The sequence below is a fragment of the Conger conger genome, chromosome 16 (assembly GCF_963514075.1).
Source record: "Conger conger chromosome 16, fConCon1.1, whole genome shotgun sequence".
Taxonomy (NCBI): domain Eukaryota; kingdom Metazoa; phylum Chordata; class Actinopteri; order Anguilliformes; family Congridae; genus Conger; species Conger conger.
Window position 1 is genome coordinate 31,226,594 of NC_083775.1, and position 72,089 is coordinate 31,298,682.

The window sequence follows — 72,089 nt, forward strand, 5'->3', positions numbered from 1 at the left end:
GAGCCGCAGGGTGTGCTGACTTTCGTTGTTACTTGGCATTAATTTATCAATGAAAGCCGTTGATTACACAGTTAACTCACCTCACCTGGTTTCTTGGGTCGGAATCGGTTGCTTATTTTAAGGTGGAGACGAAAGCCAGCACACCCAGCACATACCTGGTGCAGTGGGTAGCACTGCCGCCTCACAGCAAGGGGCCAGTCGTGTGTAGGTGTAGAGCCCTACGATGGTCACCACGGCTTGAATCTGCCCTTTGGCAAACCGTGACATGAATAATGGAAACTATTTCCTTGTAGAATTGTCCCATAATCATGTTTGTCATTAGATCTCCAGCTCCATTTCACTATGGATAGGAAATCCTTTCTGCCATCATTCTACTTAATAGTTATCTCACATTACAATGAAGGTATTTGGCTTTGTCCCCCACTGTTCACTCTGAACAATATGGGATATGCAATTTGTTTTAAGTACATTGTTTTTAATGGCTGTTATTGTAACTCTGTAAATGTTTTTATTTTTTTATTTTATTGTTTCAAATTGTTTAAATTAGGGATATGTTATGGCCCCCTGCTCTGTGCTACTTATTCTGGCAGGTACGAGTATTTCTGTAACTGCTGATCTCCTGAGATTTTCATCCGCAACAGTCTCTTGAGTTTACTTAGAATGGTGTGAAAAACAAACAAACATTCAGTAATCGGCAGTTCTGCGGACGGAAATGGCTTGAGGATGAGTGAGGTAATGGAGAAGGGCCAGACTGGTCTAAGCTGACAGGAAGGTGACAGTAATGCAAATAACTGTACATAACATCAGTGAACAGATCTCTGACACACAATGCGTCAAACCTCTAAGTGGATAGACTACAGCAGCAGAAGACCTAATACGTCTAATAAATACCTAATAAAGTGCTCACTGAGTGTATATTGTCAAATAGAAGATGCAAAATATGTAACTGAGGTGAAGGGTATAGCTTATTAAAGTACAGAACCGTATAAACATATTTACACTTCCACAATGAGGCAACATAAATGTAGTACAGTAATATGTATGTGAAAATAGCAGTGTATAACAATATGTGGAAAGTTCTACATTAGATGTAGAACTGACATTACATCACTACTGACATTAGATCAATTATTGCAATTTATTACATACACAAAAAAAGATTACAATGTTATATACAGAGCCATCTGTAATGTTTAGGACAAAGACATATTTTTTTATTTGGCTCTGTACTCCAATTTTAGATTTGTAATCAAAAATGCATATTCTCAGCAAATATTGAAGGGCATGTTTACAGACTTTGGTTTCACCATATTGAAATTACAGTGTGTTTTCTACATAGTAACAATACACACCATATTTTTCTAGGCTTTTTCTTGCCTTTGGTTTGTATTATTGTCATTAAACACGAGGGCCAGAGTTGTTCCAATGAATGTCAAGGAAGCCATTATGAGACTGAAAAATTTAAATAAAAAGTCTGTAATGTCTGTTTTGTTATGCCAAACCTTAGGTGTAACAAAATCAACTGTTTGGAACACCATTAAGGAGAGAGAACATGTAATGGGGCATAGGGCATGGCAAGCCAAGTAAGACCTCTACAGCTGATGGCTGAAGAATTCTCATCATAATGAAGAAAAATCCCCAAACATGTGTCCAACCGATCAGAAACACCCTTCAGGAGGCAGGCGTGGATGTGTCAGAGACTACTGTCCACAGAAGACTACAGTCATGTCTCAGTGGGTCACAGACTTCAACCAGTCATGCATACAGAAAATATGCAGTAAACATGACTGTAATTTACATCACATAAATATGTCCCAAACATTATGCTGCCCTGAAATGGGGGATTATGTATAAAAAGTGCTGTGAAACCAGAATGCATAAAAATACCCTTTAATAAAATATGAGAACTTGCACTTTGAATTGTTTGTTTATGAATATAAAACTGTGGTGTACTGAGCTAAATTAATGTTTTTGTCCCAAGCATTACGGAGGGCATTGCATATTACAATTCTTATGAACATATAAACACAACAACTGCAACAAAAATATAAATGAATAACTATATATTGTTGTTTGTAACAATATTAGCACGGTGGATATGCACAGGTATTAAAGGAGACTGGGCTTGGGACTGGGGCAGTTGGAATAGCCAGGGCAGGAGGGAAGGTGATAACTGGCACGCACACAGCCTATCACCCGACAGTCAGATGCTGCCACAACTGCTGGGTCTCCTGAAGTACTGGTATTGTTTTCCGATTTTGCCAAGAACTTCACAGACCTCTTCGGAAGTATATCTGCAGCCTACCTGGGAGAAAATATACACGCCTCCACATGCTGATCACCTGGAGATCAAAGTAACATTAGTTATGAAATGTATGAAAGTAACCAAGACACCTGTACTAATTATATTGTGTGCCTAATTATACTGTAATGCCTGGCATTAACAGAACAATAAGTATATGTATTTACTGTACATTCATATAATTTAAGGTAACATGGGTGTAGATATTGTACAATATAATTATTGTGGAAACTGCTCTATTATTTAAGTACTTAACTACATAATATGGGCAAGTTAACAACAACAACAACAACAACAACAACAACAATAATAATATATAAATGGAAAATAAAGGAACATACAAGATGTCTGAATGACAGTAAGTTAGGCCTATGTCAATAAACAATTGGCATTGGCGCTACTTATTGCTTTTACAATAGCAGTGAAATAAGAGCAACAATAATTTTATGTCTAAACCTTCATGAATCAAACGTGTATACAAATTGTCAATACTATCAATGACGGTGATATTTTAAACCGTAATGTGATAGCATGTTAATGTAGCTGGCTACGACATTGAGAAACAGACATGCAGAGACATTATCCAGTTTACCTGTAATTTTCCCACATTAAAAAACGAATAATTGGAACAATAACAATAATACATCGCAGTAACTGATTAAACTACAGGCAATTTTATTGAAAATATTGTGGGAATACCTCAACAACATAAATATCATTCGAGGACCCGTTAATAGTAAAATAATTATCTAGATAGACTTACCGAAAAGTGCGTCGGAGCCCAAAAGTTAAGGAAAGTTAAGCTTAACTATCCGCGGCTTCCGCGCGCGCCGCGGCAGAAGGAGGTCCTGGGTCCGAATCCTGGGTCCGAATCCCCGTCGGCCAGTGGAGATTCTTAAAAACCTGAGCTTAATAAATTGTGTTTTGATGGAGGTTTCCGTATCAAAAATGGCAGTGTTATCTTAAGTCAGTGATATCACATATACACAGGGAATGATTCAAACACACTTGTCCATGTGAAATGGAATTGAATATAAACTAAATGGTGAGTTTTTCCTTTTGCAGCCATGAGCAGGTCCATTAGACACTGTAGTTTTCAGATGATTAGAATGAGAAGCCTTGTGTTTATTTCTGTTAATACTGGGATAGCTGTAGAAGGACACTTTCTACTTCATCTCTTTTATCACTGTGAGATTTTTCCAGTGCAGCTGTGAATCTTTTTCATCATATTTTCATCACTGATTTATTCTACCAAACTAAATTTGGACCAAACTCCCTCTGGTCAGTGCTGTGGCCAGTTTTGAGCTGCCTTGCGGGCTACTTCAAACAGGCAACACTGGCCAGGTCTGGTTTAATACCAGCCTGTAGTTTCCTCTCTTATTATACGGGAGCGCTTCTATATCAGCAGCAACAGCAGCACTGTTTCCTCCTTGTGGTTGGAGAGTGGAATGTGTAATCTGTACATACATGACATTCAAGACATTTCACGACCCAATCTCTGGTCCAGTAAATATTACTTAATTGCAATTTGCATATATCAATCGGTGCATAGGGCGGCACGGATGGTTCAGTGGGTAGCACTACCACCTCACAGCAAGGAGGTCCTGGGCTCGAATCCCCGTCGGCTGGGGCCTCTCTGTGCGGAGTTTGCATGTTCTCCCTGTGTCTGCGTGGGTTTCCTCCGGGTACTCCGGTTTCCTCCCACAGTCCAAAGACATGCAGGTTAGGCTGATTGGAGAGTCTAAATTGCCCGTAGGTATGAGTGTGTGAGTGAATGGTGTGTGAGCCCTGCGATGGACTGGCAACCTGTCCAGGGTGTATTCCTGCCTTTCGCCCAATGTATGCTGGGATAGGCTCCAGCCCCCCTGCAACCCTGTTCAGGATAAGCGGGTTCAGATAATGGATGGATGGAATCTGTGCATATATTCCTTGTGTTTCTAAAATGGTGATAGAGCCCCCTTCTTGAACGTACTTCTTTAGAGGTGATGAAAAGTGTGTTTTTCCAATGAGAATGAAATAAAATGGTTCTTAAGAGGAAGGTTTGGATGTGTCAACATTAACATTAAAGAAATTGTATAGGTTAGAGGACATGAGATCTTCTAGAGGCAGCTAAATTCAGAAATATAATGGACAAATGAGCACATATCCCTCCACCAGGTGCAATGGTCGGGATGGAGCCCCTTCCTTTATGTGATCTGAGACAAGCTGCTTCTGACCCATTCCAGTGTCTGAAGCCTCTCGGCTGGGACGTGTTCGGGGGCTCGGGACCCCCTGGTGGTGCCCTCCTGCTGGGGCGGACTGTGGCAGCCGACGCGCCCCGTCCTGGAGGGACCGAAGTGACCGGGCGTTGGTCCTCCAGGTCTTCAGGGAAGATGGCCGAGTGGAGGAGGGTGCTGTTACCGGATTGGTTGGCTCCTGATCTTGGACTGGAGTTTGGATTTGGATTGGACTAGTCGCTGAGGACTCTTATTTTTAAAAATATTTTTTTGTTGAGTAGATTTTGTCAAGTGATGTACAGCAAGTGCTATTGGTTTTGATGGATGCCCATGATGGCCTATTGTTGTTATGTTCATAAATAATCCTGTTTCTCAAGTAATTTTACATATCATGTATATAGTACAAAGTAGGAAGCTAGATTAGGTGCTCAGGATAATTATGATTTTAAATGCTGTATCTCAAGTGTGTTTTTTCACATGAAGAGATAAAGGTGGATCTTAAGACAAGATGTTTAGATGTGCTGACATTAACATTGAGAGAAAGCACATTAAATGTTGGAATATGAGAGTTATTATTGAACAGCATAGTTCACTGTTTTAGAGCAGAGCCCCTCAGTGTCTCGGGTCAGTGCTCCCCCCTCAGCACCTGCAGTAGGTCCCAGCTGCAGCAGTGCAGTCTCTGTGCAGTCTGACTGAGGGAGGTTTTTGTACGGCTCTGTATCACTGTGTGGTCACTATGACAGTAATAATCTCCTGCATCTTCAGCCTGGACTCCAGTGATTTTCAGTGTAAACTGAGTCCCAGATCCACTCCCACTGAAATGATCAGGAATCCCAGACTCTCGTGTTGTCGCAAACTTAATCTAAAGTTTAGGAGCCTGACCAGGTTTCTGCAGGTACCAGTGGAGAAAGTGGCCATAGCTTTGGTTGGAGAAAACACTCTGACTGACTGTACAGCTGATAGAGACAGTCTCTCCCTGCTGAACAGCCTGAGCTGATGGAGACTGAGTCACAACTATATCTGCCATTGATTCTGAAAAGAAAAACAAGGAAATGTAGGTCAATGGATAATAGTATTATAAATTAACACTGTTAAATTCTGACATATTTGAATATACAATCATGGCACTGTTGTGACAGAGTTGTATTGTAAAAAGCAAGCAAATAAAATTTTAAATGTCACCAAAATCCCAAGCTATATCGTATCTGTCTCACCCTGTACAAAGAGTCCCAGCATCACCAGCAGTAGAAAGACTGACATCATCATAATGCTGTCTGTATCAGTGTCTGTGAAAGGACTGGACAGTCACTGATCAGTACTGGGGGTCTTAAAGTGTGTGGAGCAGTGAGGCAGGACAGGTATGCAAAGCCCCTTCCTCTATACAAATCCTGTCACACACAGTTAGAGGAGCTCTGATGTGTGAACAGCAGTGGGTCTATAGAGGGCTGGGACATGTGCACTGTTCACTGCTATTTTGACCTATTGTGATGCAGGGACTGGATGCCCCACCCAGCTGTGCTCTCTTTTCTCTCTCTTGTGACCTGTGACCTCTCCCAGTTCCCCGTGTCTGCAGGACCATGGACAGCAGACGCAGGCCAGAGTGGAGCAGGCTGGAAAGCATCCTGTAATTATAGCAGTTATTCAGTGATTGGGAGCAGGATGAACAGCATCCTGTAATTACAGCAGTTATTCAGTGATTGGGAGCAGGATGAACAGCATCCTGTAATTACAGCAGTTATTCAGTGATTGGGAGCAGGTTGAACAGCATCCTGTAATTACACCAGGGAGCAGCCCAGACAGAGCTCTGTGATTACACCAGTTACTCAACACCTGGGAGCAGCCCAGACAGAGCTCTGTGATTACACCAGTTACTCAACACCTGGGAGCAGCTGTCCTCCAGGAGTGACTCCAGCAGCACTTAGAGGCTCCCCACCGCCAGATAAAAGGGCCACTGCCCACAGCCTGGGGACCTCAATGTGGGACTCATCATTATTTGACTCATTCATATTTAAATATTATTTTATCTTCTTTAATATCAAAGATTAGGACAAATGTTGAATGAACACAGGATTGAGTCCCCATTTGAAATGAATGAAATAGTGAGTATGTTTGTTTTAACCATTGGAAAACTGGCCTGAAAGTAGACAGAAACACTGTTTTGTTTGTCTTGTTGCCCCATCATTACATCAAGGAAAACAGTCGCTTTAAACAGACTTTAAAAATCCAATCTATTCTGTTTCCACTTTTGCTCCAGTTTGGTCACAGTAGCACCGTCAGGATTCAACACCAGATGGTAACTTTCACTTTCATATCAGTGTTATTACCTCAGGAGAAACAGTGCTACTGCTCAAAGCACAATTCAAAATGAGGTTCAAGTGGCCATTGGCTCAAGACTGCTTTTTTAAGTTGTCACAATGAGGTCTGTTGAAGATTAAGAAAAAGACAAAAAGATAAAAAGTCTGTAAGTCCATAAGTCTGTGGCTATCCATGCTGCTGAATGTCTCTGGGGTGGGGAAAAAGCAGGAATCCATGATCACGTCCAAAGAGGAGGTGAATCTGCTCGTCTCCCACCACTACCCCAGTCACAATCAGAATTATACACAAAATATGAGTTTAGGTATGTTTAATATGAATGATTCAGCTTTCAGAATACCATCGTAATGGTCGTTTCAAAATTCTCCAGTCGGGGACTTACGAACACTGCACAGTCTGTACAACAGGCAGGTTTTTGTACAACCAGCTAATCATACCCAATTACTGTGGTGGACTTTCGGTGGCGGGACCAAACTGGAAATCGGCATTAAGTTTCTACTCTCCTTTCAAGATTTTCCGCAAAAATAGTTGGAGATTCGATCAGTTGTTATACACAAATTTCGCTGACGGTTTTTGCGAATTGCTAGCATTCTATATTTCACATTATCTTATTACAAGCAAGTCAGTCGTGAAACTAGACAGAACAAAAAACTTGAATTTGAAAAGCTCAAGAGAGTAGGATACATGTTTGTAGGATATGGCTACATAAAAAGCTTCGGGTATACTGTTACATTATAAATGGTTGACTTAAAATCTGCGTGAAGTCAGAATGAAAAAGTCGTAGGACGGCAGTGTCTCTTGAGCAAGAGGTTTTTGTACGGCTGGTGAATGAGTATGTATCACTGTGGTGGACTTTCGGTGGCGGAACAAAACTGTCAGTTGGACGTAAGTAATTTCTCTTTCAGATATATCCATATCGATGTTTGTGCTTTCGTTTTAAACATATTGTCATTTTACGATGTTAGATTTCGTTAATCAACTTTTTAACAATTATCGCGATGCTGAAATAACAGGAATCCTTGTAAGATTAGCCATTGATTTAAAATTATTTTAAATCTTACCCACAGAAACGCTCAGTAGAGTTGAGTACATCTGGGTATGGTGCATAAAATCGAAGAAAATGTTACGCATTTTTACAAGCAAATGATTGACTCGTTTGAAAAGCGGCGTGAAGTTGCACTTGAACAGGCATAGGACGGCAGTGTCTTTTCAGCAAGAGGTTTTTGTACGGCTGGTGAATGAGTCTGTTCACTCGGGTTCACTTTCGGTAGCGGAACAAAACTGCCAATTGGAAGTAGCCTAAATCATCTTTCAGAAAGACTATCGATATTTTTACTGTATTTTTTAAAATATAGTCCTAATGCAAGTTTCCGACGTTTGATGTTGGTTTGATTATTTTAATTAGCTTGGAAATTTAAACTAGCCCACTAGATTCAAACAGTGTTTTTAGCTATCGCATTGATGTTTAGAATACAGTCCTGAATGAACTTTATTCCGTGCAGTACTAAATTAATGGCATTGGTTCATTCGGTGGAATAAAAGCGGCTCTGTAGCAGTTTGAAGTTCAGCCAGATGTTATTTGCGTCACATTAATGAAATACGATAAGTCATGATATAGCCTATCAATCATAACCGGAAAACTTTGAATTCTAATAAAATGCCGAAGACTGTAGTTCTGTAGTCCCAGGCTCATGTCATAACGTTCCGTAGCTACTCGACGCCATTGTGTTGAATAAAACAAATTGAAGAAGAGAAATGTCAATGTACTGAAGATTTTTGCTGAATTGGTTAATCATTTGAAAACATTTTTCATGATATTGTCGGATTTAGTGCGTATTTATTTAGTAAATGAGTCGGACCACAAATGAACCTTATTCTGTAGGTTTTCAGAGAGTAATACCATTATGTATAGATATATTATTTTGTAATCATAAAGTATAGATTGTAAGGATATTGCAATAAAATGTCTGACAGCTTGAGCTGCAAAAGCAAAATGCTACTGTAACTACTAAAAAATAGTTTTGTTGTGGTGATGAATTTTTCATTGTAAAGTGCAGTCACAGGTTCTGGTAATAATGGAATCCAAGTAGATAGAACCTTAAAACATGTCAATGTGATTTATGCTGTACAAGATGAAGCAAATCAGGATAAATGATCTTCAGCCACTGCCTATGAGTAACACCTGACATTCTCTGTGTCTGAGTCATGTCTCATTGTAAGGACAGAATGATTGACACATGGGGGTGTGTCCACTCTCTGACCTCACGTCTCTCTGTGTCTCCCAGGTGACACAGTTCCCACCCTCACAGTCCTGCCCCCCTCCAGTGTGGAGCTGAAGCAGGGAAAGGCCACACTGGTGTGTCTGGCCAACAAGGGCTTCCCCTCAGACTGGACTCTGCGCTGGAAAGTGGACGGTACCAGTAGGAGCTTGGGCGTGGCCGGGAGTGTGGGGGTCCTGGGGAAGGACGGCCTGTACAGCTGGAGCAGCTCCCTGACTCTCAGTGAGAACGACTGGGTGAAGGCAGGGTCACTGACCTGTGAGGCCACAAAGGGCTCCCTGTCTGCCCCCCCTCAGACACTGAGGAGAGCCCACTGTTCTTAGTAGGCCGGGTGGAGGCCCAGCTCACACACTCTGGTCACACTGTTTTTACCCTGTTCTGCCCTCAGCCTCTCTGCTCCTTACTGCTGTCACACTGAGCTGAGCCTGTGTGTGAATCCTTCCCCCAGCCTGAGCTTTCAGTGCTAATATCTGACATGTGCTCTGCTTGTGCTCTTCAACAAATATGCCTTCTTATTTGTGTTTGTGTGGTTTTGAGAATAGCTGTTAGATCAATATCATTGACATAATAAAGACTCTTTGAAGAACTACTGTGTCTCTGGATTTTGTTATAAAAATAGATGTTTGCGCTTCTGATGGTCCTGTGGTTTTTGGGCTGCACTTTGTCTGATTAAATCATAATTATTTTCTTGCAACTGAAAACACTTTTTCAAAATACCCCAAAATGTATATGAGATGATAATGATGAATATAGAACACAATCTATAGAAATGTCATTTGGCAAAGAATGTGGGTCCACAACATACTTATAACCGTATTCATTATATTATTTATGCATAACTTGATGCATTGTCTAATTGTTATTGGTTTATACTGATCATAGTGGACTTGGCCTGAGACTAGATGGAGGTGATAAGAGACTGTGTGTGAAAGAACTGATCTGGAATCAGTTTATAGTGCTCTAGTTGGAGGTGATAAGAGACTGTATGTGAAAGAACTGATCTGAAATCAGTTTATAGTGCTCTCACACAGAGACTAGATGGAGGTGATAAGAGACTGTGTGTGAAAGAACTGATCTGGAATCAGTTGAGGAGGGGCAGTCCCAGCTCTGGAGGCCTGCTGAGAGGAGCAGTGATGTGTGCAGCGTGCTCAGAGCAGTTCTGTACAGCAGGATGTGTGCTCAGCTCACACTAACCCCCTGGGGACGGCCCAGACACCTGGCCACAGTGCTGCTCTATTCTGAGATTGAGTCAGTCCCACTGAGGGACAGCAGAACCAGCCTGCCCCTCCTGCACATGCAAATCTGAGTTTCACCCCACAGCCCAAAATACCCACCACTGAGAGCTGTTTGAACATGAGAGGGTGGAGGGGTAATTGCTGGAGTGGAACTAGAATAATGTGTGGTAGTACCTTAGACCTGCTTGTCTGTGAATCTCCTTATAAAGATTTCCCAGCAGAGTGAATTTATCATTTTAATTCATGTCTTTTTTCCTACAGAAACACATTGAGGTACTACATCATGCTTTTAAGTGAAAAGTACATGTTTTCAAGAGCAATCAAGTCAAAATAATTATTAAAATTTAAACACAAAGATGAACTAAACATACAGAAAATAGTCAAGGTATGATAACAATAGTCATGATAAACGATTAAATTAATATCTAATGTATATGAAATTTTCCATCTGCATTTAACATCGTACAAAACCTGCATTCTGAGGTATTATATTCATTATTTTATGTCATTGTGCTGCAGAGAAAGAGTTTTGTTTTATTTGTCTTAGTGCACTTCTGTAATATGCATGCGCATAAAACTTTAGATACATAAAACTTCAGATACATGGATGTCAGAACAGAAGGCACTGAGATAAATATATCAATAAACAATACACATTTACATTTTCAATTTTGTAATTTGGCAGATGCTTTTAATCCAAGGTGATTTCCAAGTGCGTGAATTCAACAGGTTAAAGCATCAAATCCATAAATAGCAAAAAACTTTTTTCTAATTAAGGGTTAGTGTTAGACAAGAGGGATATCAGAAGGGGAGGGAGGAAATCAGGAGGGAGGACAAAGGTATAGTCTGAAAAGGTGTGTTTTTAGTCTGCATCAAAATATGATGAGGGATTTTGTCAATCCACCACTGGGGAACCAGAACGGAAAACAGGCATGAACGTGCAGCTTGACCACCAGGTGCTGGTAGTGAGGGAACCACAAGGCGACCAGAGCTGGCAGACCGGTGTGGTCTTGCTGGGGTGTAGGCAGCAATTAAAGATTGTATGTAAAGTGGGGCAGTTGCCTTAGCAGCCTAGAATGCCAACACTAGTGCCTTGATGCGTGCAGCAATAGGCAGCCAGTGGAGGCCAATGAGGAGTGGGGTGGCGTGAGCCGACCTGGGCTGACTGGTGATCAGGCGGGCTGCAGCATTCTGGACCAGCTGGAGGGGCTTGATGGCACAAGCTGGGAGACTGGCCAGGAGGAAGTTGCAGCAGTCCAGATGGGAGATAACCAGCTCCTAGGCTAGAAGAAGGGTGGCTTTCTCTGTCTAGAGATGACGGATACGGCAATTACTATGAAATTACTTTAAAATCAATTCAGATATTTTTAAATACAATACATAGACAAAAAAAAATGTCAACATTAATTAAAACAACTATAGTCAGATTCAATGAGATTCAATCTTAGGTTCTGAAAGTGTCTTAAAGGCACTAAGAAGTCCAATTTAAAAGTTTTTTGCAGCTCTTTCCTAATATGGTAATAGTAATGGACTTTATCCAAAGCACGTTGCAATTGACACCTCTCATTCACCCTTGCACACACACACACACAGTCACGATAACTGGCCTCCATGCAAGTCAACAAGGCACCAATGTTGTGGGAGCAATTGGGGATTCGGTGTCTTGCTCAGGAACACTTTGACACACCAAGAGAGGGAATCGAACCGGCAACCGACTGCCAAATGATCTACTGTCCTACTGTCACCCCATGTAGCTGAAGCTTTTTATCCAAAGGGACTTACAGTTGATTGGGGACAATCCCCCCTGGAGCAAGGTGAGGTTATGGGCTTGGTGGTTAAACATGGAGCAATGTGAGGTTATGGACTTGGTGGTTAAACCTGGAGCAATGTGAGGTTATGGGCTTGGTGGATAAACCTGAAGCAATGTGAGGTTATGGGCTTGGTGGTTAAACCCGGGGCTTGAAACTCCAGCCTTCCAGGTCCCAGTCATCTCCCTTAGTCACCAGGCTACAGGCTGCCCCTGTGTTATGAGCAGCACATAACCAGAAACAATCTGTCCTAGGATGCTGCATCCCATCCATGAAGATTCCTCACGTTTTAACCAAACTTAAATCTGTTCTGGTCATCTTTGAATCCGTGCCTTAAATATAGTGCAGGTGTGTAACTGCTTCATGACGAGAAATCCGTTTTTAACAGCATGTTACTTTGTCATAGAATTCTATTCAGGCTATACATCTTGTGTATCAAGGATGTGTAACTACTATTTACTGGCTCTTTTGTATGACACAACGACACTATGACTATTTTCAACTATTTTTACAAAAATCATGACCACAGTGAAGCAGGACAGGTATGCAAAGCCCCTTCTTCTATACAAATCCTCTCACACACAGTTAGAGGAGCTCTGATGTGTGAACAGCAGTGCTTCTATAGATACAAAGTTAATTTTCTGTACTCACTGAATCTTTTCTGAAATTGTATTGCACTGATAAAGATATGTCATTCAACCTGGTTGATTGCATTTGGGCTTAGATATGTGCCTAAACGTATGTCGAATAAATAATTGTGTTGTTTGTTCTAATGGAGGTTTCAGTTTCAGAAATGAGAAAGTCAGTAATATCACACATGCACAGGTAATCATTCAAACACAGGATATCCATGTGAAATAATGTGAAGTAGAGCAATGTAACAATGATTGTTTGTGTCACCATGAGCAGGTCTTTCCATCACATTAGACACTGTAGTTTTCAGATGATGAGAATGAGAAGCCTTGTGTTAACAGAGGGAATACTGGCATCACTGTAGAAGGACACTTTCTCCTCTCTACACTCTACTATTTTCTCCAGTCCAGCTTAGGAACTTTTTCCATCATATTTTCATCAGTGACTTATTATGTTCGATCAAATTTACCAATTAATGTAATTCCTGCAATGTCCTCCATCACTTGGTGAGAGCACTGAAAAGCTACTTCTCCCATACAGCACATTCTCCCAGCAACCCCTTCTTTACCCACACTGCAGTTCACTCACTCAAATGCAGTGCCATTGGAGGGCGGTACATCCTGTCCAGCTAATACAGGCAGCCTGCAGACAGACTGCAGATGAGAAAGGCTCTTGTGTGATAAGACAGGGCAAACTGAGCTGATTGACACCCTCCCACTGATCAGTTCTGTGGTCAATTCTGTGCTCCCTTGTGGGGCTCCCTTGTGGTGCTGCTTCAAACAGTCAGCACTGGTCAGGTCTGAGTTTAACACCAGACTGTTTCCTCACTCTGATTATCCTGTAGTGCTTTTACATCAGGAGCAACAGTACCAATCGGTCTCCCTCCGGTGGTTGGAGAGTGTAATGGCAGCTTGTGTGACGTCTGGAGAGAGAGCGCTCTGGAAGCAGAACCCAAAGAACACTGATTTAATGAGGATTTTGGAGGGATCATGTGGTCAATCCTGCATTGCTGTCTCAAATTTGTCAAAAAACGTCCTGATATTTGTATTCAATAACCATGAAAATTCCTTAAATTATGATGATGGCTTAAAAACTATACATTTCACTCACCCCAACCGAAGAAAAGGACAGACCCTTTGACATAAATACCCTTTGATGCATCAATGTATTTATACAGCCAAGGATGAAAATGAAGTTTTTAGAGAACATGGATGTGAATATGGTCTTTGGGAAAGACCAGGAGGAACAGTGTCAGAGTGTGGAGAACATTCCTCCCTCCCCGTGGTCTCTGTCAGAGTGTGGAGAACATTCCTCCCTCCCTGTGGTCTCTGTCAGAGTGTGGAGAACATTCCTCCCTCCCTGTGGTCTCTGTCAGAGTGTGGAGAACATTCCTCCCTCCCTGTGGTCTCTGTCAGAGTGTAGAGAACAATCCTCCCTCCCTGTGGTCTCTGTCAGAGAGTGGAGAACATTCCTCCCTCCCTGTGGTCTCTGTCAGAGTGTGGAGAACATTCCTCCCTCCCTGTGGTCTCTGTCAAAGAGTGGAGAACATTCCTCCCTCCCTGTGGTCTCTGTCAGAGAGTGGAGAACAATCCTCCCTCCCTGTGGTCTCTGTCAGGGGAAATTATATCTGAGGTGAGCTGCACTTGCATCACTGAACAAATGCAGGACTCATTGTTGAAATACAAGTTTTCTCTGCACACTGAACTCTGTTGACTTCTCTGAATCACCTCAATAATCTTTGAATGGTCTGTAGATGTCAGCTAATTCCTATTTAAGGTTCTGGGAATGTATACAAATAATAAAAATATATATTTTTCAAGAGAAGAAAAAGAAAATTGCACTTAGGATGACGGTTATCTTTTTGTTGAGAACAGCCCTTCCTGCGTCTTTTACTTGTTATGGATTTGATGCTTTTAACTTGTGGAAGAACCTATGCACTTGTAAATTGCTTTGGATTAAAAGTGTGTGCGAAATGACAAAAAAGGAAAAAAAAATCAAAAATAAATATATTATCCAGGAAACGTACAGGATCCCCTCATCAAATTTAAGGTAACAATGACCAACATGAAAAAACCTGTTTTGTATCAAATTATGATTTAACCCTGTTGAAACCTCTAATAGAGTATGCACAAAAATGATCATCAAAATATGTACTCTGTTTTAGAGAAAATGAACCAAATTTCTCATCATGTCTCAAATGTTTTTTGTTTTTTAAATGAGACGTTTTAAACATACTAAAAAAATTGACCTTTAGAAGAAGATTGTCATTTACATTGAGATAAAGTGCATTAAATTTGAGAATATGGGAGTTATTATTGCATAAAGTACTTCAGTGTTTTAGAGCAGAGCCCTTCAGTGTCTCGGGTCAGTGCTCCCCCCTCAGTACCTGCAGTAGGTCCCAGCTGCAGCAGTGCAGTCTCTGTGCAGTGTGACTGAGGGAGGTTTTTGTACGGCTCTGTATCACTGTGTGAACACCCAGCTACCACTGATGTAATGTGCACTCTGACAATAATAATCTCCTGTATCTTCAGCCTGGACTCCAGTGATTTTCAGTGTAAACTGAGTTCCAGATCCACTCCCACTGAAACGATCAGGAATCCCAGACGGGCGTGTTGTGACTAAGTAAACCAGAAGTTTGGGAGCCTGACCAGGTTTCTGCAGGTACCAGCTGAGCCTCTGGCCATAGGAGTCGCTACGAACACTCTGACTGACTCTACAGCTGATAGAGACAGTGTCTCCCTGCTGAACTGCCTGAGCTGATGGAGACTGAGTCAGAACTATATCTGCCATTGATTCTGGAAAACAAAACATGGAAATGTAGGTCAATGGATAATAGTATTATAAAATAACACTGTTACATCCTTGCATATTTTAATAGACAATCATGGCACTGTTGTGAAAAGAGTTGTATTGTATAAAGCAAGCACCCAAGTTAAAAAGTATCTGTCTCACCCTGTACAATGACTCCCAGCATCAGCAGCAGTAGAAAGACTGACATCATCATAATGCTGCCTGTGTCAGTGTCTGTGAAAGGACTGGACAGTCACTGATCAGTACTGGGGGTCTTAAAGTGTGTGGAGCAGTGAGGCAGGACAGGTATGCAAAGCCCCTTCCTCTATACAAATTCTGTCACACACAGTTAGAGGAGCTCTGATGTGTGAACAGCAGTGGGTCTATAGAGGGCTGGGACATGTGCACTGTTCACTGCTATTTTTAACCACATACAATGTTAATGTTAACTTTTCTGAAATTGTACTGCACTTATATAGAAAAATAATCATTCAACCTGGTTGATTGCATTTGGGCTAAAATTAAACGTGTGTTTTAACATATGTCTAATAAACTCTTATGTTATTTGTTCTGATGAAGGTTTGAGTTTCAACCCATTCTTTACCCACACTGCAGTTCACTCACTCAGCACTGGTCAGGTCTGAGTTTAACACCAGACTATAGTTTCCTCTCTCGGATTATTGTGTAGTGCTTTTACATCAGAAGCACTCTGTCTCCCTCCGCTGGTTGTAGAGTGTAATGGCAGCTCGTGTGGTGTATGGAGAAAGAGCTCTGGAAGCAGAACCCAAAGTGGGTCCTCTACAGCTGAACAACACTGAATTCTGGAGGATTTGGGATTTGAGAGGAAGCACATGCTATTTACATTACTTATTAAAATTTGCCCAAAATTAAACTGGAAATAATCTTCAATAACCATGCAAATTCCCCCTAAAACTTGACTGTAAAAAATAATATTTTTCCTTACCCCTATATCTAATAAAAAGGAAGGGAGAAATAGACGTTTGCATTTAACACAACCAAGGGTGAATGTGACGTTTCTGAATTCACTGGAAGGGGGAACATTACTCCATCCCTGTGGACAACATCATATCTGGACTCAGCTGCACTTAAGTTGATAAACAAGTCTTTTATTCACTGCTGAGTTGCAACATTTCTCTACATCCAGGAACCAGTGGGCCAGATAAAAGGGCCACTGCCCAGAGACTTCTGCCCTGTACCTTGCTTGTCTACTTGTATTTTTCGTTTGTCTTCTGTATACTCAATAACATCATAGGTCAAGACATTAAAATAAAAAGAAAACATTAAAATGATGAGCTCTTCTCGTGATGGCCGAGTGATTAATTAGATGGATTGGCTCCTCAAGATTTTTTTTTTTGCTCCCTCTTCTTGACAAGTCTCCAGAATTTAATCTCCAGATTTAATTGTGGTACCAGGGCTCTCTAATGAAGCGTAGAGCACGTGGCATTCAGGACTGTTTTGACTTTTCGGGGACATTTCGACGGCAGTCAACAGAACATAACACTCCACAGTCTCAACCAGCCTTTCATGACACTAGCCGTTAATATCCTCCACTTGTCATTCATCAGGACTAATGCAAATCTTTGTTATAAGAATCTTTATCACAATTTTAGGAGGCAATAAAGTTATGTTTGGTGGTATGGCTCTGTTCTGGAAGCCCTCCTGGCCCTCCATACAAGCAGGGATGGATCAGACCGCAAGGAGGTTTGCTTGATCCTTGGATGTGGGAGGAAACCGGAGTACCCAGAGGTTTCCGGGACCTTCTTGCTGTGAGGTGACAGTGCTATTCACTGGACCACCGTGCTGCCCATATGTGATAGTCTATTAAACACGAGGGAGGAGCAGGGGTGTAGGGGGTTTAGACTAGCGGTCTGTAGTGAGCATACATGGTTTACACTAGCAGTCTGTAGTGAGCATACCTAGTTTACACTAGAGGTCTGTAGTGAGCATACATGGTTTACACTAGCAGTCTGTAGTGAGCATACATGGTTTACACTAGCAGTCTGTAGTGAGCATACCTAGTTTACACTAGAGGTCTGTAGTGAGCATACATGGTTTACACTAGCAGTCTGTAGTGAGCATATATGGTTTACACTAGCAGTCTGTAGTGAGCATACATGGTTTACACAAGCAGTCTGTAGTGAGCATACATGGTTTACACTAGCAGTCTGTAGTGAGCATACATGGTTTACACTAGCAGTCTGTAGTGAGCATATATGGTTTACACTTGCAGTCTGTAGTGAGCATACATGGTTTACACTAGCAGTCTGTAGTGAGCATACATGGTTTACACTAGCAGTCTGTAGTGAGCATACAAGGCTTACACTAGCAGTCTGTAGTGAGCATACATGGTTTACACTAGCGGTCTGTAGTGAGCCTACATGGTTTACACTAGCAGTCTGTAGTGAGCATACATGGTTTATACTAGCAGTCTGTAGTGAGCAGAGTCACGGAGGGTCAGGAGTCATGCTAGCTTCCCCTGCTACCCCTCCCACCACCACAGGTACCAGAATCCATCCACCACGAACAACCAGGACACAGGGATGAATTAAGCAGAGTCATTACAATTTTTAATAAACAGTTGCATGACCGGGCAGCCACCCCACTCTGACACCCCAAAAGGGAGGGACGCAACTCGGCCCGTGCCACAGGTGCCAGACCGTCTCCACCTCCAAAAATAAAAAACAAAACCAAAAACGACTGCTCCTCATTCCTGCCGTCTGGAACCACCGAGGCCGAACGCTGTGGGTTTCCTGGATTGCAGTATCCTCCGGTCAGGGGAACAGGGCCACACTATGGAGAGGAGAAGGCACAGCACCAATTACCCCACTGTGGACTGGACAGAACGGGACACACTGGCGCTTGCGTTTGATGGCGGTGCACGTTCCTCACACCACTGGGGCTCCACTCCCGCTCACCTTCTGCCCAGCCCGGGGCTCGCCGGTTCACTCCAGCTGCCTTCTCTTCCATCTCACCATTCCACAGCCGTCACCATTTTTACATTTTTTACATTTTAGTCATTTGGCAGACGCTTTTAATCCAAAGCGATTTACAAGTGCAAACAAGTCATCACCGCCCCTCTTCACTCAGCCAGCGACACGGTCCCAGGTCTGCCGCCCCACTGCCGCACTCTCAATCACACCTCAAACAAATCCATTTACCCCCAAGCACAAACAAAAGAAAGATAAGTAAGAAATACAAAAGTTACGGCCAACAAAATCAAAAGGGGGGAAAAAACGTCCAAACCTTTTTAGAATAATGTGGATCTGAGCCTGTTCTCTCCCTAGCTGCCTGAACACCAACTGCCACAAACACCGCTCTTTTGTCCCTTTCCCTGTGTCAGAGGAAACCAGTGGCAGCTGTGTGAGTTAATCAACCGGGCGGAGCTGAGCAGACCAATTACCCCGGTCCACATCCCCTTGCGTGCTCTCAATGACCAATCAAGGGAAGTGCTCTCACCAAGCTGGTGGTGGTCCGCGGTCCTGGTTCTGGTTCCCGTTCTGCTTCCTCCTCTTCTGGGGGCTCCCTCCAGGCATCGCCCACCGGAAAGGCGCGCAGGTTGTTCCGTTGATCCGCTCCTCCTGATGTCCTTCAGGCTGGACCACATACACCGGCCACTCCGGCTGCAGCTGGAAGAAAACCAAAAACAGAAAGGGAGACCACCTTGGGGCCAGCTTAGTTAGCTCCCGGTGCATAAGTTAACATAACATAACACAATATAACAGAACATAAGGTAATGGTGAGAACAGGCCATTTCGCCCTGCAATGCTCGCCTTTTCCTACCCCTCCATTGTACCTACTGCCTAGTTTCGTTAAAAGCTGAACAGTATCTAACACTGTATCAAGCCTGGTCTTGAAAACCCCCAGTGTTTCTGCCTCCACTACATGTACTGGCAAGCTATTCCACACATTACCCACTCGCTGTGTGAAAAAATATTTCCTAATATCTCTACGGAATTTCTCCTTTGCCAAATTCCATTTGTGCCCTTTCGTTCTGATAACTGAACTCTCCTTGAAGAATCGCCTATCCCTGTGGGACTCCACTTCCCATAATACCCTGCTCGGATAAGGCCCCTCCTATTACTACTCTATCCTGTAGCCAATTCCAAATGCTTTTTGGAATACAAGTACCTGGTTCCCCCGGCAATAACGGCAAGGTCTTAAGCCAGCGATCGTACCTTGTCTGGTCCCGCTGTTGCTGGTGCCACACAGACTCCAGCACCTTGCAGTACACCCAAGACAAGGTACGATGGTGTGCCCACACCCACCCCTCCATGGCCTATCTCCTCGGGGTGGCCCACAAACTCCCCGTGGAGGTCAGAACAGCAGAGACTCTGACCACCTTCAAGCGCACACTGAAGACACACCTCTTCAAGCTGAAACTTTCCCCACCCCACTCTACCTCCCTGTAATTGTTTCTGTTCTCAATTGTGTGTCATTACTTGTCTTATAACTAGTTTGCTAGGATGATATTTGTGCTAGTTTGTTTGGCTATGTGAGCTGTTGATTGTTACGACATAAGTGTTTATTGTTCGATTGTGTTGTGCTTGATAAGAGTGTCTGCCAAATGCTAATGTAGTGTAATGCTATGTAATGTAATGTGTCTGGTTAAGTACTGTAATGTTATGTAATGTTATATAATGTGTCTGGTTAAGTAATGTTATGTTATGTAATGTTATATAATGTGTCTGGTTAAGTCATGTAATGTAATATCATGTCAGGTAATGTGCCTGGTTAAGGAATGTAATGTGCTGTTACCTGAAGGGGGCATAATCTATCACCATTTACAGATGATAGTTTCAGACCTGTATACGTTTTTTCATTCTCTCTGTACTTGGGCTCATCCCATTGCGCACTGGCGCACTGGCCAGATCTGTACAAAACGCTTCCAACTGCAGGTAGACTGTAGTACTCCAGTCCATGGGTGGGGGTGAATGGCTACACTGTCAACCAATCACCATGGAGAGCCTCAAATAATATCCTTCAAATGGCTAAGCTACCAGCTGATCAGCACAATGAACTCCAGATGACATCCTTCAAATACCTGCACTGCAATCATCAAGCAGGGCCTATAATAAGATCATCTGATTGGCTATTCCTCCAACCAATCACCACTCTGGACCCCAAGTGACATCCTCCGAATGACTAAACTTCCAGGAAATCACCAAGCAGGACCCCAAATGACATAATCTGAATGGCGCTTCTTATAGACAACCCTGCTAACACCACAGGGAATGCTACGATATGCAAGTTATCAAATAATTTCTGTAGCTGTTGGTTGACTTGTGGCTTATTGTAACGTTATGTCGTTTCTTAAAGGAGCACTGTCACACTTTTTTCAGCTGAGCTTATTTGGATTAAATGCTTAAATTATGTATGTAGGCATTTCCTATATAAAGGGGAAAACTTCAAAGGGCAAATGCCTTGAATCTCCAATGATTCACACACACGATATCCATATGAAATAATGTGAAGTAGAGCAATATAACGGTGAGTGTTTTCACATTATGAGCAGGTCCTTCCATCACATTAGACATTGAAATTTTCAGATGATTAGATTGAGAAGCCTAGTGTTAACAGAGGGTATACTGTGCTTACTGTAGAAGGACACTTTCTACTTCATCTCTCTAATTACTCTGATATTTTCTCCAGTGCAGCAGTCAAACCTTTTCATCATATTTTCATCATTGATTTATTGTAAGCCAGTCATAAGTAACATTTGGTCTCATGCGCTGGTCAGCTTGCTGACTTCCCCCTCCCGGAGCATGCATTGTTAGCCCCCACCTTTTGGCACACATGCCTGTGAGGGAGAGCTAGAGAAAAATTCTTAGAGGCGCCTTCTTGGGCCCTGGGGGCCCCCCTTTTCTCACATTCCTGACAGGTTAGAGTAGAATATAGAATATAGTAATGTTTGGTGTTATTCTGATTGGTTCAGTGCGACTGGTGTAATGGTCTAGTTTTTGTAACAGTCTACCGTTGATATCATAACCATTCAGGAGCCGAGGGGAAACTGGGCAAAAGCTGTCTCTGTAGAAGCCATTTGTTTTAGCTCCCTGACCAGTTTGGGAGTTAGTCTGTAAATTATAGATGGGTGACTCACTTTTAGGGTCAAGAACTAAGGCCTGGATTTCGGAGATAAGGAGAAGAAGAGGTCAGGAAGGGCTGCCATTTGTGAGGGGCCTGAGAGCTGGGGTTCCTGGTCAATGTTGTTTCGACTAAGGGAAAGATGTATGAGTGGTCCAAGGGCAGTTGGGTCATGGGAAAAGAATCCTCCAGAACATTGGTGACCTCCCTGTGACCCCATACCTGGTCACTTCCAAGGGGAAAGACTCCGGACAATGCCACAGTGCCCTCATTTGGGCACTGCTGCCATTACACCGGTGACTGTTCTCCTAGATTAAATATTCAAAACTGCTATTAAGATAGTAAATAGACCCGGTAACACCTTGAAAACATTGCCCATGTGATCCTTGTATTATTGCATTAAGTCTTATGTAATGGTAACAGGAATTGCATGTAAAATGGATAATCAGGAGGGAAGTTTCATGATAACTGCAACATAATAGCTGTAAGCGGGATATGGGGCAGGTCAATCCATATCCGACCCATGGCAAGGGACCCAGTATATTCTAAAACATAATTGTGCTCTGTTCTTGTACGGAGCATAATAATAACCCTACTAATGTTCTCCCAGCAACGCCAGAAGGACAAGCACGCAAAACCCCCTTCGGCCCTCGCTAAATTCCGTCATTGGGTTAGCGTGGGGTTTTACATTATTCTACCAAACTAAATAAAGACCAAACGAAATGTAGTCCTAATTTTGTTCAATCTGTGCATATATTCCTTGTGTTTATAAAATTGTGATAGAGCCTCCTTCTTGAATGTATTACTTTAGAGGTGATGAAACACATTTCTTTTGACCAATTCCTGTGTCTCAAGTATGTTTTTTTTCAATGAGAACTAAATTAAATGGTTCTTAAGAGGAAGGTTTGGATGTGTCAACATTAACATTCAAGAAAGTGTATAGGTTCGAGCATATGAGATCTTCTAGAGGCAGCTAAATTCAGAAATGTAACGGACAAATCAGCACATATCCATCCACCAGGTGCAATGCTGGGGATGGAGCCCCTTCCTTTATGTGATCAATGAGACAAGCTGCTTCTGACCCATTCCTGTGTCTGAAGCCTCTCGGCTGGGACGTGTTCGGGGCCTCGGGACCCCCTGGTGGTGCCCTCCTGCTGGGGCGGACTGTGGCAGCCGACGCGCCCCGTCCTGGAGGGACCGAAGTGACCGGGCGTTGGTCCTCCAGGTCTTCAGGGAAGATGGCCGAGTGGAGGAGGGTGCTGTTACCGGATTGGTTGGCTCCTGATCTTGGATTGGACTATGGACTGGAGTTTTTGACTTGGATTGGACAGGTCGCTGAGGACTCTTATTTTGATTTTTTTGTTGTTGTTGAGTACATTTTGTCAAGTGATGTACAGCAAGTGGTATTGGTTTTGATGGATGCCCATGATAGCCTATTGTTGTGTTGTTAATGAATTACTTTGAAATAATCCTGTGTCTCAAGTAATTTTACATATCATGTATATAATACAAAGTAGGAAGCTAGATTCGGTGCTCAGGATAATTATGTCTTTAAACGCTGTGTCTCAAGTGCATTCCTTCACATGAAGAGATAAAGGTGGATCTTAAGACAAGAGTTTTTATATTAAATGTTGGAATATGAGAGTTATTATTACACAACAAAGCTCAATGTTTTAGAGCAGAGCCCCTCAGTGTCTCGGGTCAGTGCCTCCCCCCTCAGCACCTGCAGTAGGTCCTAGCTGCAGCAGTGCAGTCTCTGTGCAGTCTGACTGAGGGAGGTTTTTGTACAGCTCTGTATCACTGTGTGAGCACCCCGCTACCACTGATGATATGTGCACTCTGACAGTAATAATCTCCTGCATCTTCAGCCTGGACTCCAGTGATTTTCAGTGTAAATTGAGTCCCAGATCCACTCCCACTGAAACGATCAGGAATCCCAGACTGGCGAGTTGTGGCATCATAAATCAGAAGTTTAGGAGCCTGACCAGGTTTCTGCAGGTACCAGCTCAGAGTAGAATCAAGCAAAACATTCTGACTGACTGTACAGCTGATAGAGACAGTGTGTCCCAGCTGAACAGCCTGAGCTGATGGAGACTGAGACACAACTATATCTGCCATTGATTCTGAAAAACAAAACATGGAAATGGGTGTAAAAATGGACATAGTGTCAACCAATATTATTGTGCAGAAAAAAATGACAGGACAATGTTTTGGGGAAAAAAGCCATAGATTTGCATTTGTAAAATATCATAAAAATCCAGAGTGATCAATTTCAATGACTCACCCTCAACAAAGAGTCCCAATATCACCAGCAGTAGAATGTTTGACATCATCATAATGCTGCCTGTGTCAGTGTCTGTGAAAGGACTGGACAGTCACTGATCAGTACTGGGGGTCTTAAAGTGTGTGGAGCAGTGAGGCAGGACAGGTATGCAAAGCCCCTTCCTCTATACAAATCCTGTCACACACATTTAGAGGAGCTCTGATGTGTGAACAGCAGTGGGTCTATAGAGGGCTGGGACATGTGCAATGTTCATTGCTATTTTGACCTATTGTGATGCAGGGACTGGATGCCCCGCCCAGCTGTGCTCTCTTTTCTCTCTCTTGTGACCTGTGACCTCTCCCAGTTCCCCGTGTCTGCAGGGCCATGGACAGCAAACGCAGGCCAGAGTGGAGCAGGCTGGAAAGCATCCTGTAATTACAGCAGTTATTCAGTGATTGGGAGCAGGGTCAACAGCATCCTGTAATTACAGCAGTTATTCAGTGATTGGGAGCAGGATGAACAGCATGTCATTACACCAGGGAGCAGCCCAGACAGAGCTCTGTGTTTACACCAGTTACTCAACACCTGGGAGCAGCCCAGACAGAGCTCTGTGATTACACCAGTTACTCAACACCTGGGAGCAGCTGTCCTCCAGGAGTGACTCCAGCAGCACTTAGAGGCTCCCCAATGCCAGATAAAAGGGCCACTGCCCACAGCCTGGGGACCTCAATGTGGGACTAATCATTATTTTACTCATTCATATTTTATTAAATATTATATTATCTTCACTAGCAGGATAGAGTCTCGATTCGAAGTGAATGAAAGAGTGAGTATCTTTGTTTGAACAATTGGAAAACTCTGCTGACTGTTGAAAGAAAGACTGTTTCGTTTGTCTTATTGCTGTGTTACTACATCAAGGAAAACAGTCGCTTTTTTTGCATTCTTGAAAAATTATTCAAATAAATTGTTTCACATTAATTGCCAAAATCTGATTCTGTGATTCAGTCCAGAGAAACTGTGATATCATGTGGACCACATGGGAATAGAAACATCTTTAATGACATGAATTTGGATGTATGTATTGTACTGTGATGTTGTGGTACAGGAGTGTGTGTGGTTCACTGTGTGATGTCTGTGATGTTGTGGTACAGGAGTGTGTGTAATACACTGTGTGATGTCTGTGATGTTGTGGTACAGGAGTGTGTGATACACTGTGTGATGTCTGTGATGTTGTGGTACAGGAGTGTGTGTGATACACTGTGTGATGTCTGTGAGGTTGTGGTACAGGAGTGTGTGTGGTTGCCATTGAGGTCTGACTGGTTCACTCAATTTAACATTGTTTTGACCCTTGCCCGTCCGATCACTAAGTGCTGTTCCTGTTTGTTGGCTGTGTACCTGTCCGACCTGATGAATAAAGATCCCTCTTTCTCTCAGTTTCTCAGTCTGCATGTGATTCCAGTATTCTGGTAACTGTTATCCCCAGTGTAACAGATTTACTGCCGACTAAAAACTAGCGAATAGGTTAGGTTAACATGCATTCAGGTATCTGGTTTGCTGATGCACATATCAATCATTTCAGGAGGACTATAAATAGGCTGCAGCAACTAGGTCCATGGAAATGCCTTAGCTGTTGGAGTTCTTGTTCTTCCCTGCTTGTGTGCAGGTTCCTGTCCGGCTTCAAGTTCACCATAGACAAAGTGGTGGAGCTTGAGACTCTGCACGTGCATAGCCTATTGAGGACATTGCTAGCTGCTGTTTTGCTGATATTAGTAATTCGCGTTCATCTCTCAGTCTCCTTAAAGAGCTAAGGAGCGTGTATACCGGGGCTCCAGTTCTATTAATACGCCAGTAACTGGCTAAGTGGAGCTCCGGCCGTTTGTGTTTTAAACCGTGTTGTACCCGCCTCTTCCCTGGGGTTCCATATTTATTCATATTTTAGTAGCTATTCCTACTATTGACAAACCAACTGTTGATGGAGTTGGGGCTTTGGGGCGGCTTACTGTTTACATTACAGTGCGTGGTTTGGGGATCTGGGTTGGCGTGGAGGTCGTTGCGGTGCCGTTCTTTTCACTGCATGCTTTTGTGTGTGTGTAGAAGTTGAATATTTTGTGATATATTCAGTGTCTGTATCTCACCACTTTACAGTGTGTGTGTGTGTGTGTACCTGTGGCACCTTGACGACCGAGTGACCTTTCGGTTCCACTTCCGGTAAGTCCTCCACCCTCCACAGACTAGTACCCGCACGCACCCAGTAGCGCCCCTTGTGGTGGGGAAGACCTACCGGATAATTTTGTATTTTTGGGGATCCCGTGGGTTTTTGTGTGGGTTTTTCTATTGTGTTTTTAGGATTGTAACAAATAAACTGGATGTTTTTATTATTGAATCCACATCTCTGTTTGTTCATTTAGTTGAACGTACCGATGTGGGGATTGGTCATAAATCCTTGATTTGTACAAACTATTTATTTGGGTGTAATTCCAAAGGTGGCGTAATCAGATGATGTTACGCCAGATCACCCTAGGAAACTGTAAGCCAGTCATAAGGAACATTTGGTCTCATGCGCTGGTCAGCTTGCTGACTTCCCCCTCCTGGAGAATACATTGTTAGCCCCCACCATTGGCACACATGCCTGTGGGGGAGAGCTAGAGAAGGATTCTTAGAGGCACCTTCTTTTCTCACATTCCAGAACAGGAATATTGGAGATGGTATAAAGATGTTTCATGATAATCCCAGGTCAGAATATGTTGATGTTTGGTGTTATTCTGCTTGGTTCAGTGTGACTGGTGTAATGGTCTAGTTTTTGTAACAGTCTACCTTTGATATCACAACCATTCAGGAGCCAAGGGGAAACTGGGCAAAAGCTGTCTCTGTAGAAGCCATGTGTTTTAGCCCCCTGCCTGGTGGGCCTAGCTGTAAATTATAGATGGGTGACTCACTTTTAGGGTCAAGAACTAAGACCTGGATTTCGGAGATAAGGAGAAGAAACCAAACAGTCTGGAATGTCTCCTTTCCTTTCATTCACCCAAATCAGGTTTATCCAAAAGGTATATTACCATGAGAGGCACAAAAACATATTTACAGCATAATGCAGTTATCATGAAAACTCCCAACTACAGCATTCATAGATATGATGGGGCGGCCTGTAGCATGGTGGTTAAGGTCAGGAAGGGCTGCCATGTGTGAGGGGCCTGAGAGCTGGGGTTTCAATGTTGTTTAGACTACCTGTTGGGGAGTTAAGATGTATGAGTGGTCCAAGGCCAGTTGGGTCATGGGAAAATAATCCTCCTGAACATTGGTGACCTCCCTGTGACCCCATACCTGGTCACTTCCAAGGGGGAAGACTCCGGACAATGCCACAGTGCCCTCATTTTGGCACTGCTGTCATTACACCGGTGACTGCTCTCTTAGATTAAATATTCAAAACTGCTATTAAGATAGTAAATAGACCCGGTAACACCTTGAAAACATTGCCCATGTGATCTTTGTATTATTGCATTAAGTCTTATGTAATGGTAACAGGAATGCATGCATGTAAAATGGATAATCAGGAGGGAAGTTTCATGATAACTGCAACATAATAAAACATAAGGGTAATCTGTTTGGTATGGATGTGATCTGATAAAATCAAGGAATCTGATGAGATACATTTCATACCAAATGGAATTTAATAAACTATAGTTTCAGTATCCCAAGGGAAAACCTACACGTCCTCTCCTGGTAATAATCTCATTTTCCCTACTCAACAACCCCCAACGGTGGGGGTCTAAATTCCAGATTTGACCACCCCTCCAGGTTGATTTATGGCACTGCCGCCTGGTTTCAAACATATGATTTGGCATAAAAGCAAGGGAGACAGACCAATCTGGGAAGATCGTATTCGACTTCCCACACAACATAACTTGTGTATGTATGTATGTATGTATGTATGTATGTATGTATGTGTAGCAGGGGAAGATCGTATTCGACTTCCCACACAGCATATTGTACGTGTATGTAAGTATCAGGAAGATCGTATTCGACTTTCCATACGGCATATTCTATATTCTGTATATGTGTGTAGCGAAAGCAGGCTGGGTAAGATTATTTACTCTATACTTTTTACTTTCAATTTGTCTAATTGTAATTGACTGATATTCTACGTTAACTGCCTACCTGTCTGCAAATAAACTATTTTGCTTGTAACTTGCGTGATCTCCATGACTCTAATTCATCTTGTACCTTTTCAGCCTAAATTACAACTGAAATACTCAGGGGGAAATGGTGGCCAAAGACCGACCGATCGGCGGGGCGGCACACCTGTGATAGTTCTAAGTTGTGAGGCTAGCAATTTCTGTCCCTTAAAGGGTCGGGCGACGCAAGGCTCTTGTAATCTGGTGCGAAGGGAACCCATGGGCGTTACAGCGGTGGTTCCTGCCAAATTAACTCTAAGGAGCCCAGACAATGCTACGCCGACCTGGGCTCGCAAATATCATGGTAGGTTTGCATGTATTGTGTTGACTGGACCCTCAGCCTCTGAGTTCTCCACCGAACTGAGATTTCAGCAATAATGCTAATCCCGGGAGCATCTATTGAGTAATGGTGGCGCAGGTACAAATTGAATGTAATCACTCCCGAGGTCCGCGTAAATTGCAAACCCAAATTTCTAAATAATATTTTAAATGGAGTCAGATAAACGAGTAAAACTATAGTAACCACCAAGCGTACCAAGCGGCCCCGTTTGAGAACGGAGAATATTAAGAATTGTACTGATCCGTTTCTGGCCAGCTATAAGCGGGATATGGGGCAGGTCAATCCATATCCGACCCATGGCAACGGACCCAGTATATTCTTAAACATAATTGTGCTCTGTTCTTGTACGGAGGATAATAATTAACCCAACTAATGTTCTCCCAGCAACGCCAGAAGGACAAGCACGCAAAACCGCCTTCGGCCCCCGCTAAATTCCGTCATTGGGTTAGCTGTGGGGTTTTACAAAACCTGTCAGAAAATCATTGCTACTGATCAAGGCAAAATTAGGTCTGCTTATCATAAAGCAAATTAAAAATGAATAATTAATCGCACAACTACCCCTGTGACAATAACGTCATTTTTTCATTTCTTCTGGATCTATGGAAATTTTATACAGAATGTTTAAATATGTTTAAAATGAATTCTTCAATTGAGGGAAAATAAAATAACATTCATGAGAAGAAACCCGTATCCCCTTGCCGATCAGCTTTCAGAATACCATCGTAATGGTCGTTTCAGAATTCCACTCAATTGCCACTCAATAAGACTTCTCAAGATTTTCCGCAAAAATAATTGGAAATTCGATCAGTTGTTATACAATAATTTTGCTGTAAGTTTTTGCGAATTGCTAGTATTGTATATTTCACATTATATCTTATTACAACCGAGTCAGTCATTAAACTAAAAATAAACATGAATCTGAAAAGCTCAAGAGAGTAGGATACATTTGTGTCGGATATGCCGACATAAAAAGCTTCGGGTATGCTTTTACACATTATAAATGGTTGACTTAAAATCTGCGTGAAGTCAGAATGAAAAAGGCTTTGGACGGCAGTGTCTCTTGAGCGAGAGGTTTTTGTACGGCTGGTGAATGAGTCTGTATCACTGTGGTGGACTTTCGGTGGCGGAACAAAACTGTCAGTTGGACGTAAGTAATTTCTCTTTCACATATATCCATATCGATGTTTGTGCTTTATTTTTAAATATATTGTCATTTTACGATGTTAGATTTCGTTCGTAAAATTTTTAATAATTCTCGCGATGTTTAAATAACAGGAATCATTGTAAGATTAGCCATTGATTTAAAATTATTTTAAATCTTGCCCAAAGAAACGCTCAGTATAGCAGAGTACATTTGGGTATGATATATACAATCGAAGAAAATGTTACACATTTTTACAAGCAAATGATTGACTCGTTTGAAAAGCGCCGTGAAGTTGCACTTGAACAGGCATCGGACGGCAGTGTCTTTTGAGCAAGAGGTTTTTGTACGGCTGGTGAATGAGTCTGTTCACTCGGGTTCACTTTCGGTGGCGGAACAAAACTGCCAATTGGAAGTAGCCTAAATAATCTCTATTTCTGATAGGCTTCGTTCACATCGATATTTTTACTGTATTTTGTTTTATATATGCAAGTTTCCGACGTTAGATGTTGGTTTAATTACTTTAATAAGCTTGGCAATTTGAACTAGCCCACTAGATTCAAACAGTGTTTTTAGCTATCGCATTGATGTTTAGAATAGTCCTGAATGAACTTTATTCCGTGCAGTGTTAAATAAATAGCATTGGTTCATTCGGTGGAAGCAAATCGGCTCTGTAGCAGTTTGAAGTGCAGCCAGATGCTATTTGTGTCACATTAAATTAAATGATAGAAAGTGATGATTTTGACTATCAATCATAACCGGACTAATTCTAAAACTTAAAATTCCGAAGTCAAAGAGTTCTTTATTTCACATAGTTGAATAAAATAGAACCGTTCTTGGCAGCCTACACGTTATGGTTGTATTGCTGATTAAATTCGATCTTTTTATGATATTCGACTTCATTTTTGATAATGTTATAATTATAATATATGACCGTATTATTGGATGAATAACACGTCTATTAGATGACACATTTCTGTTCTGTAGTCCCAGGCTCGTGTCATAACGTTCCGTAGCTACTCGAAACCATTGGTTTGAATAATAAAAAAACGAGAACATTGTTGCTGAATTAGTTAATCATTTGAAACCGTTTTTTGATATTATTGACGTGTTTAGCACGTATTTATTTACTAAATGAGACGGACCACAAATTAACGTTATTCTGTAGGTTTTCAGAGCATAATACCATTATCTATTATTATTTTGTAATAATAAAGTATGAATTATAAGGAGATAGCAATAAGATATCCAACAGATTGAGATGCAAAAGTGGAGCAAAATGCAACTGAAACTCCTAAAAAACAGTTTTGTTGTGGTGATGAATTTTTCATTGTAAAGTGCAGTCACAGGTTCTGGTAATAATGGAATCCAAGTAGAAAGAACCTTAAAACATGTCAATGTGCTTTATGCTGTACAAGATGAAGCAAATCAGGATAAATGATCTTCAGCCACTGCCTATGAGTAACACCTGATATTCTCTGTGTCTCAGTCATGTGTCATTGTAAGGACAGAATGATTGACACATGGGGGTGTGTCCACTCTCTGACCTCACGTCTCTCTGTGTCTCCCAGGTGACACAGTTCCCACCCTCACAGTCCTGCCCCCCTCCAGTGTGGAGCTGAAGCAGGGAAAGGCCACACTGGTGTGTCTGGCCAACAAGGGCTTCCCCTCAGACTGGACTCTGCGCTGGAAAGTGGACGGTACCAGTAGGAGCTCGGGCGTGGCCGGGAGTGTGGGGGTCCTGGGGAAGGACGGCCTGTACAGCTGGAGCAGCTCCCTGACTCTCAGTGAGAACGACTGGGTGAAGGCAGGGTCACTGACCTGTGAGGCCACAAAGGGCTCCTTGTCTGCCCCCCCTCAGACACTGAGGAGAGCCCACTGTTCTTAGTAGGCCGGGTGGAGGCCCAGCTCACACACTCTGGTCACACTGTTTTTACCCTGTTCTGCCCTCAGCCTCTCTGCTCCTTACTGCTGTCACACTGAGCTGAGCCTGTGTGTGAATCCTTCCCCCAGCCTGAGCTTTCAGTGCTAATATCTGACATGTGCTCTGCTTGTGCTCTTCAACAAATATGCCTTCTTATTTGTGATTGAGTGGTTTTGAGAATAGCTGTTAGATCAATATCATTGACATAATAAAGACTCTTTGAAGAACTACTGTGTCTCTGGCTGTTATTTTTTTTTAAACATTCGTGCTTCTGATGGTCCTGTGGTTTTTGGGCTGCCGTTTCTTTGATTAAATCATAATTATATTCTTGCCACAAGAAATACTTTTGCAAAACACACACACATTTACAAGTGATGATAATGATAGATAGCTTTAAGTAAATTGTCAAAGAATAGATAGAAGAATAGATTTATTCATATAATTCATAATTGCCTGATCTGTAGAGTGTTGCTGACATAAGTGTCCGGACAAACCACACACAAATGCAACCTGAGTATGATAATTACTTTTATTGATTTGTCCAAATAAAATTACTCTTGAACCTAATCTATAGAAATGCAATTTGGCAAAGAATATGGGGCAGCTATGTACTTATAACCTTGATTTTTATATTATTTATGCATAACTTGATGCATTGTTTAAATGTTATTGGGTTTTTACTGGTCGTAGTGGACTCCACGAGATGGAGGTGATAAGAGACTGTGTGTGAAGGAACTGATCTGGAATCAGTTCATAGTGCTCTCACACAGAAACTAGATGGAGGAGATAAGAGACTGTTTGTGAAAGAACTGATCTGGAATCAGTTGAGGAGGGGCAGTCCCAGCTCTGGAGGCCTGCTGAGAGGAGCAGTGATGTGTGCAGCATGCTCAGAGCAGTTCTGTACAGCAGGATGTGTGCTCAGCTCACACTAACCCCCTGGGGACGGCCCAGACACCTGGCCACAGTGCTGCTCTATTCTGAGATTGAGTCAGTCCCATTGAGGGACAGCAGAACCAGCCTGCCCCACCCTGCACATGCAAATCTGAGTTTCACCCCCACAGCCCAAAATACCCACCACAGAGAGCTGTTAGAACATGAGAGGGTGGAGGGGTCATTTCTGTAGTGAGGTGAGAAAGGGAGGGGGCTGTACCTCACACCTGCTGTAGCATCAGTCTCAGATTAGAGATTTCATGTCTGGAGGTTTGGTTTTGTTCATTCTCTTACTTCTGATACATCAATGTCAGCAAAGGCATTCATTATGCAAGCAGAGAGGTATAATAGAGAGGAGAGGTGATCACCAAGAGGCACATCTAAAGTAAAGATGTCAATGAATAACACTGTACATGAATAGTCTTTATGTTCACATGGAAGCACATAGAGATGCAGTAGAGATAAGCATTATGGAAGTGCAAGTTCTAAAGAGTCTTGAGACTGAAATGGGCTGCTGGGTAGATCACTCAGTAAAATGTCCACTTGCAGTAAGTGAGTGAGCAGCATGGTCTCAGGCTGACTGTGACTGGCAGTCCTGCAGGGTCGGTCCATGTTGGCTTTGTGTCACCTAAGGGGCTTATGGGAGGGATTCAGTCAGCAGGGATAGCAGTGTTCATTGCTGGAGCGCCCCCTGTTGGCCGTCTGGGTGCCTGTGGCGTGCTCTCTGCCCCTGTTGTGTGCATGTGCAGCTTGTGCCTGCAGTGTGAACAGAAGTGTCTGGCTGGCGTTGGGTGTTACTTTTGGAAGAGAAGCTCCAGTCTTCTGCTGGTAGGATATGACCATGCTTGGACGTAGTTCACAAACGGGGCGTTCCAACTTTGGTGGGATTGGAGATGAAAACAATGAATGACAAGTGAACAGATTTGCACCAATGCATTCAACACTTCAACATGGTGACATATCCCTGTGTGGGTGCATTACTTATTCATTCTAAACCTGTGTGAATAAGAGATGTCTGTTTGTTTACATATCCCCTTTTAGAAATTGAAAGTACACAATACAACATTTGTTCACTGAACTCACACATTCTGTTCTGGTGATATCAATTACTGAATCATGCCTGAAATACAATGCATGTGCACGTCCCTTGAGTTATAAAAAATCCCCTAAATTAATAGCATTTGATATTTTCATGCTGAACATTCTTTTGTTCATGCTGGTTTGTGCAAAGTAATCTGATGAAGGGGGTACATAATAATATTATTTGAGACTTTTATGCTTGTTAAGCACTTAAGAAAAATGCTTTGTATTCCCTGGTGTGTGTGATACAGTCATGCCCTGACCATTTTTACAAAAATGATGATCAGGTCTATGTAAGGATTCACATCACAGTAAAATCTGATTCTGTGATTCAGTCCAGCAAAGCTGAGAGTCGCTTGCATAGCATCTGAACAGAAACAGCTTTAATGACATGAATGCTGATGTGTGTATTGAACTCAAACCCGCTGATATTTCAAGTGATACTGTGTGATGTCTGTGATGTTGTGGTACAGGAGTGTGTGTGATACATTGTGTGATGTCTGTGATGTTGTGGTACAGGAGTGTGTGATACACTGTGTGATGTCTGTGATGTTGTGGTACAGGAGTGAGCGTGGTTCAGCAGCAGCTCTGCTATGGGTTCTGTATGTGACACAGAGCAGCTCCTCTTCAGCACAGAGAGGTGTGTGTTCAGGGCTGCAGCTCATTGTCGCCCCCTACAGCCCTGCTGGCAGTATTGGTGTCAGAGATCAGTGCCTCCCCCCTCAGCACCTGCAGTAGGTCCCAGCTGCAGCAGTGCAGTCTCTGTGCAGTCTGACTGAGGGAGGTTTTTGTACGGCTCTGTATCACTGTGTGAACACCCAGCTACCAGGGATGCTGTGTAAACTCAGACAGTAATACTCTCCTGCATCTTCAGCCTGGACTCCAGTGATTTTCAGTGTAAACTGAGTCCCAGATCCACTCCCACTGAAACGATCAGGAATCCCAGACTGGCGTGTTGTGGCTAATTTAATAAGAAGTTTAGGAGCCAGACCAGGTTTCTGCAGGTACCAGCTGAGCCACTGGCCATTGGAGTCGCTGTAAACACTCTGACTGACTGTACAGCTGATGGAGACAGTGTCTCCCTGCTGAACAGCCTGAGCTGATGGAGACTGAGTCACAACTATATCTGCCATTGATTCTGAAAAGGAAAACAAGGAAATGTAGGTCAATGGATAATAGTATTATAAAACAACACTGTTAAATTCTGACATATTTCAATATACAATCATGGCACTGTTGTGACAGGGTTGTATTGTAAAAAGCAAACAAATAAAATGTAAAATGTCACCAAAATCCTAAGATAAAAGGTATCTGTCTCACCCTGTACAAAGAGTCCCAATATCAGCAGCAGTGGAAAGACTGACATCATCATAATGCTGCCTGTGTCAGTGTCTGTGAAAGGACTGGGCAGTCACTGATCAGTACTGGGGGTCTTAAAGTGTGTGGAGCAGTGAGACAGGACAGATATGCAAAGTCCCTTCCTCTATACAAATCCTGTCACAAACAGTTAGAGGAGCTCTGATGTGTGAACAGCAGTGAGTCTACAGACTATTCACTACTATTTTTAATCTGTCTAACATTCTTTTATCAATATACAGTCCCCGCCAAAAGTATCAGAACAGTCATGCCAATTTCTTTGTTTTTGCAATACACTGAATACATTTGGCGTTCAGGTATGTAAATGTAAATAATTTACATACAAAAACATTGGAACTTGCTAGAATATCCCTTGCTTGCAATCTGGTTTTATGATGCTTTCCCAGGCTTTTACTACAGCCTCTTTCAGTTGTAGTTTGTTGTCTGTTTTTTTCCTCTCAATTTTCTTCTTCAGGAGGTGAAATGCTTGCCATCAAACTTTGTTCCAGAACTGTTGTGGCTCATATCTGCACTTCTTTGCCAATTTTAATCTTGCCTTCCAATTCTTACTAATGATGAGTGGTTTGCATCTTGTGGTATAGCCTCTATATTGCTGCTCTCTTTGAATGGTTGATTGAGATATCGTCCTGCCCTTTGGAGATTGTTTGTGATGTCACTGACTGATATTTTGGGTTTTATTCTCCCCAGCTCTCACAATGTTTCTGCTCTTGTTTGCCTTGGTTGACCTGTTTGATGTCTTTTGCTCAGTACGCCCCTTCTTTCTAATATTCAAAATGGATTGTTTTTCTCTCAAAGACAGCTCTCTGGTCTTCTTGTTGGTGTATCTTTTCTAACACAAATGCAGTCTTCATAGACAAAACCCCAGGCTAAAACAAGACTATTTATTGTTTAACCAATCAATCTAACAGGACACATCTCAGCAACAAGAAAAACCTGTCAGTCACATGTTCCAATACTTTTGCTCAACTAAAGGGCACAACTAAAGGGCACTAACAGGACACATCTCAGCAACAAGAAAAACCTGTCAGTCACATGTTCCAATACTTTTGCTCAACTAAAAATTGGATGGTCTGATACAAAAGGTATGTTCAAAGTTGTTTCACAAATCTAGATAAAAATACCAGGAAATAAAAGCTGAAATCTGTCATCTCATGTACATATTTTGACGTCAAACTCAATTGGCATCAGTGTATTGCAAAAACAAATGAATTGTCCTTGCTGTTCCAATACATTTGGAGGGGACAGTATCTGCTTCTGACATTGAACTGTATGGGAATATCTGTATATGGTCAATAAGAGCTGAAGTTACATAAAATAACATGAGGGCATAACATAACCATTCTGGCCCTTCTCTCATTAACAATCTGTTTTTGCCTGCAGAACTGCTGCCCACTGGATATTTTATGTTTTTCATAGCTTTCTCTGCAAACTGTAGAGACTGTTGTGCATGAAAATTCTAGGAGATCAGCAGTTTCTGAGATACTCAGAACACCCTGCCTGGCACCAAAAATCATTCCACAATCACTTCCATCTAATTTCTTCCCCATTCTGATATTTGGTCTGAAGAACAGCTGAACCTCTTGATCATGTCTGCATGCTTTTCTGCATTTAGTTGCTGCCACATGATTGGCTGATTAAATATTAGCATTAACAAGCTGGTGTACAGGTCGACCTACAAAAGTGGTCACTGAGAGTATGTATTGAATACATTTACATTTTGTGTATGCTCATGACAGTCTTTTATGGGAGCTGAGAAAGTCAAGGGCATCAGTCAGGAACAAGGAATTATTCAGTTAGTTTATCCATGATGTACTAAAAAGTAATACAAAGTGAATTGCTGTTTTATTGTGTTTATTTCCTGATTCAGTGAAGTCCTTCTTTCTTTTTACTTACTATTGTTTTGATATCTACACAACTGATAATCATGCTGGGATAGGCTCCAGCCCCCCTGCGACCCTGTTCAGGATAAGCGGGTTCAGATAATGGATGGATGGATGGAATTTTACAATTTGTAAACTGGGCTCACTGTAAAAAGAAATACATTAACCATTTTATTGCTGGGCAGCACGGATGGTGCAGTGGGTAGTGCTGCCGCCTCACAGCAAGAAGGTCCTGGGTTCGAATCCCTGTCGGCCGGGGCCTCTCCGTGCGGAGTTTGCATGTTCTCCCTGTGTCTGTGTGTGTTTCCTCCGGGTACTCCGGTTTCCTCCCACAGTCCAAAGACATGCGGGTTAGGCTGATTAGAGAGTCTAAATTGCCCGTAGGTATGCGCTGAATGAAGCCCTGACGGGACTTTATTACACCCCTGTTTCTGAGTTGTGCATTTTGGGTCCAACCCCCCCTACGCACCCGTCTCATAGATTGCAGACAGACTGCAGATGATGTGCTGACATTAACATTGAGAGAAAGTGCATTAAATTAGATTCAATAAAAATGAGAGTCCTTATTGCACAACAAAACTCAATGTTTTAGAGCAGAGCCACTTAGTGTTACAGATCAGTGCTCCTCCCTCAGCACCTGCAGTAGGTCCCAGCTGCAGCAGTGCAGTCTCTGTGCAGTCTGACTGAGGGAGGTTTTTGTACGGCTCTGTATCACTGTGTGAACACATATTTACTGTTGATCTCATGTACACTCTGACAGTAATAATCTCCTGCATCTTCAGCCTGGACTCCAGTGATTTTCAGTGTAAACTGAGTCCCAGATCCACTCCCACTGAAACGATCAGGAATCCCCGACTGGCGTGTTGTGGCATACCTAATCAGAAGTTTAGGAGGCTGACCAGGTTTCTGCAGGTACCAGAAGAGATAGTGGCCATAGCTTGAGTAGTAGTAAACACTCTGACTGACTGTACAGCTGATAGAGACAGTGTCTCCCTGCTGAACAGCCTGAGCTGATGGAGACTGAGTCACAGCTATTTCTGCCATTGATTCTGAAAAGGAAAATTAAGAAATGTAGGTCAATGCATTATAGTATTATAAAACAACACCGTTATATTCTGGCATATTGGAATATACAATCATGGCACAGTTGTGGAAAGAGTTGTATTGTCAAAAGCAAGGAAATAATATTTAAAATTTCACCAAAATCCCGAGCTAAATCGTATCTGCCTCACCCTGTACAAAGAGTCCCAATATCACCAGCAGTGGAAAGACTGACATCATCATAATGCTGCCTGTGTCAGTGTCTGTGAAAGGACTGGACAGTCACTGATCAGTACTGGGGGTCTTAAAGTGTGTGGAGCAGTGAGGCAGGTCACGTATGCAAAGTCCCTTCCTCTATACAAATCCTGTCACACACAGTTAGAGGAGCTCTGATGTGTAAACAGCAGTGGGTCTATAGAGGGCTGGGACATATGCACTGTTCACTGCTATTTTTGCTCTGTCAAACATTCAAATGTCAAAATAACAGTTTCTGACATTGAACTGTATACATGTAGTCATGGGAACATGTGTACATTGTCAAGAAGGTGTCAGCTTCTGTGTTTTCTGTCTCCTGATTTTCTGACTAAGTCCGATCATGTTTTCCTCTGTACTTTCCTGCTCCATCCCCTCATTCATTTGTTCTACCTGTGTTTCATTTCATGTCTCCGCTTCCCGACTCCTTATATGTACTTCCTTCCTGTCTCTTGTTATTCAGCTCACCTGTGTCTCATTTGTCAATCAGTTAGTCTATTTAAACCTGTCCTTTTCAGTTTCTTTTTGCTAGTTTGTCATTCTGTATTCTATCCCCCACCCCAGTTCTAGCTGCCTGTGCCCTGTGCCCTGTGCCCTGTGCTGTCCCGCTCCTCTCTGCTCTGTTTTTGGATCTTTTGGTTTTGAACTCTGCCTGGCTTTTTTGACTCTTGTGATTTTTGGATTTGGACTTCTGTTCTGGGCAAAGGAACCAAAAGCAGATAATGGGGTGTTGAACAAATGGCAGGTTTTATTTAGCCGGAGGATAAGGTTCAAAAACCTGGAGGAGCTCTGATGTGTGAACAGCATCTCGACATTTGCACGATGCACTGCTATTTTGAACAAGAAAAAGTTCATTTTGTGTCATCATTGAATCTTTTTATACTTTAAAGATTTGCCATTCAACCTGGTTGATTGCATATGGGCTAAGATATGCCTAAAACTCTTCTGATGTGTTTTATGATGCAGGTTTCTGTATCATAAATGATTATATCAGTGATATCACACATGCACAGGCAATGATTCAAACATTGGATATCCAAGTGAAATAATGGGAAGTAGAGCAATATAACAATTAATGTTTTTGTCATTATGAGGTCTTTCCATCACATTAGACGCTAGTTTTCAGATGATTAGAGTGAGAAGCCTTGTGTTAAAAGAGGGAATACTGGGCTAACTGTAGAAGGCCGTTTTCTACTTCATCTCTCTGATGACTGCGATTTTCTCCAGTCTAGCTTTGGAAATTTTTCCGTGGTATGTTCATCAGTTATTATTTTCTGTTGTCCTAATTTAGTACGTTTGGTCATATTTACCAACAAATATCATTTCTGCAATGTCCTCCATCACTTGGTGAGAGCACTGAATAGCTGCTTCTCCCATACAGCACATTCTCCCAGCAACCCCTTCTTTACCCACACTGCAGTTCACTCACTCAGCACTTAGGTCTGAGTTTAACACCAGACTGTAGTTTCCTCTCTCTGATGATACTGTAGTACATCAGGAGCAGAACCCAAAGTGGTTCCTCTACAGCCAAACAACACTGAATTCTGGAGGATTTGGGATTTGAGAGGAAGCACAAGCTATATACATTACTCATTAAAATTTGCCCAAACTTAAACTGGAAGTAGTCTTCAATAACCATGCAAATGCCCCCTAAAACTTGACTGTAACAAATAATATTTTTCCTTACCCCTATATCTATTAAAAAGGAAGGGAGAAATTGACATTTGCGTTTAACACAACCAAGGGTGAATGTGACGTTTCTGAATTTACTGGAAGGGGGAACATTACTCCCTCCCTTTGGACTAGTGGAAATCATATCTGGTCTCAGCAGCACTTAAGTTGACAAACAAGTCTATTATTCACTGCTGAGTTGCAACATTTCTCTCCATCCAGGAACCAGTGGGCCAGATAAAAGGGCCACTGCCCAGAGACTTCTGCCCAGTACCTTGCTTGTCTACTTGAATTTGTCATTCTAAAAAGTGTTCAGGACTGTTTCTGAAAAGCTTGCAGCCAAAAGGTGGAGGAGGAGCACAGTAGGAGACATGTATTATTATTATTATTATTAGTAGTATTATTATTGTTCTCATGATATACTTATTTATACTCAATAACATCATAGGTCAAGACATTAAAATGATCAGTCACGGGATGTAGGCTAAGCCAGGTATGCTTCACGCTTGTTTAAATCACGCACGCTTAGTTCGCACAGCTCAATAGCTTGAGAATGATGGAATACGCACCCCCTCCGAATGATCCCCTATCATTAGGATCTGTGTTACCTCAATGTTATTTTTGTAATTGTTATTCTTACTGTCATTATCTCTGTTGCTGTCATTATTTTTGTTGCTGTAACGTACTCATAGGAAAAGTCAGTAATACTCTGCTTAGAAAGCACTCGATGCACACACTCACACATGTAGGCACGCGCGCGCGCACTCACGCACACACAGGCGCACACCGCTTACAGATTTAATTAAAGAATTATGTCTAGTATGAACTCACTGCGCTTTGTCACTTGGAATGTGCAAGGAACCGGCTCACTTTAAAAAAAAACGTCAAATTTCACAATATTTAACAACATTACAAGCAGACATCGTCTTATTACAGGAAACTCACATCCCCAAAACAGAACAGCATACACTTAAATCATCACAATTCCCCCATGTTTACTTAGCTAACTTTAACTCCAAACAAAGAGGAGTAGCAATATTAATTAATAAAAAAATTAGTTTCACTTGTAAGGACACTCTCATAGACCCAGAGGGTAGATTCATAATAATCAAAATATCAATACATAGAACTAATATAGAAATATGTATTGCAAATATATATGGTCCAAACATTGATGACCCATCCTTCTTCCACCACCTATTCACATTACTAGTTAGACACTCGGATACACCACTTATAATGGGTGGGGACTTCAACCTGACTCTTTATCCTGACCTTGACCGACAAAGTAGAGCGGCTAATAACCGTAACTGGCAATCCACGGAAACAATAAAGCAATACATGCAAGATTTCGGTCTGTGCGATGTATGGCGTTCTTGTCACCCAACGCTCAAAGAATACACCTTCTTCTCGCCGGTCCACCATTCTTACTCCCGCCTAGACTTCTTTCTAACCAGTAATTAATTCACCAAGGCTATATCTGAAACACATATTCACCCCATTACGGTTAGTGATCACGCGCCAGTTACTATGACAATCACGGAAAAAACGAAAACACAGTTAGACAATGGAGATTTAATACATCATTACTCACAGACCAACAGTTCATAAAATTTTTCGAAAAAGAATGGACAACATTTCTACATACCAATGACATTCCCGGCACCTCACCCTGCGTTCTCTGGGAGACAGCAAAGGCTGTCATGCGAGGTAGAATAATCTCATACTCGGCATACAAGAAAAAAAGGGACCAAGCACTTGAATTAGAACTAGAACAGAAAATTAAAGCCCTGGAGATGGCACACGCCACCTCTCAAGAAGAACACCTACTAGACGAGTTAAGGAAACTTAAAATAAAATATCAAGAACTAATAGATATGAAAATACAATTTCACCTACAAAGTAATAATAATAATAATTTTGAACATAGTAATAAATCAAGTAAATTCTTAGGCAATCAGTTGAAACAAAACAAAGAAAAAGTATTGATCACCTCAGTTACAGACTCAACTGGAAGACCAACCCATGACCCAGAATAAATCAATAATATATTTAGGGAATTCTATAAGAAATTGTACTCATCCAATATCAATCCTTCCAATACAGACATCGAAGAATTTTTGAATACTATCAATTTGCCAAAACTTAACGATGAGCAAAATATAATGCTGGAATTACCGTTATCAATAACAGAACTCCAGGAGGCCCTCGAACACATGCCCAATGGAAAAGCCCCAGGCCCAGACGGCTTCCCAGCAGAATTCTACAAAACATTCTGACCTATGCTCGCACCAACCTTCCATAGAATGGTTACCAAAGTTAAAGAAACCTCCAGACTTTCCCCTAACATGAACTGTGCAAATATAAACCTCATCCTTAAGCCAGACAAAGACCCTACACTCCCATCTAGCTACCGCCCAATATCACTCATAAACGCCGACCTGAAAATTATTTGCAAGGCACTGGCAAGTAGAATTGAACACCTCATTTAATACACCAAGACCAAACTGGATTTATCAAGAGCCGTCAATCTACTAACAACACACGGAGACTAATTGATCTGATAGACCACTGCAACATTAAAAATACAGAAGCCGTAATTGTCTCATTGGATGCAGAAAAGGCGTTTGATAGAGTAAACTGGAACTTCCTCTTCAATACCTCACAAAAATTCGGATTCGGTTACAACTTCATAAATTGGATTAAAATACTATACAATTCACCTAGGGCATGTATCAAAACAAATGACCAAACCTCTCCAAACTTCAACCTTGGGAGGGGCACCAGGCAAGGATGCCCACTCTCTCCCTCATTATTTACCTTATTTATTGAGCCACTGGCAGCCGCAATTCGACAGGACGTGAACATTAAAGGGATTCAAACAGCAAACATGAGCCATAAAATTAGCTTATACGCAGATGACGTATTAATTTTTCTCCAAAACGCATACACTTCTCTACCTGCAACATTATCACTCATAGGCAAATTCTCATCTATCTCAGACTACTCTAGAAATTGGAACAAATCAATAGCCCTTCCTATTGCTCACGACTTCCAGTTCAGCGCAGCCATCCCACTAAAATCCGGGAACATCAAATACCTGGGCATCAACATCTCAGACAAACTATCTGATTTAATACGCTTAAATCACGCTCCCCTACTCAAAACAATAGAAGATCACCTCACTCGCTGGAGCTCTCTGCCCATATCACTCATGGGAAGGGTAGCTACAATCAAAATGACAATTCTACCAAAAATCAACTATATTTTCTCAATGATCCCGAATAAACCTCCCAGGGCATGGTTCAAATCATTAGACTCCGCAATGACTAAATTCTTATGGAAATCTAAACCACCGCGGATAAGCATAAAAACATTACAGAAGGCCAAAAATAGGGGTGGACTTGAGCTTCCCAATTTCTATAATTATTTTTTGGCCAATAGACTAAAATATATCGTACAATGGATGTGTCACTTTGTGTTGCTAGCCACTAGGTGTCACTAAATTGTTTTTGTCTCACTGCTTAATTGTCTTGTTTACGCACCTGTTGTTAGTCTTGTGATTAGTGTTGCCCATTGTCTCCTGTATATAGCCCAGTCCTTTTCACTTGGTCTTTGTTGAGTCTTCACCTTAACCCTCCGTGAGTAACCCTGTCTGATTCTGTCTACCTATACCTTGATTGGATATTCTGTGTTTGATCCTGGATTGTTTATTCACTACGAGACTGGATTGCCCTTTGTGTTTTGGCTACCTTTTGGAGTTTTTAGTTCACCCTTTTTGGAAGTTCTTTGTTGTCTTTTGACCTTATGGAATTTTGGAAAATCCTCTGTTTTTGTTTTTGTTTCGTAAATCTTCTGTGCTTTTGGAACTTTGTTTTTCGTCCAAACCGTGCGGCCGGGGTGTGCGCGGGGGGCCCGATGCGGATCCATCCACTGGATGGCGGGGCCGGCCGCGCCCTGTCACACCCCTCAAGTCCACCAACGTTCCACAGGAAGTGACAAACCTGCTCACGCCCGCTTGCATGCGCGTACATACATACCACTTTACTGAATAGTTGATTCATCTTGATGCTAACTGTAGGAGGGAGGCGAAGTGTGACTGCCATCTGTGAGGAGCCTGTGAGCTGGGGGTTGACTCTGCCATTTGTGAGGTGGGGGTTCTGGTGTGTGTCAAAAGGGACAAAGGACAATACTGTTTGTAGTACCTTTTGAGGAGTTCCAGACCAGTGACGCCAAGAAGATAAAGGATAGATATAAGGTGGGTGGATGAGCGGTTCCCAGGCAATTGGGCCATGAGGGCCATTACAACTCCCGGGAAAAGAATGTGCCTAATATCTTATGACCCCACACCTGATCACTTCCAGGGGGAAAGACTCCGGGCAGTACCACAGTGCCATCCTTTGGGCACTGCTGTCATTACCCCAGGGACTACTCTCTTGGAGGAAAACCAAAAAACTGTTGTTGAGATGGTCAATAGACCCGGTAAAATATTGTAAACATTGCCCATGTGATCCTGGTTGTATTGCATTATGCCCAGTGTTGTAATAACAGGAATTACATGTAAAATGGATACACAGGAGGGAGGTTTCATGATAACTGCACCATAACAAAACATTAGGATAATCTGTTTGGTATGGATGTGATCCAGTAAAATCAAGGAATCAGATGAGATACATTTCATACCAAATGGATTTTAATAAACCATAGTTTCAATAACTCAAGGGAAAACCTACACGTCCTCTCTTGGTAATCATCTAATTTTCCCTACGCAACAACCCCCAACGGTGGGGGTCTAAATTCCAGATTTGACAACCCCACCAGGCTAATTTATGGCACTGCCGCCTGGATCAAACACATGATTTGGCATAAAAGCCAGGGCGACAAGCCTATCAGGGAAGATCGTATTCGACTTCCCACACAGCATATTGTACGTGTATGTAAGTATCAGGAAGATCGCACTCGATTTCCCACACTGTGCATACTTTGTATATGTGTGTAGCGAAAGCAGGCTGGGTAAGACTATGTCACTCTGTTCTTTTTATCTTCAATTTGTCTATTGACTGTAATTGACTGTTTTATTCTACGCTAACTGCCTACCCGTCTGGAAATAAATTATTTTGTTTGTAACTTGCGTGATCTCCATGACTCTAATTCATCTTGTACCTTTTCAGCCTAAATTACAACTGAATATTGAGGGGGACAATGGGGACCAAGGCTGACCGATCGGCAGTCCCATGGTACAGGTGATAGTTCTAAGCTGTGAGGCCAGCAAGTTTCTGCCAACTTAAAGGGTCGGTTAGGCACGGCTCTTGTGATTTGACGCGAAGGGAACCCCTGGGCGTTACGGCGCTGGTTCCTGTGAAATTATCTCTAAGGAGCCCAGTTAATGCTACGCCGACCTGGGCTCGCAACTATCATGACTGTGTTGCATGTATTGTGTTGACTGACCCCTCAGTCTCTGAGTTCTACACCGAACTGAGATATTCAGCAATAATGTTAATCGCGAGAACATATATTGAGTAATGGTGGCGCAGGTACGAGTCGAGTGTAATCACTCCCGAGGTTCGCGTAAATTTCAAACCCAAATTTCTAAATTATATATCTTAAATGGAGTCAGATAAACGAGTGGAACGAGAGTAACCACTAAGCTTTCAAATACGGCCCCGTTTACGAACGGAGAATATTAGGAATTTTACTGATCTGTTTCAGGCCAGTTGTAAGCGGGATATGGGGCAGGTCAATCCATATCCGACCCGGTGTATTCCTAAACATAATTGTGCTCTGTTCGTGTGCGGAGTTTGATAATTAAAATTTTTTCATTCACTTCTAAACAGCCAGGAAAGAACACGTCGTCCCTTCACCTTCAGCTATTCCCTCATTGGTCTAGCTGTGCAGGTTCTACATAACCTCTTCTCTTGTTACAGCCAAGTCTTTAGTGTTGTAGTTGTTTTTGTACTGTCTTGAACGTATGTCTTGTTATGTTTTGTGTCTCTCCCCATCACTTGTGTCCCCCTCCCTTCCCCTCTCCCTACATTATTACATTACATTATTGGCATTTGGCAGATGCTCTTATCCAGAGCGACGTACAGTTAATTAGACTAAGCAGGAGACAATCCTCCCCTGGAGCAATGCAGGGTTAAGGGCCTTTCTCAAGGGCCCAACGGCTGTGCGGATCTGATTGTGGCTACACCGGGATTAGAACCACCTTGCGTGTCCCAGTCATTTACCTTAACCCCTATGCTACAGGCCGCCCGGTAGGTTATAAGAATGTTTATTAGGAGTTTTTTAGGAGGCAATAAAGTCATGTTTGGTGGTATGGCTCTGTTCTGGAAGCCCTCCTGGCCCTCCATAAAAGCAGGGATGGATCAGACCGGGAGGAGGCAGCAGACAGCCCCCAGAGGGGGACACACAGAACAGATCCGGCAGCACAGGACACAATGATGTGTATGGGTTCGGTTGATCTTTGGATGTGCGAGGAAACCGGAGTACCCGGAGGAAACCCATGCAGAAGAGGGGAGAACATGCAAACTCCACACTGAAAGGCTCAGTTAAGACTCGAACCCGGGACCTTCTTGCTGTGAGGTGAGAGTGCTATTCGCTGGACCACCGTGCTGCCCATATGTGATAGTGTATTAAACATGAGGGAGGAGCAGGGGTGTAGGGGGTTTAGACTAGCAGTCTGTAGTCAGACCATCTCCACCTCCAAAAATAAAAAACGAAACCAAGAGGGACTGCTCCTCATTCCTGCCGTCTGGAACCACCACGGCCGAAAGCTGTGGGTTTCCTGGATTGCAGTATCCTCCGGTCAGGGGAACAGGGCCGCACTATGGAGAGGAGAAGGCACAGCACCAATTACCCCACTGTGGACTGGACAGAACGGGACACACTGGCGCTTGCGTTTGATGGCGGTGCACATTCCTCACACCACTGGGGCTCCACTCCCGCTCACCTCCTGCCCAGCCCGGGGCTCGCCGGTTCACTCCAGCTGCCTTCTCTTCCATCTCACCATTCCACAGCCGTCACCACCGCCCCTCTTCACTCAGCCAGCGACACGGTCCCAGGTCTGCCGCCCCACTGCCAGACTCTCCATCACACCTCAAACAAATCCATTTCCTCCCAAGCACAAACAAAAGAAAGATAAGTCAGAAATACAAAAGTTACGGTCAACAAAATCAAAAGGGGGGAAAAAAACGTCCAAACCTTTTTAGAATAATGTGGATCTGAGCCTGTTTACTTCCTGGCTGCCTGAACACCAACTGCCACAAACACCGCTTTTTTGTCCCTTTCCCAGTGTCAAAGGAAACCAGTGGCAGCTGTGTGAGTTAATCAACTGGGCGGAGCTGAGCAGACCAATTACCCCGGTCCACATCCCCGTGCGTGCTCTCAATGACCAATCAAGGGAAGTGCTCTCACCAAGCCGGTGGTGGTCCGTGGTCCTGGTTCCGGTTCCCGTTCGGCTTCCTCCTCTTCTGGGGGCTCCCTCCAGGCGTCGCCCACAGGAAAGGCACGCAGGTTGTTCCGTTGATCCACTCCTCCTGATGTCCTTCGGGCTGGACCACATACACCGGCCGCTCCGGCTGCAGCTGGAAGAAAACCAAAAACAGAAAGGGAGACCACCTTGGGGCCAGCTTAGTTAGCTCCCGGTGCATGAAGTTAACAGAACATAACACAGTATAACAGAACATACGGTAATGGCGAGAACAGGCCATTTAGCCCAGCAATGCTCACCTTTTCCTATCCCTCAGTGTACCTACTGCCTAGTTTGCCTAAGAGCTTAATAGCATCTAACACTATATCAAGCCTGGTCTTGAATTCCCCCAGTGTTTCTGCCTCCACTACATGGCCTGGCAAGCTATTCCACACATTACCCACTCGCTGTGTGAAAAAATACTTCCCAGTATCTCTATGGAATTTCTCCTTCGCCAAATTACATTTGTGCCCTCTCGTTCTGATAACTGAACTCACCTTGAAGAATCTCCTATCCCTGTGGGACTCCACTTCCCATAATACCCTGCTTGGATAAGGCCCCTCCTTCTACTACTCTATCCTGTAGCCAATTCCATACCTTTTCAAATGCTTTTTGGAACATAAGCCCCCGGTTCCCCCGGCAATAACGGCAAGGTCTTGAGCCAGTGATCGTACCTTGTCTTGTCCCGCTGTTGCTGGTGCCGCACAGACTCCAGCACCTTGCAGTACACCCCAGACAAGGTACGATGGTGTGCCCACACCCACCCCTCCATGTCCCATCTCCTCGGGGTGGCCCACAAACTCCCCGTGGAGGTCAGAACAGCAGAGACTCTGACCACCTTCAAGCGCACACTGAAGACACACCTCTTCAAGCTGAAACTCTCCACCCCACTCTACCTCCCTGTAATTGTTTCAGTTCTCAATTGTGTGTCATTACTTGTCCTCCATATCCTCCAAATGGCTAAGCTACCAGCTGATCAGCACTATGAACTCCAGGTGACATCCTTCAAATACCTGCACTGCAATCATCAAGCAGGGCCTATAATAAGGTCATCTGATTGGCTATTCCTCCAACCAATCACCACTCTGGACCCTAAGTGACATCCTCCGAATGACTAAGCTTCCAGGAAATCACCTAGCAGGACCCCAAATTACATCATCTGAACGGCGCTCCTTATAGACAACCCTGCTAACACCACAGGGAATGCTACGATATAAAAGTTATCAAATAATTTCTGTAGCTGTTGGTTGACTTGTGGCTTATTGTAACGTTATGTCGTTTTTTAAAGGAGCACTGTCACACTTTTTTCAGATGAGCTTATTTGGATTAAATGCTTAAATTATGTATGTAGGCATTTCCTATGTAAAGGGGAAAACTTCTAAGGGCAAATGCCTTAAATCTCCAATGATTCACACACATGATATCCATATGAAATAATGTGAAGTAGAGCAATATAACGGTGAGTGTTTTCACATTATGAGCAGGTCCTTCCATCACATTAGACATTGTAATTTTCAGATGATTAGATTGAGAAACCTTGTGTTAACAGAGGGTATACTGTGCTTACTGTAGAAGGACACTTTCTACTTTATCTCTCTGATTACTCTGATATTTTCTCCAGTGCAGCAGTGATTTATCATCATTGATTTATTCTACCAAACTAAATAAAGACCAAACTAAATTTAGTCCTAATTTTGGATTCTACTGTGAAGAGTGGGGGAAACTGAGCCCACTGACACCCTCCCTCTGGTCGGTGCTGTGGCCAGTTTTGAGCTCCCTTGTGGGGCTGCTTCAAACAGACAGCACTGGCCAGGTCTGATTTAATACCAGGCTGTGGTTTCCTCTCTTATTATACTGTAGTGCTCTTTGTGGTTGGAGAGTGGAATGTGTAATCTGTACAAACATGACATTCAAGACATTTCACGACCCAATCTCTGGTCCAGTAAATATTGCTTAATTGCAATTTGCCATTTTAGTGTTTTGTTCAATCTGTGTATATATTCCTTGTGTTTATAAAATTGTGATAGAGCCCCCTTCTTGAATATACTTCATTAGAGGTGATGAAAGACATTTATTTTGACCAATTCCTGTGTCTCAAGTATGTTTTTTTCAATGAGAACTAAATAAAATGGTTCTTAAGAGGAAGGTTTGGATGTGTCAATATTAACATTCAAGAAAGTGTATAGGTTCGAGCATATGAGATCTTCTAGAGGCAGCTGAATTCAGGAATATAATGGACAAATCAGCACATATCCCTCCACCAGGTGCAATGATGAGGATGGAGCCCCTTCCTTTATGTGATCTGAGACAAGCTGCTTCTGACCCATTCCTGTGTCTGAAGCCTCTCGGCTGGGACGTGTTCGGGGGCTCGGGACCCCCTGGTGGTGCCCTCCTGCTGGGGCGGACTGTGGCACCCGACGCGCCCCGCCCTGGAGGGACCGAAGTGACCGGGCGTTGGTCCTCCAGGTCTTCAGGCAAGATGGCCGAGTGGAGGAGGGTGCTGTTACCGGATTGGTTAGCTCCTGATCTTGGACTGGAGTTTGGATTTGGATTGGACTGGTCGCTGAGGACTCCTTCCTCCCACAGTTCAAAGACATGCAGGTTAGACTGATTGGAGTCTCAATTGCCCATAGGTATGAGTGTGTGAGTGAATGGTGTGTGTGCCCTGCGATGGACTGGCAACCTGTCCTGCCTTTCACCCAATGTATGCTGGGATAGGCTCCAGCCCCCCTGCAACCCTGTTCAGGATAAGTGGTTTTAGGATAATGAATGAATGAATGAATAATCGTGTGTCTCAAGTAATTTTAAAAACAAATATGTGAAAACATATTTACTGTTGATCTCATGTACACTCTGACCGTAATAATCTCCTGCATCTTCAGCCTGGCTGAAGCTCTTCAGCTCTGACTGACTGTACAGCTGATAGAGACAGTGTCTCCCTGCTGAACAGCCTGAGCTGATGGAGACTGAGTCACAACTATATCTGCCATTGATTCTGAAAAGGAAAATTAGGCAATGCCTTAGGCAATGCATTAGGCAATGCATAATAGTATTATGAAACAACTTGGAATGTCCAATCGTGGCACTGTTGTGAAAAGAGTTGTGTTGTCAAAAGCAAGCAAATAATATTTTAAATGTCACCAAAATCCCAAGCTAAATAGTATCTGCCTCACCCTGGTCAGACCAGAGCTTCAAAACAAGAAATGCCTGATGCGCAGGGAGCGATTATGAAGCAAAGTCATTTTCAACTATTTTAAATTACATAACAAAGTCTTGGGTATGCTGAAAATAAAGCCACATTTTTATGTAGAAAAAGTGTATTAAATGTAGGAATATGACAGTTATTATAGCACAACGTAGCTCAGTGTTTTAGAGCAGAGCTCCTCAGTGTCTCAGGTCAGTGTCTCCCCCCTCAGCACCTGCAGTAGGTCCCAGCTGCAGCAGTGCTGTCTGGACCAAATTTCTACTTCAACTATGACGACTGTGATATTTTCTCCAGTGCAGCAGTGAAACCTTTTCATCATATTTTCATCACTGATTTGTTCTGTTGTCCTAATTCAGTTTGGTACATGACAGTTACAGACCCATGTAATGTTCATCATATCCTCCATAACTGTGAGAGCACAGAGAAGCTGCATCTCCATAAAGCTCATGTTCCCTGCAGCCTCTTCTTCTCACACACTGCAGTTCACTCACTTAGATGAACAGCCATTGTGATGGAGGACTGTACATCCTGTTCAGCTAATACAGGCAGACTGCAGACAGACTGCAGATGAGAAAGGCTCTTGTGTGATGAGGCAGGGCAAACTGAGCCCACTGACACCCTCCCTCTGGTCGGAGCTGTGGGCAGTTTTGAGCTCCATTGTGGGGCTGCTTCACTATTTTTGTGTTTTCTTCAGTCTGCATCTTGTAAAGTGGTGAAAGAGTCCTCCTTCCTGAATGTGCTCTGAACCAAATTTCTCCTCATGTCATGTTTTTTCAATGAGAAGTTTTAAACAAACTAAGAAAATGGATAGTAAGAGGAAGATGTTTATGTGCTAACCTTAACATTGAGAGAAAGTGCATTACATTTGATTCAATAAAAATTTTAGTCCTTATTGCACAACAAAACTCAATGTTTTAGAGCAGAGCCGCTGAGTGTTACAGATCAGTGCCTCCCCCCTCAGCACCTGCAGTAGGTCCCAGCTGCAGCAGTGCAGTCTCTGTGCAGTCTGACTGAGGGAGGTTTTTGTATGGCTCTGTATCACTGTGTGAATACACTTTTACTGTTGATGTAGTGGTCACTCAGACAGTAATACTCTCCTGCATCTTCAGCCTGGACTCCAGTGATTTTCAGTGTAAACTGAGTCCCAGATCCACTCCCACTGAAACGATCAGGAATCCCAGACTGGCGTGTTGTGGCACGATAAATCAGAAGTTTAGGAGCCTGACCAGGTTTCTGCAGGTACCAGTAGAGGGAGTGGCCATATGTTGAGGAGTAGTAAACGCTCTGACTGACTGTACAGCTGATAGAGACAGTGTCTCCCTGCTGAACAGCCTGAGCTGATGGAGACTGAGTCACAACTATATCTGCCATTGATTCTGAAAAGAAAAACAAAGAAATGTAGGTCAATGCACATTAATATTGACAAATCCTCTGTCATATTATGGCATATTTGTATAGACAATAATGACACGGTTTTGAAGAGAGTTGTATTGTGAAAAGTCTAAAATATCACCAAATAAAATTAAAAATATTACCAAAAATCCCAAGTTTAAATGGTTCAATATTGCTCACCCTGAACAAAGAGTCCCAGCATCAGCAGCAGTAGAAAGACTGACATCATCATAATGCTGCCTGTGTCAGTGTCTGTGAAAGGACTGGACAGTCACTGATCAGTACTGGGGGTCTTAAAGTGTGTGGAGCAGTGAGGCAGGACAGGTATGCAAAGCCCCTTCCTCTATACAAATCCTGTCACACACAGTTAGAGGAGCTCTGATGTGTGAACAGCAGTGTGTCTATAGAGGCCTGGGCCACTTGCACTATTCACTGCTATTCTTAACCAGATAAAAAGTTCATTTTCGGTAATCTCTGAATCTTCTGAAATTAATTCAACCTGGTTGATTGCATATGGGCTAAGATATGTGTCTAAACTTATGTCTCATCAATTGTTCTGATGGAGGTTTCAGTATCAGAAATTATAATGTCAGTGATATCACACATGCACAGGTAATAATTCAAACACAGGATATCCATGTGAAGTAATGTGAAGTAGAGCAGTATGAAAATGAATGTTTTTGTCACCATGAGCAGGTCCTTCCAAAACATTTGACACTGTAGTTTTCAGATGATTAGAGTGAGAAGCCTTGTGTTAACAGAGGGAATACTGGCCTAATTTCTACATCAACTATGATTACTGTGATCATTTATCCAGTGCGGCAGTGAAACCTTTTCATCATATTTTCATCACTGATTTGTTCTGTTGTGCTAATTCAGTTTGGTACATGACAGTTACAGACCCATGTAATGTTCATCATATCCTCCATAACTGTGAGAGCAGAGAAGCTGCATCTCCATAAAGCTCATGTTCCCTGCAGCCTCTTCTTCTCACACACTGCAGTTCACTCACTTAGATGTACAGCCATTGTGATGGAGGACTGTACATCCTGTTCAGCGAATACAGGCAGACTGCAGACAGACTGCAGATGAGAAAGGCTCTTGTGTGATGAGGCAGGGCAAACTGAGCCCACTGACACCCTCCCTCTGGTTGGTGCTGTGGACAGTTTTGAGCTCCCTTGTGGGGCTGCTTCAAACAGTCAGCACTGGCCAGGTCTGATTTAATACCAGGCTGTAGTTTCCTCTCTGGTATTATACTGTAGTGCACGGTTTCTCAATGAGGGTGGTACCACCCCCCAGGGGGCATTCTGACATTGCAATGGGGCGCTGGAAGCACCATGGGTGAGAGGTCGGTGTTTGGACTATTATAGGGGGGTATTTTTACATCACATCACATTAAATGTTATTTTATTAATCAGTGCTGCTACTGCTGATAGCACAAGACCATGTTCAGGGTTTTTAGCCTGTACGATGTTCTGTTTTGTACTGGGACAAGACCCTCGTAGAACAGCACCATAGAGCTGTATAAAGATGGAAGAGAGTTAGAGGTACAGCAGCCACCACCTCTAAACATGACACATACATATCTCATAACATTAAAGGTAACGTAGCTAATGGTTCAATCAGTTTTTATTTCTTTATTTATTTATTTATTTATTCATTTTTTACATTTAGACTTTTTTGCAGTAGGTTTTCTGTTAACTTACTTTGATGTGCTGTATTTGTTCATTTTGTTGTTGACAGTTTGTTCAGTTGATTTTGTCTCATTATTAAATCATGTTATATTGGACACTGTTCAAGTACACCTTGGTCAAAGGAAGGTTGAGAACCCCTGCTGTCGTGCTTTTACATCAGGAGCAACCATAGCACTCTGGCTCTCCCTGTGGTTGAAGTGTGTAATGGCAGCTTGTGTGATGTATGGAGAGAGTGCTCTGGAAGAACGACCCAAACAACACTGATTTAATGAGGATCTTGGAGGGAGCATGTGGTCAATCCTGCATTGACTTTTCTATTTTGTGCAAAATTGTCCTGAAATCTGTATTCAATAACCAAGAAAATGCCGCAAATCATGATAACAGCTTAAACAGAATTAATTTTGCTCACGCCTACCTCTAAGAAAAGCACAGACATAAATACCCTTTGATGTATCAATGTATTTCCACAGCCCAGGATGAAAATGAAGTTTCTGGAGAACATGGATGTGAATATGGACTTTGGGAAAGAGTAAGAGGAACAGTGTCAGAGTGTGGAGAACATTTCTCCGTCCCTGTGGTCTCTGTCAGGGGAAATTATATCTGGGGTGAGCTGCTCTTGCATCACTGAACAAATGCAGGACTCATGGCTGAAATGCAAGTTCTTTGCACTCTGAATTCTGTTGACTTCTCTAAATCACCTCAGTAATCTTTGAATGGTCTGGAGATGTCAGCTCATTCCTATTTTGGATGATTTTCTGAAGATTCTGGGAATGTATACAAATAATAAAAATATATATTTTTAAAAAGAATAAAAAGAAATTTGCACTTATGATGACTGTTATCTTTTTGTTGAGAACAGCCCTTCCTGCGTCTTTTACTAGTTATGGATTTGATGCTTTTAACCTGTGGAAGAACCTATGCACTTGTAAATTGCTTTGGATTAAAAGCATGTACAAAATGACAAAATTGTTGAAATTGTTATGTACGGTGCAGAGAACCCAGGCGCAGACCACAGGATAATTCAAAATCGTAGTTTTAATGTTCAGTAGTCAAAAGCCAAGAGATCCAGTACACAGCCAAAAATGAAAAGCAAAAGAATGGTCGAAAAACAAGCAAGAGGTCAAAATCCAGAAAATCACAGGGTGAAGGTACAGAAGGGCAAAAACAAACTCGTAGTCAAAAACACAAAGCGAAAATCAGAAGTGCAAACAAAACAAGAGGGCAAGGCAGGTACGGAAGTCAAGGCAAAAGGGTGTCTATCAAGAATCTCAATAATAAGGCTTACACAAAATCGGCGCTTACTATGATCAACGTTCTGGCAAAGAAGCATACTGAGAATGGGGTTTAAATACATGAGGGAAGGTGACAATCTAGGCGGGGCAGAGAAAAAGGTGGGCTAAACAAATAGACAACAGGTGGGGAAACATAATAGGGTAATAACATAATAACGGGAGGGAGACGAAAACGCGGACTGGATGCACGAAACAAAACATGTAAAACATACGGCTCCGGATTAGGGAGTAGACATTTGCAAAGTTTGAAGACGTAGTGATAGTTAGAGACAGGTGCAAACACTTCGCTGAAACTAAACAAGTAATCAGGGATAGCATAGGGAGGTGGAGTTACAGAGCAGTGCAGAAATACTAAGAGATGGCGTTAGTGAGTTAGTTACGTGAATATTCCTAAACTACCCAATAAAAGTGATTGTTAGTTAGTTAGAAAGACAGTAAGTGTATTAATCGGATTTGTACTGTACAAAACCTAGATTAGTAGTAGTTAGTAACAGACCTGATGGGGGTGAGTGAGATGGTTTACCTCGGGCACAGACTGAGCAGGCAGTAACAAAGTCCAGCACATCCTTCTTGAGGCCCGACCACCAGATTCTTCTCTGGATAAATGTGGTGGATCCCAGGGTGGCATGAGAGGAGAGAAGAGTGTCCGCATTGTAACACCTGCATCCTGGCTGCTGGAGGTACATATAGGCGGTCAACCGGACAGTTACTGGGGCCTGCTTCACCGTTCTGGGCCATGCAGACAATGTCCTCGATCTCTAACTGTACCGCGTTGATGAAGCAGTCAGTGGGAAGGATTGTGTCCGGCCTCTCCTCCTCGCTGGAGGATTCGAATCGTCTGGATAGGGCGTCGGGCTTGACGTCTTTAGATCCTGGACGGTAGGCAAGGGTGAAATTAAACCTTGAGAAGAATAATGCCCATCGGGCCTGGCGAGAGTAGAGCCTCTTGGCAGTTTGCAGGTATTCCAGGTTCTTGTGGTCAGTCCACACCAAAAAGGGGACCTGAGCTCCCTCCAGCCAGTGCCTCCACTCCTCCAAGGCTAGTTTCACCGCCAGGAGTTCACGGTTGCCGATGTCGTAGTTCTCCTCAGTGGTAGATAGGCGGCGAGAGAAGAACGCACAGGGGTGAACCTTGTTGTCCTTGCTGGAACGTTGTGACAGGACCGCCCCTACCCCGATGTTCGAGGCATCCACCTCAACGATAAATTGTCTGGTTGGGTCGGGATGGATCAGGATAGGGGCTGTGGTGAATCGGTCCTTCAGACTGAGAAACGCCTGATTGGCCTTCTCGTTCCACTGGAAAATACACCTGCTGGACGTGAGGGCAGTAAGAGGAGAAGCAGTGGTGCTGTAGTTCCGGAAAAATCGGCGGTAAAAGTTAGCAAACCCCAGGAAGCGTTGCAGGTCCTTGCGACCAGTGGGTTGAGGCCGCTCAACCACTGCTGTGACCTTTTTGGGGTCCATGTGGATGTTGCCGGTCGAAATGATGTATCCCAGGAACGAGGTGGTGGAAATGTGGAAGACGCATTTCTCCGGTTTTACAAACAGGCGCTGGAGAACCTGACGAACATGTTCGATGAGTTCCTCCCTGGACTTGGAGTGAATCAGGAAGTCATCTCGGTAAATGAAAACAAACTTGTTTATCATGTCTCCCAGCACATTGTTGATCAGGTTCTGGAAGACGGCAGGCGCATTAGTAAGACCAAACGGCATCACCAAGTACTCCCAATGGCCTGTAGGGGTGTTAAAGGCTGTCTTCCACTCATCCCCCTCATGGATACGCACCAGATGGGAAGCATTGCGTAGGTCCAGCTTGGTGAAGATGGTAGCCTCCTGTAGCTGTTTGAATGCTGAGGCCATGAGGGGGACAGGGTAGCGATTCTTGACGGTGATGTCGTTCAAGGCTTGATAGTCAATGCATGGGCGTAAGGATCCATCCTTCTTACCCACAAAGAAGAATCCTGCTCCAGCAGGAGATGATGACGGGCGAATGATGCAGCTGCAGCTAGCGACTCCCTGATGTACTTCTCCATGGTCTCAGTCTCAGGGTGGGACAGGAAGAACAGCCGTCCTCTGGACGGGGTGGTTCCTGGCAGAAGGTTGATGGCACAATCATAGGGTCGGTGCGGAGGTAGGGATGTGGCTTGGGACTTACAGAAGACCTCTCCAAGGTCCAGGTACTCGTTTGGGATCCCTTCCAGATCCGGAACCTTCTTGGGAACCCTTCTCGAGACAGGGGTGTGGGCCTGGCGAAGGCAATGAGCAGAACAGAATGGGCTCCAGCCCAAAATCTCATGCCTCTCCCAGTCCACCTCAGGGTTGTGTTTCCTGAGCCAGGGATGGCCCAGGACGATGGGGGAATGTGGGGAATCTATGATGTGGAGCACAAGCTCCTCTTGATGGTTGCCGGCGATCAGCATCTTAAGGGGAATGCTCTTGTGGGTGATGCTGGCCAGTTTCTGGCCGCTGAGTGAGTTGGTGAGTGGGTGCCCCACCTGGTGGCCACCCAGAGGTCCAGAAAACTAACTTCGGCTCCGGAGTCAATGAGGGCGGAGATCCTCCTCGTCTGCCCCTCCCAGGAGATGGTGACAGGAAAACAGGTGCGGTTCTTGGAGGAGACTTCAACAGGAGTCACGCCCACTAGTGCTCCTCCAGTGACGAGTGGGCGTTGGCTTTTCCCGGGCAGGTCGAGATGAAGTGTCCCTCCTGGCCGCAGTAGAGGCATAACCGACCCCTCATCCTCCGTTCCTTCTCCTCACGGGGCAGCCTGGCACGATCCACCCTCATGGGTTCAGTCTCGGCGGTGTTGGTAGGGCGTTCCACCCGGGGTGAGGGAACAGACCAGACTCTGGGGATCTCCCCTCAAGACCGGACAGGACGGACTGGACTCTGGAAACGGTGGCGATCGCATAGGCGAGAGTCCACCCGGATGGCCAACGCGAGCCCCTCCAAATCGTCAGGTAGTTCCCGGGTCAGCAACTCATCCTTGATTCGTTCCGCCAGGCCGTTCAGGAAGGTGTCGTACAGGGCTTGGCTAGCCCAGCCACAAGATGTCGCCATGGTCTGAAAGTCAATGGCGAAGTCCGACACACTGTGTTCTTCCTGACGCATGTGCAGAATCTCACACACTGCTTCGTGACCATGCCTTGACCGGTCGAAAATCCGCTTCATCTCCTCCATGAATAGCCCTGAGGTCTGGACGCAGGGTAATCCAGCCTCCCAGGCGGACGTTCCCCACTTCTTAGCGCGTCCCATGAGTTGCGTGATGATGTAGGCCACTCGGGATCGCTCAGAGGGGAAGGTAGACGGCTGCAGCTGGAAGATGAGCTGACACTGTGTGATGAAAGCTCGGCTTCTCCGGCGTACTTCTCGGGAGGTGGAAGACGAGGTTCACACAATGGAGCAGGTGGTGCCGTAGGAGTAGCCGGAATGCTGGGTGGTGGGGCGCCGAGATTAGGGTTTGGAGGGTCATGGTCAGGTTAACCAGACCGTCGGAAACTGCCTGCAACTGTTGAGCAAACGAGAGCAAACGAGTCCAACCGTTGCTGCTGGTGTCCCAGTGGAGCTCCGTGGTTCCCCAACACGGATTGCAGCTGGGACTGGTCTGCTGGGTTCATCTTGGTCAGAATGTACTGTTACATTACAAAAATGTTTTAAAAATGAACATATTATCCAGGAAATGTACAGGATCTCCTCGTCAAATTTAAGGTAACAATGACCAAAATTCTAATTCTGATCAAATTCTGATTTAAACCTGTTGAAATAGAGTAGGCACATGTCTCCAGTGTTTTTTGTTTTTTAAATGAGACGTTTTAAACATACTAAAAGAATTGACCCTTAGAAGAAGATTGTCATTTACATTGAGAGAAAGTGCATTAAATTTTAGAATTATTATTTATTATTATTATTTAGAATTATTAATATTTTATTATTGCATAAAGTAGTTCAGTGTTTTAGAGCAGAGACCCTTAGTGTCTAGGGTCAGTGCTCCCCCCTCAGCACCTGCAGTAGGTCCCAGCTGCAGCAGTGCAGTCTTTATGCAGTCTGACTGAGGGAGGTTTTTGTACGGCTCTGTATCACTATGTGAATACACTTTTACTGTTGATGTAGTGGTAACTCTGACAGTAATAATCTCCTGCATCTTCAGCCTGGACTGTGATTTTCAGTGTAAACTGAGTCCCAGATCCACTCCCACTGAAACGATAAGGAATCCCAGACTCGCGTGTTGTAGCATAAGTAATCAGAAGTTTAGGAGCCTGACCAGGTTTCTGCAGGTACCAGTAGAGACAGTGGCCCTTGCTTGAGCAGTCGTAAACACTCTGACTGACTGTACAGCTGATAGAGACAGTGTCTCCCTGCTGAACATCCTGAGCTGATGGAGACTGAGTCACAACTATATCTGCCATTGATTCTGAAAAGGAAAATAAGGAAATGTAGGTCAATGGATAATAGTATTATAAAATAACACTGTTAAATTCTGACATATTTGAATATACAATCGTGGCACTGTTATGACAGAGTTGTACTGTAAAAAGCAAGCAAATCAAATATAAAATGTCATCAAAATACCAAGCTAAATCGTATCTGTCTCACCCTGTACAAAGAGTCCCAATATCACCAGCAGTAGAATGTTTGACATCATCATAATGCTGCCTGTGTCAGTGTCTGTGAAAGGACTGGACAGTCACTGATCAGTACTGGGGGTCTTAAAGTGTGTGGAGCAGTGAGACAGGACAGATATGCAAAGTCCCTTCCTCTATACAAATCCTGTCACAAACAGTAAGAGGAGCTCTGATGTAGGAACCACAGTGGCTCTACAGACTATTCACTGCTATTTTTTATTTGCCTCACATTCATTTATCAATACACAGTCCCCTCCAAAGGTATCAGAACAGTCATGCCAATTTCTTTGTTTTTGCAATCCATCCAATCCAAAATGTAAATAATTTACATACAAAAACATTGGCACTTGGTAGAATATCCCTTGCTTGCAATTTGGTTTTGTGATGCTTTCCCAGGCTTTTACTACAGCCTCTTTCAGTTGTAGTTTGTTGTTTGTTTTTTTCCTCTCAATTTTCTTCCTCAGGAGGTTGTGGCGCCCCTGCTCCTGCATGTTGCACCATGTGGGTGGAAAACCCCCGGAAGACCTGCACCACGCAACTACGCAACAGTTACACATTGGGAGAGGTGTGCGACAGAGTGTATTTCCCTAGAGAGCTGATGGGGAGATCAGCACCATGGAGAGAGACACCTCTACCTGCAGTCCAGGACCCCGGACAGCACACGTGAGTGCACAGTATGGAAAAGTACTAACTCAGCTGCAGCCCTTTTTCCATAATGAGCAGGGAGAATTTAAGGCGCGGTCGAGGCTGGTGTGCATTAGTGTTCTGCAGTGGGTTGGTAGCATTTTCTCCTGGATTAGTTAAGTATAATTTGTTTGTTTGCTGTTTCTAATTCAGTTTAGTTGTCAATGTAGTGTTCTGCTGTGTATTTGTTTGTTTGTTTGTTTGTTTGTTAGCTAATACAAGTGGTGTTTATTTAGATTCCAGTGAAACTGGGTTAGGTGTTTGTTTCTCTCAGGTGAGCTAGCCTATTGAGTTAGGCTATTGTCTTCACTGGCTGGCAGGCCACAGCTTTTGTTGTAGGAGGAGCCAATAGTTTGCACCCTGTTCAGGGTATAATTACTGGCACACCTGAACTCACTTCAGTGTGCATTAGTGTTCTCCAGTGGGTTGGTAGCATTTTCTGTATTCAGTGTCAGCTAGTTATTTAAGCCGTTGTGTAGCGCACCAGCAGCAGCTGGGTGCGGCAGCCTTGGCTACTTGCCTCGGCGTATGAAGTCGCAGGTGTACAAAGTCGAGGTTGTCTATCTACGGGTGTCCATCGAGGCTGTCTGAGAGCGTGATGTTTGATTTTGTTTTTGCTGCCTGCCCTCACTTCACTGCATAGGATTCCTCTTGTCCTCCCTAGTTCCCTCCATGTGTTTCCTTCCCATCCCTGTCCTCTCTCCTCTCCCCAAGTCCCAGTCAGGTAGGAGGTTCGCTTCCTGCCAACATGGGCAGAATATCTCAAACCTCATCTTCCCTCCCAGATCCACTGGTATTGATCTCTGTGTGGCTGGTGGCCTCTGGAACTGCCAGTCCACCGTCCAGAAAGCAGACTTCATATCTGCCTATGCCTCCCACCTCAACCTTGACTTTCTTGCTTTCACCGAAACGTGGCTCTCACCAGAGAACACAGCCATCCCAGCTGCCCTTTCCTTTGCCTTCTCTTTTTCCCACACACCCAGAACCTCTGGCAGAGCAGGTGGCACAGGTCTCCTAATCTCATCCTCAAGGAGATCTAGTGTCTTCTCCTCATCCCTCTCCTTCTCCTCTTTTGAATTTCATGCGGTTTCTGTTGCCGTGCAAACTGTTTATTATTGTTGTTTATCGCCCCCAGGGTCCTCTGGGGAGCTTCTTGGATAAGATGGACATCCTCCTTAGCTCCTCACCAGTCAATGACACCCCCCTGATCCTCCTGGGTGACTTCAACCTCAACTCAGAGTCCACCCAGTCTACCTTTCTCTCCCTCCTTTCTTCTTTTGACCTTACCCTCACTCTTTCCCCTCCCACTCACAAAGCAGGCAACCTTCTTGACCTCATCTTCACAAGGAGCTGCACAACAACCAACCTCTCTGTAGCACCACTCCACAGTGGTGTGAAAAAGTGTTTGCCCCTTTCCTGATTTCTTTTTTTATTTTATTTTTATTTATTTATTTAATTTTTTCGCATGTTTGTCACACTTAAATGTTTCAGATCATCAAACAAATTTAAATAGTAGTCAAAGACAACACAAGTAAACACAAAATGCAGTTTTGAAGGTTTTTATTATTCAGGGAGAAAAAAAAATCCAAACCTACATGGCCCTGTGTGAAAAAGTGATTGCCCCACCTGTTAAAACATGTTCTCAATCAAGAAATCACTTAACTAGGACCTGCCTGACAAAGTGAAGTAGACCAAATGATCCTCAAAAGCTAGACATTATGCTGAGATCTAAAGAAATTCAGGAACAAATGAGAAAGAAAGTAATTGAGATCTATCAGTCTGGAAAAGGTTATAAAGCCATTTCTAAAGCTTTAGGACTCCAGCGAACCACAGTGTGAGCCATTATCCACAAATCGCGAAAACATGGAACAGTGGTGAACCTTCCCAGGAGTGGCCGGCCAACCAAAATTACCCTAAGAGCGCAGCGACGACTCATCCAAGAGGTCACAAAAGACCCCACAACAACATCCAAAGAACTGCAGGCCTCACTTGCCTCAGTTAAGGTCAGTGTTCATGACTCCACCATAAGAAAGAGACTGGGCAAAAATGGCCTGCATGGCAGAGTTCCAAGACGAAAACCACTGCTGAGCAAAAAGAACATTAAGGCTTGTCTCAATTTTGCCAGAAAACATCTTGATGATCCCCAAGAACATCATACCAACAGTAAAATATAGTGGTGGTAGTGTGATGGTCTGGGGCTGTTTTGCTGCTTCAGGACCTGGAAGACTTGCTGTGATAAATAGAACCATGAATTCTGCTGTCTACCAAAAAATCCTGAAGGAGAATGTCCGGCCATCTGTTCGTGACCTCAAGCTGAAACGAACTTGGGTTCTGCAGCAGGACAATGATCCAAAACACACCAGCAAGTCCACCTCTGAATGGCTGAAGAAAAACAAAATGAAGACTTTGGAGTTGCCTAGTCAAAGTCCTGACCTGAATCCTATTGAGATGCTGTGGCATGACCTTAAAAAGGCGGTTCATGCTCGAAAACCCTCCAATGTGGCTGAATTACAGGAATTCTGCAAAGATGAGTGGGCCAAAATTCCTCCGCAGCGCTGTAAGAGACTCACTGCAAGTTATCGCTAACGCTTGATTGCAGTTGTTGCTGCTAAGGGTGGCCCAACCAGTTATTAGGTTTAGGGGGCAATCACTTTTTCACACAGGGCCATGGTAGTTAGGATTTTTTCTCCCTTAATAATAAAAACCTTCATTTAAAAACTGCATTTTGTGTTTACTTGTGTTGTCTTTGACTAATATTTAAATTTGTTTGATGATCTGAAACATTTAAGTGTGACAAACATGCAAAAAAAAAAAGAAATCAGGAAGGGGGCAAACACTTTTTCACACCACTGTATCTGACCACTCCTTCATCTCTTTTTCTCTTCCACTCTCCTCTAACACCCATCCATCTCTCCCACCATCCACTGTCACCTGTCGGTGGAACCTACGTCACCTGTCTTCCTCCACCCTCTCATTTACAATCCTCTCCTCCCTACCATCCGCGGACTCTTTCTCTCGACTGTCTCCCGATGAAGCTGCTACAACTCTCATGTCCTCCCTCTCATCTTCCTTTGACTCTGTGTGTCCCCTCACCACCAAACTAGCTCGGGCCTCCCCCCCAGTCCTTGGCTTTCTGATGCTCTACGAGCTGTCCGAACCGAACTGCGGGCAGCGGAGAGAAAATGGAAAAGGTCCTGTCTCCCCAGTGATATAGCTTCCTTCCATGCCCTCATCATCTTTCCATTCCATTTCACTCAAATTAACACGGCCGCCTCTAATCCCCGCAAACTGTTTTCAACCTTCACCTCTCTTCTGCCCCCCCCACCCCCCTCATCACTCACACCTGATGACTTCATCTCCTTCTTTGAAAAGAAGGTTGATGCCATTCGCAATTCCTTCTCACAACCCTCTCCCCCTGCTGACCCTCCTACCTTCCCCAACTCCCTAGCCTCCTTTTCTCCCCTCTCTGACGCCGACACATTGAAACTCCTTACATCCCACCGCCCGACCACCTGTCCTCTTGACCCCATCCCCTCTCCCCTCCTACAATCTATATCCAATGACATTCTCCCTTTTCTCTCCTCTCTAATCAACACCTCCCTCTCTTCTGGTACCATGCTATCTTCCCTGAAGAGGGCCAGAGTCACTCCCCTGCTCAAAAAACCCCTCTGCCCTGAACAACTACCGGCCTGTCTCTCTTCTTCCCTTTCTTGCTAAAACTCTGGAACGGGCGGTCTGCTCCCAACTGTCCACTTATCTTCTCCAGAACAATCTCCATGACCCCAACCAGTCTGGCTTCAAGAGTGGCCACTCCACTGAGACCGCCCTGCTCGCGGTCACTGAGGCACTCCACTCTGCTAAAGCCAAATCCCTCTCCTCTGTCCTCATCTTCCTCGGCCGCCTTCGATACAGTCAACCATGAGATTTTGCTCTCATCGCTGTCTGGGATGGGTGTCACAGGGTCTTCACTCGCTTGGTTTTCCTCCTACCTCTCTGGTCGCTCCTACCAGGTGACTTGGAGGGGCTCAGTCTCTGACCCTCACCCCCTACAAACTGTCCCGCAGGGCTCAGTTCTTGGGCCTCTCTTCTTCTCGCTATACACCATATCTCTTGGTTCTGTTATCTCTTCCCATGGCTTTTCTTATCATTCTTACGCTGATGACACCCAACTCTTTATTTCCTTCCCCCCCCCCCCGACACCCAGTGTCACCACACAGATCTCTGCCTGCTTGGCTGATATCTCTGCATGGATGACTTCCCACCACCTGAAGCTCAACCTTGCCAAAACTGAGCTTCTCTACATCCCTGCTAAGTCCTCTCCGTCAATCGACCTCTCACTGACTGTTGAGGGCTTTGTAGTTTCTTCCTCCTGTACGGCAAAGAATCTTGGGGTGACTCTTGATAACTGCCTCACCCTGGCTCCACAAGTATCCTCCACTGCCAGAACCTGCAGGTTCTTTCTGTATAATATACGCCGTATCTGTCATCTCCTGACGGAGAAAGCCACCCAGCTCCTAGTCCAGGCGCTTGTCATTTCCAGCCTGGATTACTGCAACTCCCTCCTAGCCGGTCTCCCAGCGTGTGCCATCAAGCCCCTCCAGCTGGTCCAGAATGCTGCAGCCCGCCTGATCACCAGTCAGCCCAGGTTGGCTCATGTCACCCCGCTTCTCATTGGCCTCCACTGGCTTCCTATTGCCGCACGCATCCGTTTCAAGGCCCTAGTGTTGGCATTTCAGGCTGCTAAGGGAACTGCCCCACCTTACATACAATCCTTGATCACTCCCTACTCCCCAGCTAGACCACTCCGGTCTGCCGGCTCTGGTCGCCTTATGGTTCCCGCTCTACGTGCACCTGGCGGTCGAGCTGCACGTTCACGCCTGTTTTCCGTTCTGATTCCTCAGTGGTGGAATGACTTGCCTACCACTGTCAGGACAGCAGAATCCCTCCCCTTATTTCGACACAAACTAAAAACACACCTTTTCAAACTCTACCTTAGTCCTCCCTCCTGATTTCCCCCGCCCCTCCTTTCTGATATCCCTATCCTTGTCTAACCCCCCGATTAAAAAAAATAAGAAAAATAAAATAAAAATAATAATAATAATAATAATAATATTGCACTTTTGATGACGACTATATGTTTAGAACAGCATTCCATGTGTATTTTCCTAGTTATGGATGTGATGCTTTGACTTGTGGTAGAACCTATGCACTTGTAAGTCGCTTTTCCGATTCTTACTAATGATGAATGGTTTGCATCTTGTGATATAGCCTCTATATTGCTGCTCTCTTTGAATGGTTGATTGTTGGGTTATCTTTTCTAACACAAATGCAGTCTTCATAGACAAAACCCAAGGCTAAAACCAAGAGTAGACTATTTATTGTTTAACCAATCAATCTAACAGAACACGTCTCCGCAACAAGAAAAACCTGTCAGTCACATATTATGTTTCACACCATTTTCTGAAAACTCTAGAGACTGTTATGCATGAACATTCCAGGAGATCAGCAGTTTCTGAGATACTCAAACCACTTTGCCTGGCACCAACAATCATCCCACAGTCCCTTCCATCACATTTCTTTCCCATTCGGACATTTGACCCTGTCTGCATGCTTTTATGCATGTAGTTGCTGCCACAGGATTGGCTGATTAAATATTTGCATTAACAAGCTGAGTGTATGTATTGAATACATTTAAATTTTGTGTATTCTCATGACAGTCTTTTATGGGAGCTTAGAAAGTTGTCGTGAGCCACGGACCCCTTGCCGAGCTCAGACCTCACGTTCCCACGAGCAGTACCTCACCATGAGGTGTCTCGGGGACGAAATCAAGTACTCCGAACGTCCTGGAGCCCTGGTAAGTTCTACTGAACTTCCAGCCCAGTCTCGAAGTGAAGGGTGTGATGCAAATCTGGTAATCGATGTCCTGTATTCAATGTATTTCCTCTAAAGACTCTTTGTCACATATGATTATAGTAAGATATATTTTATTATAATCAATCAAAAGAATAGAGTTGTACAGATTACAGTGTACATATCATCTTTTGCAGTTTGCTAATCACATGCAAGTTACATATACCCCTCTTAGCTCTTTCTAAATTACCTTTCCACCACGATGTTTAAAAATCAAGGTACACCCTTCCTATATCCATCCTCTTTGGCCTTAGCCTTATCCTATAGCTCCCCCTTCTTGACGTTTAAAAAGAAACTATTCCTATAATATTATATTTATCTAAATATGATAATTTCTCTACATTTTTCTACTTTATATAGTATCCTAATAAGAAATAAAAGATATATAAAAGTAAACTTATAATATGTTACTTTTCCTACTTCTACAAGTAATATAGATTATAATTACCACTCCAGCTTGGTTATAATTGTTCTGCGTGGATCTTTCTTCACCAGCTCGTAGATATCTTCTGAAGCCAAATTCTGGGATCCTGCTCTAAGGTCTAAAAACTTATCCCTTATATATCTTTTTTGCATACAAAAGTGTACCTTTTTTGATAAGAAATGCCCCCATTATGTCAAGCGGGAAGACATTTATCTTTTATATAACCTGTTTTTCAATGACCATATTAATTATTTCTGTTTTTCCAATTGTCATTTTCTCATACCTCCAAAGAACCGTCCCCAATATTTTATTTCATGGGCCCCTCTGGTTTGGGAATTTCCCCCATCTTAATATATGAGTGGAAAAACACTAGCCCTTATGTTGTTTTTAATTAACCTATTCATCACTGGTGTCTGTGTCAGTTTCATAATCTCTCCTTGACTTCCTCCAAACTTTGATTTCATGTAAGCCAGACGTTAAAGCCTGCCACCATCCCAACACCCTCTTTAGGTGCCCCTTTTTGTGGCGCCTTAAGGGGTCTACAAAGGTCATCCAGCTAATAGCTGAGTGTAATTCATCATTCAACTCCTCTATAGTCAGTCCTTTAAATCTATTCGATAAATTATTTGTGTTATCCTCAGAGAGGCCCGTGAAGCCTCTTAATTTTCTTTCGGTATTGACGTCCATGCCATTTTCCTTATCTCTTTTACATTTTTCAATCTCCTCCTGCTCTTTGATTTCCCAATTATTTTCATTGTCTTTCTCATCCTGTTTTTTTAACCAGGCCTCGTGCTCCTCCCCTGTAGGAGCCAGCCCACACGTGTCAACCAAGTATGTTATCACATCTATCGTCTCCTTGAATGCAAAACTCCCTGGGTCCCCAATTTTCCGTTCTGCGTGTTCAGCCCCTTCCATGGTCATGCTAGAACACATTCTACGCATGGCCTCAGTCAGGCCTTTAGCCTTGCTCTCTAAAACCCTGAATCTAAGTCCTCTGACTTCAGACTCCTCAGTATCCATATACGGTTGTACATTTATTTTATACCATATACTTTTCCTCTTACGGGAGCTTTTACTCCTACCCCATTGGCGTGTGCGAGGGGTTAACAATGCATTCCTGCTTAACCCATCTTCTGTCAATCTCTCATCAGGAGGGCCTAGGGCCGGGTCCTCGACAAAGTCAAGGGCATCAGTCAGGAACATTGTTTCCTTGTTAGTCTTGTATTTTAGCCTGTCTGTTTTCTTCATCCCTTGCCAGATTGTCTTGTGCCTTGCCTTTGAGTTTGAGGTCTGAGATCTTGCGGCTCATTCCCTGTTACCTGCCTGCCCGCTCCTGTTCCGGTTACCTTCCCACTCCTGCTCTGGTTCCCTGCCTGCTTACCTACTCCTGTGTTCCTGCTTCCCATCCTGTCCTATCCTTAGCCCCTGCCTGCCCCATCGGACTGACTTCTGGTTTTGACCCTTGCCTGTCTGATCACTAAGTGCTGTTCCTGTTTTTTGACTGTACCTGTCCGACCTGATGAATTAAGATCCCTCTTTCTCTCAGTTTCTCAGTCTGGGTGTGGTTCCAGTATTCTGCTCTGTGACACTTTTGGGTGAAAGATATTGTAAGGCGGAAATGATTCAAATCTGGCATTGTCACCTCATGGCGCTGGTCAGCTTGCTGGCTTCTTCTGGTTCTGTGGCAATATGTGGCTGTAAAGTAATTTAACCCCAGGAGCATACACCATTAACCCCCACCGTCTCCGCACCCATACAGGCAGGAGCCTGTGGGGGAAGACTCAGGCATCGGTTTTCTTGAGAAGCTCTCTTGTCCCAGGGTTTACTCAGGCCTCCAGCCGTAAAACTTGTTACGACAGGGGGCAACATCCTTTACGGCACGGGAAGGTTTCAGAGGGCACGGCCTGTTGGGCCCATTATTCCCTTCGACCCCCCCTTCCTTACTCCCTCCCTCTCAGATCTCCCTCTTGCTCAGTCACTAAATGATGTGTACAGCACTGGATGTTTCATGACAAAGTCAGTTTAGATAATATTCATGTTTGGTATTATTCTGATTGTTTCAGTGCGACTGGTGCAATGGTTTCATTTCTGCAACAGCAAACCCTGGACATCATAACCAACCAGGAACCAGGGAGAAACTGTGTGGAGCTCTGCCCTAGTGAAAGCCATGTGCCTCAACCCCCCTGCGTTTCCTGGGGAGGTGTGGCTCCAAATTCCAGATGGGTGACCCATTTTTAGGGTTAACATCAAAGGCCAGATTTTGGATTAAGCAATCTGGGAGGATGCAATCAGACTCCCGTTGCACACCGTGCATGTCATTTCTATGTAGAGGGTGTCTGTAGCCAGACTCCCGTATGTAGCTTTTATTACCAGTTATGACTTTTAAGACTCCATAATTTGGTTTCCTTTCTAATACTTTTATATTGTATTTGGAACTAGTGTGTAATTACGTATATAACCTGCCTGGTAAAATAAATTGTTAAAACTTGATCTGTGTGGTTTCGCTTCCTGACACTCAATGTTATACAGGGAATGCATGGCTTACCCCGTCAAACTGGTCTAGGGAGGATGAATATTTACGCTTAATGTATCACGGCGTATAACACCCGTAGACCTATGATGGTAAATCCCTCTCCTCCGCATGGTAGTTCATTCATGTCGAGCACAGCCGTAGCTAGTTGGTCTGCTTGGGTCGCTAGGCTGTAAACAGATATACCCAAGAGTAGCTATTCCTGCGACCTCTGATGACTACAGATAGCTAGTCAGTTTGTGAGACGTGCACATAACGCACGATGTGAGATGCGGTGGTACCAGCAGAGGATTGTTCAGCGAATTCTTCTCAGTACAGGATTCCTATAGCGATCAAGTCAAAATTATCAATAAGAAATCTACCTAATGTGGATAACTAATCTAAATTATTATTCTAAAATGGAGTCAGATAAACAAAGGTGAATGTATTGGCCCTATTGTGGAGATTCTTGGTCAGCCCGGACCAGTAATGAGCAGAAAGCAGAGTGGTACTACTGTCTTTGTATTGTGGTTTATTTATTGGCTCATCTAGACTCTCCGCATAGGGGCCACTAATTTTTAACCCTATTAGTATTCTTTCAGCAACACCAGAAGGACAAGCATGCTGATACCTTCAGCCCCCGCTAAATTTCGTTGTTGGGTTAGCGTGGGGTTTTACAATATGTTTCTCATTGAATACCAAATATTGAAATGAAATAGGATCCTTAATTTCACAATTTGAAAACTGGGCTGACTGTAAAAAGAAACAAATTAACCAGTTTATTGCTGTGTAATTTCATGAAAGATAACCGTTCCTTTGCTGTCTTTTCCAGGCTTTTATAACCCATGCCATCCTTTTCCTCATTTTCTCCAGTCAGGGTTAACAAATTATATTTGAAGGCCAAAACTGTATGTGGGGAAACATTAGCTCAGAAGGTTGACCGGTCATCTGGCAGTTGGAGAGTTGCCGGTTTGATCCCCTGCCCTGGGTGTGTAGAAGTGTCCAAATTTACCCCTAATTGCTCCCAACATGCTCGTTTGCGCATTACATGGCAACCTTTCACTTTTGGGCTGTGAGTGCATGTGGAAATGAGCGAATGAGACGCATTCATTGGAAAGTGCTTTGTGTGGCCTTAGTTGCTGGTTTCATCCCGTTTACAACTGTCTTCAAAATTAAGTTGAAGCTAATTATGAATGAATAATTATCATTGTGGCTGTCCATGCTGCTGTATGTCTCTGGGGTGTCCCAAGAGGAGGTGAAGCACCCTACTACCCCTGTCACATTTACGTCACTTATCATTTATTCTGGATCTATGTGAATTTTACACAGAATGTGAGTTTAAATATGTTTAATATGAATGATTCAAATTAGGAAAAATTTAATTAAATGAATGTGGAGAAACCTGTACCCACTTGCTGATCAGCTTTCAGAATGGCATCGTAACGGTTGTTTCAAAATTCTCCAGTAGGGGACTTACGAACACTACACAGTCGGTCGGATCAACTATCTGTACAACAGGCTGGTTTTTGTACAGCTAGTACATACCCAATCACTGTGGTGGACTTTCGGTGGAGGGACCAAACTGGAAATCGGCACTAAGTTTCTACTCAATAAGACCTTTCAAGATTTTCCGCAAGTGTATATATTTTAATTAAATTAATTTTGCAGAAAGTTTTTGCGAATTGCTAGCATTGTATATTTTACATTATATCGTATTAAAGCCGAGTCAGTCGGTGAGCTGGACAGAACAAAAACATGAATTTGACAAGCTCAAGAGAGTAGGATACATTTGTGTAGGATATGGCTACATAAAAAGCTTCGGGTATGCTGTTACACATTATGAATGGTTGACTTAAAATCTGCGTGAAGTCAGAATGAAAAAGGCATGGGACGGAAGTATCTCTTGAGCAAGAGGTTTTTGTACGGCTGGTGAATGAGTCTGTATCACTGTGGTGGACTTTCGGTGGCGGAACAAAACTGTCAGTTGGACGTAAGTAATTTCTCTTTCAGATATATCCATATCGATGTTTGTGCTTTCTTTTTTAATATAATTTCATTTTACGATGTTAGATTTCGTGAATCAAAATGAATAATTCTCCCGATGGTTAAATAACAGGAATGCTTGTCAGATTAGTAATTGATTTTAAATTATTTTTAATCTTGCCAAAGAAACGCTCAGTAGAGTTGAATACATTTGCGTATGATGCATAAAATCAAAGAAGATGTGAAGTTAGAATGCACTTGAAAAGGCAGAGGACGGCAGTGTCTTTTGAGCAAGAGGATTTTGTACGGCTGGTGAATGAGTCTGTTCACTCTGGTTCATTTTCGGTGGCGGAACAAAACTGTCAATTGGAAATAGCCTAAGTAATATCTTTCATCGATATTTTTGCTGTATTTTTTAATATACTGCAAGTTTCCGACGTCAGATGTTGGACATTAAAATGTTGTCATTATGATGCGTGAGTGAACAAAAAACAAGATTATTTGAATAAGCTTGGCAATTTAAACTACCCACTTGATTCAAACAGTGTTTTTAGCTATCGCATTGATGTTTAGAATACAGTGGTGAATGAACTTTATTCCGTGCGGTAATAAATAAATAGCATTGGTTCATTCGGTGGAATCAAAGCGGCTCTGTAGCAGTTTGAAGTGCAGCCACATTAATGAAATACGATAAGTCATGATATAGCCTAGCCTATCAATCATAACCGGACAATTTTGAATTCTAATAAAATGCCAAAGACAAAGAGTTATTTATTTTACATACTTTAATAAAATAGGATCGTTTCATCATATTCGACTTTATTTTTTAATTTTGGTGAATGAATAACACGTCTATTACATGACACATTTCTGTTCTGTAGTCCCAGGCTCGTGTCATAACGTTCCGTAGCTACTCGACACCATTGGGTTGAATAAAAAGAGAATGGATGTACTGAATATTTTTGCTGAATTGGTTAATCATTTGAAAACATTTTTCATTATATTGTTGTCGTTAACGTTATTCTGTAGGTTTTTAGAGCATAATACCATTATCTATGATGTTATTTTGTAATCAAAGTATGAATTATAAGGATATAGCAATAAGATATCTGACAGTTTGAGCGGCAAAAGCAAAATGCAACTGTAGCTACTACAAAACA

At 43.3% G+C, this 72,089-nt stretch overlaps 1 protein-coding gene and 2 gene segments (V, D, J or C); all 3 read left to right on the plus strand.

Moving 5' to 3' along the window:
- Nucleotides 1-4,473: 4,473 nt before the first annotated feature.
- On the plus strand, nucleotides 4,474-9,696 carry LOC133114146 (immunoglobulin lambda-like polypeptide 1). Its single transcript, XM_061223335.1, has 4 exons — nucleotides 4,474-4,692; nucleotides 6,092-6,142; nucleotides 7,608-7,716; nucleotides 9,117-9,696. Exons 1-4 carry the CDS (start codon nucleotides 4,474-4,476, stop codon nucleotides 9,431-9,433), a joined length of 696 nt encoding a protein of 231 aa, XP_061079319.1. The 3' UTR covers nucleotides 9,434-9,696.
- A 14,932-nt stretch (nucleotides 9,697-24,628) lies between these two features.
- LOC133114147 (Ig kappa-b4 chain C region-like) lies at nucleotides 24,629-31,658 on the plus strand. The segment is given in 4 exon segments: nucleotides 24,629-24,672; nucleotides 25,605-25,662; nucleotides 29,546-29,597; nucleotides 31,163-31,658. Coding segments are annotated over 4 exon segments (471 nt in total).
- A 36,424-nt stretch (nucleotides 31,659-68,082) lies between these two features.
- Nucleotides 68,083-72,089, plus strand: part of LOC133114148 (Ig kappa-b4 chain C region-like) — a 4,748-nt gene continuing 741 nt past the window's right edge. The window contains 2 exon segments of the C gene segment in view: nucleotides 68,083-68,091; nucleotides 70,885-70,936. Of these exon segments, the coding sequence occupies nucleotides 68,083-68,091; nucleotides 70,885-70,936 (61 nt within the window).

Coding starts and splice junctions, on each gene's coding strand:
- LOC133114146 (XM_061223335.1), top strand. CDS start 4,474: ATGGAGCCCCTTCCTTTATGTGATCTGAGACAAGCTGCTTCTGACCCA. Junction 6,143..7,607: donor AGCAGGCTGGAAAGCATCCT/GTAATTATAGCA, acceptor TCAGAATGAAAA/AGTCGTAGGACGGCAGTGTC. Junction 7,717..9,116: donor AACAAAACTGTCAGTTGGAC/GTAAGTAATTTC, acceptor TGTGTCTCCCAG/GTGACACAGTTCCCACCCTC.